We start from the raw sequence: 72,089 nt of genomic DNA, 5'->3' as shown, positions 1-72,089 counted from the left end.
CATGAATAGTATGAACATCCTGTCTCACTGTGCGCAGAGCCAAATCTTCAATTTCACCCTTAAGGTCTAGACGTCGAGCAGCTTCATTCAACAAGATCGTACGCTCGGATCCGTCGTCTAGCACAGCATAGGTTTCTAATGACTTATCACCATTCCGAATGATTACCCGACTTAACTTCAGAAGAACTTGCTTGCCACTCGTAGGGCGATCCAAGTACAGGGTCTGAGAAGCAGGGCTTACTGGACTTTTCTCCAATGTCTGGTTATTACCTTTACTCATCCCATCAGCGTTGGCATTGACTTCATGAAGAACATCAAGATGCCTCCGTTCACACTGCTTGCACTTCGCCTTTAAAGGAACACTCCGACTTTTTGGGACTTTAGCCTATTCACCTTACCCCCCAGAGTTAGATAAGTCCATACATATCTTTTTCATCTCCGCGCGTGCTATAAGTCTGTTTGACGCACCCACCGCTAGCCTAGCTTAGCACAAAGACTGGATGTGAATGGTTGCAGCTTTCATACTAATCCAAATGAGTGGCAAAATAACGCAAACGTTTTCCTATTTACATGTTGTGATTTGTATAGTCACAGAATGTACAAATAACAAAGTCCAATGAGACACAGACATCTTTTAACCGTATAAAACCTGGGAACTATTCTCTGAAGGCGAAGCACTGCTAATTTGACGGAGTAATAACCGCATCACCGGAGACACGCCGTGGTGAGGAGCGGAGAGTTCGCTCAGTGTTTGGGTAACAGAGTCAGCAATTTATAAATAGTAAAAGCGTAGTTTACAGTCATGGGTTTTCGCTCTATTGTAAATAGCTGCGACAGTAAACAGGGGAGGTAATACCATGTTTCACAGAATTCCAACTAAAAACGCTGACTGGATGAAGAAATGGCTAACTTACTCTGGATATTTATCCAAACACACCTAAATAGATTATCAAGGGACATTATGTTTGCTCGGTACATTTCAATGGACGACTATTTTGAAAAAAATGGAATTTGCCACACGGACCATAATGTGCTGAAGGATACGGCCATTCCATCTATAGCACAGACAGGACAAGTGGATCACCTGCGGCTGAGGTAAGTGTTCCGTTATGTTTTTAGATGACCTACTGAAACAGTGCCATTAGCCAGAGCTAATGTAACGTTAGTGACACTATTATATGATTAGGGTATGAATATGTTTTTATCTTGATGCGGTGCGGACGCGCTTGGAAAAAAACCGAGCGCGTTCACCTCGTTGAACTTGCACCCTGCGCGCGGCGCGCCTAGTAGCCTAAATTTGAAATAACCATGGAAATAACGAACTTGAGCGTGCAAAAGGGTACGATAGGCTGTGAGTTCATTGTGCAAAAACAATTTGTGCTATTACTTTCCCTATCCTATAGTATTCTATCCTATAGTAATGCAATTATACTGTATATTATATACTGTTGAATACATTTAGTTCAGCTAATAAATTGCATTTAAAATATATCGATTCCTGTAATAATAATTATTTATTCAAAATCTGGGTGCGTTTTTGGTTGGAAATTAATGAAACATGGTACCTGGTCTCCCCTGTTTTTTGTCACAGCTCATACAATAAAGCAAACACCCATGATAAACTATGCTTTTCTATCTAACGTTAGTAATTGCTGACTCTGTTACCCAAACACTGAGCGAACTCTCTGCTCCTCGTCACGGTGCGTCTCAGGTGATGGTTATCACTCTGCCCAAGTAGCAGTGCTCCAACCTGTGCTACCTAACTGGTTTAACATTCCAACCAGTACTCGGACACGAAGGGCAAATGCCTTGAAAGACTTCACATCTCCGCTCCTGATATTGGGCCCATCCATCAGATTAGTGATCCTTTGTAGAGCCAATTGATGTGGCTGCCCATACATATCAGTGAGCGCTCTCATAGTGTCACTGAATGGAGTATGACTGTGACTATATGAGTCGGCGACAAGCAAAGCATCTTCCAGCTTAAGGTGGTCCATAAGTATTTGGAACTTAAATGACTCAGAAGCGTCTTCAGGAAGAATGTTATGTAGCGCAAGCTTAAGACGAGCAAAATCCTGTGGATCATCCCGACTGAAATGGGGGATTGTAGGAGTCGGCCCTCGATATTGCATTGGTGGTGGATGCACGGGACTATGCATCTCAGAGTGGCCAAGCGGATAGTGAGAACTGTCAGATGTACGGAACTGTCTATTATCTCGACTGTACTCTTGCCTCCAATCAATTGGGGAATGATCGAAACGATCCGAGAAGGCATCTCTATACAGACGCTCTCGATCACTTGAGCGGCGATGATAAGGGCCTGTCGCTGATTGATGATAAACATCATGAGAGGGCATACTGGACCGCAACACTTGTGGGTCATCTGAACATTGCTGACGAATATCAGACGAACGAGGAGCACGCAGAGGAACATGAGCATCATAATGCTGATCATATCGTGGCAAGTCATTTTTACTACTTTGTGGTTCATTATATGAAGGGGTCGACATACCTGAATTGGACAGACTATCACTAAGGCGGCCTGCTCTCTTTAGACTGTCTGTAAGCTCCTCAATGAGATCTCGTTCACAACTGCGAACTGTAAGGAGGGATTTATCTCTAGGTGGCACCAAAGGAGTATGTACTGTATGGCCAGAGTTTCCATCACTCTGCACTGCCTCCTGCATACCAGTAGACTTTGGTGTGGATGACACCACAGCTCCTTCACTCATAATCTGTTGCTCATCTAATGAAACCTGGGAAGCTAACACAGGAGAGTTAACAATCAAATCAGATATGCGTTGCATGTCCTGCCTCATTCGCCTGTTTTCCTCCCTCATTTCACGCATAAAACTAAGCGTATCAGACTGCTCATCTGCAAATGCTAGCTGTTTCTGAGGATAGCTAACCTCATAATCACGCAAATGTGCTGGCGGTCTTGTTATCCTACGCGGGCGTACAACCTCTGGCTCTACGGCTCCCTCACTAGTTCTGGACATCATCGCTAAGGTGGTTATAGGGTCCGGCTCGAAGGACCATAAAATGTATTGAAGGCTGTAGAATGCACTGATTGCTATAACGGTTCTAAATCACCTTAGAGTATTTATACACAATTGATGTCCAGTAACTAGGAGAGGAATAAAACCCAGAGCCAGAGATTAAATTCACTCTGTATTGATTGATACATTTTTCACAATGTCAACAAATAAAAATATAACAATAATCAGCGTAGGCCTACGCAAAATAAACAAAAATAAAAACAATTATTGTATTCAAAAGATACAACTCTATGTAGAAAGAGCAACAAAGTGGTGGTAATAAGTAAGTGTACTCAGTCTTAAGAAGTCCCAAGTAGGAAGTCCACTTAATGAAAAAGGGTGCAGAAACGTCGTCCTCAGATGCGATGCCGTCTGATCCTGATAGGGTTAATGATGATGTTCAAAAGGGCCTGTAGCTTCGTGTACTGAGATATTCACTGTGTGTTCGAATGATGGGTTTATGGGATATGGTCAGCTGAACAAATGTAGATAAACGTGTGTGTGGTTAGTCTGCAATGACGCACGCAGGAGTATTCACCACAGAAATCCAACGACCTCAGAAGCGATCACATAACATCAGCCGCCCATCACCTATGAAATACCAAACTGCTCACCAGCTCTATTGTCAATCTATAACTTTATGGCTCATATTTATGCATCTTGCTGCATTTACTCACAACAACTCGTCGCGCACCGCATCTCTTCTTTCTTTCCTCTATTGCCGCGTATATGAGATCTCGCATATTTCTCACAGAACTCGCGAGCCTTCCGATTCAAACTCCGCCTACTCAGCAGACGCAACATTTGAAAGGAACACTGTACAACTATACTATACTATAGTAAGAACCTAAATATAATAGAACCATGGCCTTTTGCACAAACTCGTCGCGCAATTCCCCCAACCTCAGACCAAATGTTAGGCCCTGTAGTCAGGCCAGCCTATATAAATATCATATATTAAGCAGAAAATTTGTGAAATGTAACGTACCTTATATTAGAGGAAGACGCTGATATCTGGATTGAATTGATGCGATGAATGCACTTCCACTGCAGTCACGAGTAACAGCAGGAATTTAGGCGGTTAAAGTTTTATATGCTTAATTTTAATTGATGACAGTCACGAGACCGATTACTCGATCCAATCACGTTGGTGGATAAAATTAAAATTAAAACAAGCATGTAACGAGTAATGGCCGCAAACAGAAGGAAAATAGCGGAGAAAAAGTACCGATGCATTAAAATGTACTCTTACACAATTTTAAAAGTAAAATTACACAATTTTAAACTTACTCAAAAAAGTACGATTTCTGAAAAAAAACTACTTAATTACAGTAACGTGAGTATTTGTAATTCGTTACTTTACACCCCTGAGGAGTTGACATAGACAGATGTAAAGTTATTCGCTGTCAAAGTAACGCCAAAATGAATAGGAGTCAATGAAAATGCTAACTTAAGTGAAGTTCTGCTACAAGATGGCGGCACCCGGCAGGCTTCAACTTTCGGTCGATGGATTACCCCCTTGGGAGTTGAGAACATAGACAGTAAAAGAAATGGACACAGCGACCCCATAGATTTTAAAGGGATACTTCAATTTAAAAAAAAAATGCTCATTTTACAACTCCCCCAGAGTTAAAGATGAACTGAACTGAAAAAATCGACGATGAAAACGTGTTGTTTATGACAATTAAAAGTAAATTACACTAAACATTTTAATAAAAAATATTAAAATAGCTTTCTATAAGCAACGCAAAATTGCGCTTGTTAGCGCTGGCAATTTCGATGACGTCACTGGCATGGTAGGACCCGCGGAGGTCCATAAACAACAGCTGCAGGTCCCATATACACAGACGAAAATGAGCAATTTTAACGGCATGGATTACGCATTTGAGTCCGCGAGGGACAGGCCGGTAGTGTCTGACTACCACCACATGGAGGACGATCAGTTTTAGGCTTCACTTACAGTACAGGATCGTTTGGGGGGGAAGTGACTGTGGGCGCGAGCGCTGTGGAGTATGCATACTGCACAGGAGTCGATCTTTTGCAGAGAGGTCAACCTGGAACATTTATTGATCGGCAAAAAATGCAACACCATGCACCGTTCATTTCGGATGCTGTTCGGTGAGAGAAACGTGTTGGGGGCGGAGGCTATGCTGTCTATAATAGATGTCCGAGCTGAGACGCGAGCGCCCCATCAGTAGCAGGGTATTTTACGAATAGGCGACTAGGCTGGGCTAACTTGTTATACTTTTCTCAGATTGTTTAGATTAACAGCGTACTGGCAGTTCACTCAATGGGCGAGGGTGCATTTAGAAAGGAGAATCCCATCCTTTACCGTGAACTATACATCAGGAATCTTTTCCCCTCAGCCGAATATCAAGGATTCGTGTAAAGTTAACGTGATGTGTTGAACTTGTAACTTGTGTAAATAAAACATTTAATGCAGACATTGTCAGACATTTCATGTACTCATTGACGAAAGTACACATCTCTAGATAGTGTGTCGCTAAAAATTCTGTTTCTTCAGCCATGTCAGCGCGCCTCAGACTGTTTACAAGCTACAGCTGTTCTGCTGGTGCGGCATAGACATATACACTAGACGTCACCTTGGCTACGGCAGTTCATTGGAACGAATGCGTCAATAGAGCTGCCATCTTGAAACAGGGGAGCCCCTCCACTTGTGCGATGCAATGCGATTTTTTTTGTTTTTTTGGTTTGTTCCAACGGTCAGACATGTATTTATCATTGATTCCAGAAAGAAATTATTATTATTATTTAAAAACATTCTTCCTAGTTCAGATTTCATCCCTGAACATCATACGCTGCACAAAAGTCCGCCACCATCAATGAATTCGACGTAAAGGCAGAGATAGCAACGTTACCTAAGCTACTTCCTATGACAAGACCCCTGTTCCAAGATGGCGGCAGTTTTGACGCATGCTTAGAACCCCAAGGCGAGGTCTAGTGTATATGTCTATGCTGGTGCGGGTAGGTAGCGGAGTGGCTTACCATGCCAGTGACGTAGTCGAATGTTGAAATCCAACATGGCGGCGCCCGTGTAACAAAAACAACACTTTCAATGTACCATTTTATCCCTTTTAACAAATTCTGCCATTTTTAAAATTGTACCAATGATAATTAATAAAATACATCTGTTATGTCACCTTTTTTCAAATTTCAGTTCAGTTCATCTTTAAACTGTTGAGTTTTACCTTTTTTAAATCCATTCAGCCGATCTCCGGTTCTGGCGGTACCACTTTTAGCATAGCTTAGCATACATCATTGAAGTGCACAAGACCATTAGCATTTCTCCCAAAAAAATGACCAAAGTGTTTCGATATTTTTCCTATTTAAAACTTGACTCTTCTATAGTTACATCGTGCACTAAGACAGACGGCAAATGTAAAGTTGCGATTTTCTAGGCTGATATGCAGGGAACTATACTCTCATTCCTGCGTAATAATCAAGAAACTTTACTGTCGCACCATGAGTGCAGCAGGCGCAATGACTACACAAACTTAGTTCCGTTCACGTTGGAAGCTGGGCACTATTTTCAGGTGCTGCGTCACTTTTTTTTTTTTTTTTTTTTTTTTATTGAACACAAAGCACAGGGGATACATCAAGTAGAAAAATAGATAAAATTAAAAAACAAACAAAAAAAAAAACATTATGCACAAAGACGACGTAAGCAAGGCAGTACAAAAGGGACCGTTCAATAAACAAAAAAAACAAACAAAAAAAGACCACGAAACAAGCACATCAATACAGGAGGTGATTTACAAAGAAACCATAATTTTTTTAAGCAACAAAGTAGTTTTAGCAGCTTTCTTATTAGCTGATAAACAAAGAGAGTCGTAAAATAATTTTAAATCAACACAAAAAAGTTGAAAGTTGGGCTTAGATTCAGTTACTTTACATTTATGAAGATGAAATTCACCGCATAAAGTAAGCAGCTTTAATCTGTCATCCATCTCCTTTGACCCCGAGTCCCAAGTCAAAAACAACACATTAATAACCTCAAAAGTAAAGAGTTTGTAATAAGCAGAAACGCCTGCTGCACTCATGGTACGGCAGTGAAGTTTCCTGATTGTTACGCAGGAATGAGAGTACCATATGTGAAATTATTGTTCAAAAAATGAAGAGTTCAGATGCAAAAGCCTCTAAGTGCCATTTGAAATTTTTATCAAGCTTGTATATTTAAATTCAGTAATTTCACTTAAATTGCAATGAAGATTACCTATTAATTGTCATTCAAGTGAAATTACTGAACTTGAATATATACGCTTGATAAAAATGATCATTTTAGAAGAAAATTTCAAATGGCATTTAGAGGCTTTTGCATCTGAACTCTTCAAATGTATTCTGAACCCTAATTAGATTTACACAAAGTGAGAAAGTGTTAGGTTTTGCCTCACTCCCAAACCATCATTTAGATCAAAATTACTTACGTGGTTTTATATAGCCTACCCAATTTGATTTTTCATTTTCCTCTGATTTTAAATGTAGTAAACTTTTCACAAGAAAGCATATGCCTAGAAATAACTTTTTAAACACATTTCCCCTGCACTAAGTGCATTTAATCAAATAATCGCAAAAGATGGACCCATGTATAGTTTTTCCATAGTTAATGACATTTAAAAATCGTTAATTTTGCTTGGGAATATTTTCACTGATTCATCCATTGATCTTATTTTTATTTTTTCCCTATTGCTAAATCCTCAGTAATGACATCAACTGTGATTGGTGAATAAACAATTACAAGCTGCTCTGCAACCGAATAACTTTAAACAGGAACTTTAATAAGACATTGAACAAAAAGAAAGAAAAACAAAAAAGTTACACACTGCAAGGAAAGTGCTTTTGGCCTATTTTTAATAAATAATAAAGACCTTGAAGGGATAAAAGTTTGTGACATCGAATTGAAAATGAGCCAATTTGCTGACGAGACAGTGATATTTCTTGTCACAGAGCTACCCTCAGTTCTTTGTGATCCCTGGTTAGCTCTTCCACAAAACACAGGAACACATACACTGTAAAAAATTTGGAGTAGGATTTACTTGAAAAAACCTTGCTAAACGATCTCACTCAGAAAATGCTAGTAAATTTACAAAGATTTGCCAAGTAAACCCTAAACATATTTATCAGTAGCTTTAATTAGAAATCTTTAAGTTAAATTTACTTGGAATGTGGAATTAAGTAAACTTTACAAAAAATAAGTAATTTTAACTCGGCTTGTAAAAGGTTGATTAATACCGATTTCCTTTGCCTTTGTATTACATTTCACTAAAACAATAACCTTGAATTTTATTAGTCATTTATAGTATGTTCTTTACTTAGATCATCTAAGTCATTTATATATACATCATGTCAGACTTTAAGCCTTATGTGAATGCAAACACCTCAATACTTGGTAGACAATACACAATGATGGTAACATTTGATGGATCGTTTTTGTGTTTGAATGTGTCGTTTTAAGCAAAAAATGTACTCGAAATGTCACAAAATGGCAATTTACTAAAACTGAAAACAAAAATCAATGATAAAACAGTGTAAATACAGCTGGAAACCAGTGAAAAATGAACCTCATTAATTATTCAAGGTCCAGTGCATGATGGGAACCCCAGTATCAGAAAAGTTGAGTAATTTTTACTTAATTTTATTGAGTTGATATTACATTTTCATTTATACTCGCTTGAAATAAGTACTGATATGGAATTTACTTAGTTTTTTAAATTCTTGCCTGAACTAACTTTTTCAAGTAAATTACATTGGGTTTTTTCACTAGTATTTACTTAACCAAAAAATCATTTTTTACAGTGTACTTGGTTTTTAAAGACTCTTTATTTACCTTAGTGTACCAGCAACATGAGAGATGGATTGTCCACACAAATGTATTCACAACTGTACTGTTGTGTCTCAGACTGGCCACCTGAGCACTAATCCTGAGGACATTTAACGTTTGTTGCAGACTGTTGATTGTCACCTGGAGCAGCATACAGGGTGGTGGCCATCTTGAATTGGGAAAAAGACTGGAATGGACTTTTCTTATGTTTTTTATACCTGTGCTGTGTTGCATCATGGGAAGTGGGAGATACCAAGTATGGTGTTAAGGGAAGGGGAATTGGGAGGTTAATGTGAACTTCTTTTAATTATTGTTGAAATTTAGTGAAGTTGTGCTGTTATTTAACTTTGTGTGGTGAAGAAAATGAAGTTACTTGATCACATATTTTTAATTGATATTTATTAGCTGTTCATGATCTTTATTACTTCCCCATGTGATTATTGGTGAGAAATGGTTGCCCCTAGGGGTATAAATTCTCACAGAAAGAAGTGATCAGGAGGGTAAAGACTGTTGGTAGTGAATGCTGTATCAACTGACTGCTGTGATTGAAGTAGTAGGCCTGATGCAAGGCTGTTTTTTGGTATATTGACTTTATTTGTTTTATTTGTTTTTTTTTTTTTTGTAATTTTTTCCTGCTACCTCACCTGTGAGCACCTTGCACTTTACGAAGTTGGGAGAACATAAATAAATATGAAAATGGCATTTAACGTCCTCCATGTGTTATTTTGAAGAACTTTGGATGTCCTTGTGACATTTGGACAAATCAAGTCTTCAGAAGGCTTTAAATGTGATTTCTGTTTTTTCCAGAGCATCAGGCGTTTGCCTTAATCTAAAGAAATGTGAAATATTACCTTTATATAACTGCACTGAGAAAACCTTGGAGATGATTCCAGTTAAGAATGATGTGAAATACTTGGGCATTCATCTATCTAAAAACTTGGCAATAAGAGAATCCAAAAATATCACAGAGAAATTTGAAGAAATAAAAAGAAACTTAAATCATTGGTTAACAAGAGACTTAACCATTTTAGGACGTAACCTATTGTCAAAATCAGAAGGGGTTTCTAAATTAATTTATCCAAGCTATTCTCTTTATATTAGTTCACAAAACATAAGAAAAGCAAACACTATAATTTACCAATTATATAAAACGCACTACATCAAAAAAATCACAACTTGTAAAGGACTATAATAAAGGAGGGTTAAAAACAATTGATTTTGAATCTATGGTTGGAGTTTTTAGAGTTAACTGGGTTAAAGCCTTTAGATAAACCTGATTCTCTATGGTATCATATTTCCAAAAATATTTTTGATAAAGTGGAAGGCTTAGAGTTCCTTTTAAAGTGCGATTTCGAGATATCCAAATTGCCAGTAAAACTGTCCGATTATCATAAACAAGTTCTTCATTACTGGAAGATGGTATTTACTCATAATTTTACACCACATGGTTCCACTTTGTGGAACAACAGAGTGATAACAAATAGTAGAAAAACACTTTTTTTCAGAAATTGGTTTGAAAAGGGAATCATTTTCATCACTGATATATTGGATGAACAAGGAAACTTTCTTAGTTTTACGGATTTTAAAACAAAATTTGATATACAAAGTTTAGTAAGGGATTATAATAAGGTATGTAAAGCAATACCAATAGCCTTATTAAATATGATACGAAATTATTTACATTATTCCAAAGGTCAAGTAAATTTGCCTAAATTGCAACTAAACCAAATTCCCATAAACAGCAAAAAATTTAACAATAATTGTACTATGCACTATGATGACAAAATAACAAATAAATACATCAATTTCATGAAATGGCCTATACCTCCTAATATCAAAGAAATGCAATTCAAAATTTTGAATGGATATTATCCAGCAGCAGCAATGCTGAAAAAGAGATTTGGTTTTGAAGTGGAGCCGTGTGTGTTCTGCTCCCAGGAAGATGAAACTATTGAACATTTGTTTTTCTCTTGTCCAGTGATAAGAAGATTCTGGCAAAATGTCATGAATTGGCTAGAAATAAAAATGGAGAGAATTTTACAATTGAAGTTAGAGCAAATTCTTTTTGGTAACGAAAACCTTCCGAAGGAACTCTTTAGAATTTGCAATATTATAACAATTATGGGTAAATACCATATTCATAAATGCAAATGGCAAAATAAAAATCCATCCATAATAGTGTTTAAAATTGAACTAAGGGAATATTTTTTTTCTTTGAAACTTCTGAAAGACTCCAGTGATAAAATTTATTCTCTATGTGAAGATGTCTCAAAATATTTGTCATTATAATTTGTAAAGCTTCCATGTAACTTTATTTTTATGATTACATGAAGACTGAGGATAATGTTTATATGTGAATAACTTTGACATGCCTTATGGACTGAAATGCCTTTGCTTAATTGATTTCATTTTAGGTTTATTTGTTTTTATTTTGCTTATTGAATTTTGTTCAATGTAACTATGTTATGCACACGAGTCTCCCAACGAGAGATTTTGTAAATTTTTTTTTTTTTGTAAATAAGTGTGTTCAAATAAAAAAAGAGAATGTTTAATTGAAAAAAAAAAACGTTTTTTTTAGATGAATTTCGTGCTAACTGTCATTCAAGGCAAAACACATTTATATTGCAATAAAACAAATTAAATATTAATAATGCGTTTTTAAAAAGAGAAAAAAATGAGAAAAAGAATAAACTTGGAAGAATTCACTAGCTATTATTAAGTATTTAATTGCTTATTTGTATTTATCCTATTAAGAATAATTTTTTTTTTGTTCGTAACTTTTACGAACAAAAGACGGCTCGTTCTCATAATACCTTTACCATGCGATTTTTTTTCCCCCCCGTGTGACATTTGTCCTCTCCCGGCTGCCGTGGTACACGTCACAATGGAGGCCATGGGACGTCATAACTCTGGCCTCTGGTCGTCATCATTAAATGCGTATGGGAACAACACTGAACTGTGTTATATTTCTAAACTTAATTCACTATTGATAACGCGTTAATGAATGAACGAGATTCCCTATGTTTTGCATATCTTCAGCGTTGTGTAGATTTATTCAGATGTTTATGAAGATCACAGCGCGGACTGCAGCACAGCAGCAGTTAACGTTACTGAGGCGAGTCTGAGATGGTCTTCCTGAAATAAGAGGATGGATGGAAGTGAGAAGATTGAATCCGATGATGTGGTGATCGTTGTGGAGAACGAGGCGGAGAGTAAGCGTGATGATGAAGACCAGGGCAGTGTGAGGATGATGATGATGATTGCTCTGATGGACGTGTGTCCCGTGTGTAAGCTCAGCTTCAGCAGCAGAGAACCGAAGCTTCTGCCCTGCCTGCACTCCTTCTGTAAGAGATGTTTACCTGCTCACAACACCACTGCCAGCACAGCCGGCAACGCCAACCAGTGTAAGAGTTTGCTTTCACTTTTACTCGTTCACAAAATTCATCTTAAGATGGCTGTAACAGAAGAGCTGATACAAACAACCGAAGCTGCTGTAAAAGTTCAGGCTAGAACAAAGAAAATTCGATGTTTACAAAATGGACCTAGACTGTCGAAACAGTTTTGTGGTTAAGTGATCTCATTTTGTGTTTCTGGAAAATGGTTATCTGTGTCATTGCATTATGTTGTTGTTGTTGTTTTTTGTGAGGAGGGGTTTGTGAACACATTAATATCAGAAAAGGTGAAACGAGGCCCTGAGTGGCATGCGGTTAATCATTTTAAATTGAATAGGTCTACTTGTGATTCATGGGTAGGTTTGATTGGGTAACTTTAACAATTACAATTCTGCTAACTAATTCCTATTTTTAATTCCAATTTGGTCAAATAAAACTTAGATATCATTCATATTTGTTGATATAAGTCTTATTGCAAAACATTTCAGTGTAGCCGAATACCATGAACAAAAATCAACAGGCTAAAGGACACTTACACAAGGAACTTTTGCCTATGGTTTAGAAAATATCATAGCAAAAACAACTAGCCTAACTATATACATTTCAAGCATTATTAAAGATAAGTAAGCACACTGTAATTAATAAAAAGAACAAATACAAATTAGCAATTATCGCACAAATAAATACAAATGAACAAACATGCAGTCGAAGATTTTTACGATTTCTAGGTACAGATTGTAATCTCTTTTACTAGGATTCTGTCCTGTCATCAGTTATTAACTAAATTGTCAAATAAAACAAATGAAATATAATATATGATTTACAATTTTATATTTACACTTTAAAAAATAATAATAATATAGGCCACACTGTTAGTTTTGCACATTTGTGATGGAACACAAAATTATTGTTTGCTGTGAGTTCTGTTGCCAAAGAGAACACACTACAGTGAAAGGATACGAGTGAATCAAACGTAAACATTCAACACAATCAAATGTATTTTTAGTTTGAATGTTTTAACCACACAAAAAACAACCCTGCGTTACTTACCCCACAATTTAATCCGGCAAAAAGGGATATTTGTGAGTAGTAATTTAGCATTTAAAGTGTCCCTATTATACTCTTTTGCATATTACCCTTTAAGTAGTGTGTTATATACCTGTGTTTGTAAATGTGAAAGGTCTGCAAAGTTTTAAAGATCAAAGTGCACAACAAATACAGTTATTCTGAACTGCCGAAACAAGTGACCAGTAATTCCAGACTCCGTTCCTGTTACCTGTTTGCATAAGGCCAGTCTATGGTTTCCATTGGCTTCCCCCAAACGACGTCTACTGACCTGCCTTCAATCAGAGTAGAGTAGACCAATCACAACAGATAAGGCTATCTGTCCAATCAGAGCTGAGTAGACTAATCACAACAGACTTGGCCATCTGTCCAATCAGAGCAGAGTAGACCAATCACAACAGACTGGGCCATCTGACCAATCAGAGCCGAGTAGACTAATCACAACAGACTGAGCCATCTGACCAGTCAGAGCAGAGTAGACCAATCACAACAGACTGGGCCATCTGTCCAATCAGAGCAGAGTAGATCAATCACAACTGACTGGGCCATCTGTCCAATCAGAGCAGAGTAGATCAATCACAACTGACTGGGCCATCTGTTCAATCAGAGCAGAGTAGATCAATCACAACAGACTGGGCCATCTGTCCAATCAGAGCAGAGTAAATCAATCACAACAGACTGGGCCATCTGACCAATCAGAGCAGAGTTGACCAATCACAACAGACTGGGCCATCTGTCCAAGAGCAGAGTTGACCAATCGTAACAGACTGGGCCATCTGACCAATCAGAGCAGAGTTGACCAATCACAACAGACTGGGCCATCTGTCCAATCAGAGCAGAGTTGACCAATCACAACAGACTGGGCCATCTGTCCAATCAGAGCAGAGTAGACCAATCACAACAGACTATTGGGCTTTAGAAAGATTAAATCATCGAGAAAAAAAAAAACATGAAAAAGGTGATATGCAATGTATATTATGAGAAAATAAAGTTTAAAATATATATATATATTTTTAACAAAGATTACGATTTTAAGAACTTGCCATGGTTTTTAAATAGTTATTTCTTGAATTGATCCAAATAATCACACAGGTTTCTATAATTAATTGGGATTAATCCCACCTACTGTAACAATCATAGACATATGGTCATTAAATCTCCGAATTAATGAGGAAACAGCACAAGACAAGTTTTAATTAGTTGATATTTTAAATATTTGTTTACTGGCATATTTTAGTAGCCTACTTTGAATTAAGGCCATTGATACCAATATTGATAATGATGGCTCTAATAAATGGATTTTATTTTAATATTTAATAATATCTCCTTATTTTTATCTTGTGACATGTTGAATATGTTTGACATGGTGAATATGTTTTCCTGCTCTTCTCTCTTGTCCCATCAGTGAACATGATCCGCTGTCCAGTCTGTCAGCAGGAGTGTATGGATGTTGAGGTCTTGGATAACTTCTTTGTCAAGGATTCTGTGGAAGTGCCGAGCAGCACGATGGAAAAGAGCTGTCAGGTGTGTGTTTGCGCCTGTCAACGTTAATAACACCACAATGCCATAATGCTCCTTAAAATCCCGATACTAATGCGGCATAATGGTTTTTAAAGCATTCGAGGCTGGTTGTGTTGTGAAGAAATGAATGTGTGTGTTTATTCATTTTAGCCTTGATGATGAAATGAAATGCATTAGTTGACACTGGCTTTTTTTGCTCTCAGCTCTGCGTGAGTTGCGACGATAACACAGAGGCCAGTGGTTTCTGCGTGGAGTGTGTGGAGTTTCTGTGCGTCACCTGCATCGATGCTCATCAGCGTGTGAAGTTCACCAGAGATCACACGGTCCGGCAAATAACGGAAATGTCCTCAGGTTTGACCCTGCTTCCTCTAGGTTTTTTTAGTGTTTCTTAGTGTTGTGTGATAACATGATGGTGTGTTATTTGAGTGCATGACATATTTATGTTCTTATACATATAAACAACTTTTGTTAGATGCGATTAATTGATTTGACAGCAATTTATATATATATATATATATATATATATATATATAATGTATATATATGAAGAGTTTGGTTCCAAAACGCTATAAATCCATTTTGATGAATTTGAGTAAAATGAATTTTAGCAAGAAAATGGGAAGATGAAAACCACTATTTTCGGTTTCAAATTTTCACATAGCATTTGTAGGTTATAATAACAATAAAAAATGAAATCCAGGTTTTGATTTCCAAAGATTTATTATAAAAACAGATCGTTTTTTTTCCCAAAATGCAATAAATCCAATAATTTATTTTTTTTCAAAATGCAATTAATCAAAATAAAATTGTATACACATTGAATTTCTTGTGCATACTATAAATCCATTGCTTTAATATAACAATATTCGGTAACACTTTAAGGGTTCATGTCATGAATTATCATGAATTCATGGATAAATAAATTATGCATTAATTCATATTAATATCATCAGGAACTTACATCATTTTTTTTAACAGTTCAACGTTTTTCATTCATGACTTCATGGATGAACAAAACCTTAATTAAAACATTAACTAAGACGAGCACATCATCATGAATTATGATTTATTAAGCATGATCTAACGTTATGCATATCGCTGTTGTCAACCTTGGGACGTCGCCGCTGAACTTTTTTGACGGCGATCAGCTGTAAACTGGCTTGGTCCTGCTTTGGTTTTCGTTGACTTTGAATAAAACAACTGAAAGTTTTCCAAAAGATCCTCTGGGGGTCAGTGTGTCAGCGTGACTGAAGTTTGATGCTGTCGTGTGAGTACAAGCAACAGCCGGCATTTCCTCCTCCCGAGTCCATCTTCTTCGTCACGTAAATGATTCGATTTCGATGTCACATTTACCCATGCAGGATGCCTTACCCTCCGCAGGTTTATCCGCAAAATTATTCATTTTTTTGTTTGTTTGTTGATCGAAAGGACAAAATAGAGAAAACCTAGGAAGCCGGGTTAGTTAAAGCGTGTGTCTTATCCACTGCGCCATCCCCATTTTTAAATTTAAGATTACTAGTTTGAGATATCAAGGTCAAGGTAAACTTTATTATCCCACAAGGGGAAATTTGGTCATTCATTACGTGCTGTTGTCACAAGAAATTTTTTAAAAAACATTAAAAGTAAGCCACAAAAAGAAATAACAATACTGTGGATTTGACAATCACAATCCAACATTTAACGCTAAAAAAATATAATATTATCAAAAGACTAAAACTATAACAACTTGCGATGTACTTGATCATTATACAATCTGATTGCTGTAGGTACAAATGATTTATTGTACCTCTCTGTTCTTATTCTCTGTTGTATAATTCTACCAGTTGAGCTATTACTTCTCATAAATTTATAATGAAGAGGGTGAGCAAGATCCTTGAGGATCTGATCAGTTTTTTTTAAAGATAAGTTCATTATACAGTTGAGCTACCGACACCTGGTCAATGCCAATGATCCTGCTGGCCATCTTAATCATGCGCTGCAGTTTCCCTTGGTCTTTAACATGCATGTTACCAAACACACAGATAAGGCCAAAGGACAGAACACTCTGGAGGAAACTTTTATAAAACATAACAAGAATGTGTCTTTCTAGTCTAAAATTATATAATTTTCTTAGGAAGTACATCCTTTGGTGCATTTTCTTAGTTTTATTCAGTGCACATTCATTAAAAGTTAATTTCGAATCAGATATTTGTTTTTTTGACATGGAAGCTAGATTTTAATCTTTGAATTAAATTGAAAAAAGTAGCACAAATAAATACAATAGAATAAAGACACAAATAAAGAGACATAAAAAGAAAAGTTTTTGTTATAGGTCAGAAATACTACAGAAACTCCAATGTAAAATAAAACTCGATAGTCTTTTAGTCCTGACTGAAATAAATACATATGCTGCTTATTTAAGACATAATCGACTGTCTTTACAAGGTTACTCACCAAGGCCAGAGTTTGACATAATTTTGTGTGTTTTTAACTGCTAAATTGATGTAATCCACGAAAAATAACTTTTGTTACTGGCGAGCTGTTTGTGAGGTGGATTTAGGCTGTTCTGTATGTATGAAAAACATCTCTGAGAATGCGCAAGCAAGGGATAGTTTAAAATGGTTTGAATGTTTAAACTGGTAAGACTTAAAAAGACATGAAAATGATAAACATTAGTTACGATGCAATGCTGGCCCGATTGTGCAAATGAATATTTCGTCATGTCCCACAAGTGTGTATCGACAGCTGCAGCGCTTGACGCTTGCCTTGTGCAGAGAAGACTCAGCACCGCAAGCCCTGAATATGGGGGGAAAAAAAACGATTTGTGGCCGTTGAGAATCGATTTTGAATCGAAGCACATTTTAAAAAACAATTTATTGAGAAATCTTTTTTTTTTTTTTTTTTTTGCCCAGCCCTACTAAATATCGTTATCGGTAAAATCCACGGTCGACCTCTAAGTAAAACACACTATTGGTAAATTCTCATCTGCTGACTCGGAGCAACCCTCTCTTCAACCGTGACTGGGTATAATGTTTTGGCTCATCAGTATATGTATATATTGACCGACGCGTGACCGGAACCGGACGATTTTCACGTGATTGGCCATGACTGGTCGGTCAGTCTGACACATGGCGATTTTATGCCGGTCAAATGCACTTGGGCACCGCATGATTAACATCGCGCAACATCAGTATCACATGTGCACACGGAACGCACATGTAGGAAACCTCATGAATTACGCCCGTTTCACCCTTTATTTACACCGCAAGCTTGAGCGGCGCATATTCTTTTCGGCTTGCATGTTAATCAATGAGTGCATTCACACCGGGAGCAGGAGCAGCACGTGAGCGTCGAGCAGGAGCGGTTTTGCTGCGCTGCTCACGCTCAATTAAAGTTAAAGCACACTTTTGATGAAAAAAAAAAAGATTTAAAAGTGCCCAAAATGCACAGAATTTGTATGTCGTGTGTTTGAACAAGAACTGGAGTAGGTTATGTTAGAAAAGAAAATGTACCCATTTAAACTTGTTTTTATTATTGAGTTTGAGTAAAATTATATGGTATTTTATGAAAAAAAATATATATAGAAAATAAATAGTTGTGTTATTGAAAATAAAAAAGTGGTTAGAAAAATAAAATCATAATCAGTTCAATGCAAAACTCAATGGAAATCGGAATCAGCCTATAAAATTGTAATAGCAGCATCTCTAGTGTATATATACAGTACATACATACAGTGTGTGACTTTAGTGTCCAAATACTTTTTGGTGACACTTTTACTGTTCATGGTCGTTTACAGAAACAAAACTTTACAAACTTGCAGGAGTGCATTTCTGAAGGTACACAAAATTAATTTCTCTTCTCGTTCGTTCACAGAGGCGATGGGCGCTTCCACACAGAAGCCCGTCTTCTGCGACATCCACAGACAAGAGCCGTTGAAGCTGTTCTGTGAAACCTGCGACCGCCTCACCTGCAGAGACTGTCAGCTTCTCAAACACAAGGACCATAAGTACGGCCCACATTCATGTCATGTGTATAGTGACTTTATAGCGGTAGTAAAAAATCATTCATGGAATACTTATCACACAGTCTCATATTAACATGTATAATGTCTTCCACCCTGCTCCTGAGGACCCACTGTCCTGAAAAGTTGTTTCCAACCTGATTCGGCACACGTGCCTGTTATTTTCAAGCAATCATGAAGACCTTGAGTAGCTACTTAAGGTGCGTTTAGGGGCTTTCGCACCGGAGGAACCTTTTCATAGTTCCTAGTAGGGCTGGGTAATAAATATCGATTTCTCGATACTAATCGATTCTCATTTTTACGAACCGATATCGATTCTTAAATCTCAAGAATCGATTAGTCATCCTGTTTCATTTGAATGAATGGAACATTGTATCGCGGCTGCGCGCATCAAAAAAAATCGCAATAATCTTTATCCTTTGTTACTATTGATATGAAACAAAGTCTCAATTTTCAAATTACGTCCATTTTCTTTAGAAATTCAAAAACATAAATAACGTTTTGGCGCTGTGGCGTGAGATCGCTCTGGCGTAGCTCAAGAGAAGCAGCAGCGCTGATCTCTCTTCTGGCTTAATAATACCAGTCACAGCGCCAAATAAACATGAATGAGCATCTGAAAGTGTGTTGAAGAGAGTACAACTTATCGAAATCCGTATCATGTCACATTGATTCGCTCAAACAGCATTTCAACCTTGGAAAGACGTCAGCTTGTAATCAATGTCATGTATCGTCATATTTACGTCAGAAAACCCACATAAACTCGTTAGTCAGCTAGAAAAAAGCATTTTGCTAAATATATACACCATATTACATATGCATTATAATCTTAATGTTCTTCAATATTTAATGCATATTTGAATAAATCTGGAAAGTTTTTATGACAGCCACCATTTAAATGTTTATATTTCATATAATCTTCTTACTATAAAAAAAAGTGTAATTTAAGTGTTTGTATAGCTACAAAACAGTTCATTATTACCTTCATATTAGGCTAATGAAGCCTACAGTAGTAGGCTACAACTAGACTCCCATAGTTTACAACATTAGTTAAGAGATTTGATTTCCTTGAGAAAATTTGCCATTTATTGTAACTGATATCCAAAATAATCAAGATTGAATCGAATTCGAATCGAATTGCAAGCTTGTGAATCGAAATCGCATCGAATTGTGAAATTTGTGTCTATACCCAGCCCTAGTTCCTAGAACTACTGGCAGAATTACCAGTATTTTGGCGTGTTCAAACAGGAACTAGGAACTACTTCAGAGTCCAGCACTATAGGAACATGATGTTAGTGGACGCTGATTGGCCGAACGCACGTGAAACACCAGCACCTGCCACCTTTTTGAAAAAGCCTGTGTAAACAGATTATAGTCTATATATTTATTCCACAAACTAACTCCATGAACATGGAAAACAGTGATAGATGAGCCTCTTAACCCTTACGCTATGGAGAAAATCCAACGCAACTTTGAGGGAACAAAGAGAAACATGATTATGTATTTCGGCTCAGCTAGTGACACTGCACATCAACCACACGGCATACGCTAATACCTTTTCATATACTGTGTAATTATGTTTAACAGTTCTATCTAATATTGTATGCAGTGGTCAGTTTTGTTAAGTCCCTGTCTAGAAACAGCGTGGAGTAACATAAATGAAAAACGTCATGTAAGAAAAGCGTGGTTTTTCTTTCATTTATTTCAATTTCAAATTTCAATTTCAAAACACTTTATTTGTCCCCAAGGGGCAATTATTGAGGCCACATATAGTAACGAAAACATTATACATTATAACATCCTACATTAGATAAATAACACAGTGTACATGAAATACATATTAATGAATACCTAATATATATATAAAAAATAATTAAATCAAGACATAATAAACAAAGGGGCTAAAGATGGTTGAGAATTTAAAAGCTGCACCGATTTGGGAACAGATTTGGGATAAAAGGATTTTGATTTCCTTTTATTGTAGGAGCGTTCAGTCTTTTTCTTTTACTGGCCATTACACGAGCTTCAGAAATGGGGTATGTGCCAAAATAACAAACAAAACAGAAACTAGCAGTTTACTTAATTTACTTAAGCACTACTACAACTCAGTCATGTGGTACAAGTAGGAGCTTTTGGAAAACTCCCATCTTACAAGCTGTATTTATGAGCTCTACTATGACGTGAATGCTTTTTACAAGTTGAAATCTTGTAATTACAGCAATTTCAATATGGTGTGAGGGTCGAAGACCGCTGTTTAAATGGATAGTCATCAAAAATACATTTACTTGTTCCAAAACTGTGTGACTTCCTTTCTTCTGTCGAACATAATTTTCATTTTTGGGTCATCTGAAAGTCTTTAGGTTGTACTCTGAGTCTGAAGCAGTGTGCATTTTAATTTCTGTCCCTGTTCAGTGTTTTGCCCTATAGATGTTTATTGCTTTAACATAAATGCAACTATCTTGACATCATCAGTCTCTGTAATGACCGAACACAGCGGCTAATACAGATTCTTCCAATACAGTTACCAATTTCTAGAAGATGCATATAAGAACCACAAGGAACATCTGGAAAATATGACCTGCCAACTTCAAGAAAAGAAGAAAGCTATAGAGGATGTCTCTAATACCATAAACAATGGGTATGTTTTATGTTATATCTGTGATTTATTTATTTATTTGTATTTTTTGTGTGTGTATTTAAAAAAAAATGCAAAGCCAGGGTTCCCTACTTTCATGGGAACTGCAGTGGGTTTGTGTTTTTTATGTGCGTACAGCTTAAAAAAAACATGTTTTCAGAGCGATTAATGAATGCTGTGTCTCACGACCTCCATCTTACAAGCACTGAGGTTAACACAGAGTGTGCTAGGTTTGCTTTTTCTAAAGTCTTATACTTTCCAATGTTTTTGTTGACAGAAGATTACAGCACTTCACAAAAAAAAAACCTTTTAAAAAAACTTTTAACCCCCCCCCCACTTTTGCTGATAATTTACTCACCCCCATGTCATCCAAGATGCCCATGTCTTTCTTTCCTCAGTCGAAAAGAAATTTAGGTTTTTGATAAACATTCCAGGATTTTTCTCCATATAATGGACTTCAATGGGAACCGGATGGTTCAAGTATCAAAAGACAGTTAATAACAGTTTCAGATGCAGCTTCAAATGTCTTTAAACGATATCAGACGATGAATAAGGGTCTTATCATGCGAAACGATCGGTTATTTCAAAACTTATTCCAAAAATGTAACTTTTCTAAGGACAAATGCTAGCCTTGCTCTATTCTCTGAGGCGCGTTTGTAACGTCACGTAATACGTAATTACGTTCAAAAGGTCACGGGCGACGTAGCCGAAAGTACAGAGTCAGTGTTTACAAGTTGAACGCATAGGTTGAACGTGCAAACTAGCTCAAACACCGTTTACAAAAAAAGGAATTAAAAGGAAAAACAACGATGTCGGACGATTTTGATTCTGTACTTCCAGGCTGCGTCGCCCATGACCTTTCGAACGTAATTACGTAATACGTGACGTTACAAACGCGCCTCAGAGAATATAGCAAGGCTAGCATTTGTCCTTAGAAAAGTTACATTTTTGGAATAAGTTTTGAAATAACCGATCGTTTCGCATGATAAGACCCTTATTCATCGTCTGGTGTCGTTTAAAGACATTTGAAGCTGCATCTGAAACTGTTATAAACACTATCTTTTGGACTTTGAACCATCCGGTTCCCATTGAAGTCCATTATATGGAGAAAAATCCTGGAATGTTTTCATCAAAAACCTAAATTTCTTTTCGACTGAGGAAAGATATGGACATCTTGGATGACATGGGGGTGAGTAAATTATCAGCAAAAGTTTTTTCAAAAGTGAACTAAACCTTTAAGATGTATATGTACCTGTTCATTTTTATTTATTTTAATGGTGTATTTTTTTCTTCTTGTTTCTTGTTTTTGTCAGTCTTCAGCAAGTGGATGAAAATCGCAAGACCGTGGCAAATGAGATTAAAAAGTCCATCTGCAATCTCATCATGGAGATCAACAGGAAGGGGAAGTTATTAGTCAATCAGCTTGAGGTATTAGTGTCCAATATTTCACATCCTCATCAAGAGCAGTGCTTCCAACTGGTTGGTCAATTTCGATTGGCTGATCAACCTTAAAGAGATAGTTCATCTGAAATTGGAAATTCTGTCATCTATTACTCACCCTCATGTTGTTCCAAACCCGTAAGACTTTCATTCATCTTCGGAACACAAATGAAGATCTTTTTGATTAAATCTGAGAGCTTTCTGTCCCTCTTGACAGCTATCCAACTACCACTTTGAGGCTTCTAAAAGTTTATAAAGAGATCGGAAAACGATCCAGACAGTCCATTTGAATTGAGCGGTTTAGGCCCAAATTTCTGAAGAGACTCAATCGCTTTATATGATGAAAAGATTGAATTCAGGCTTTTAGTCACATTTAAACATCGATCAGCAAACATGAACAGAAGCTCGACCGGACATTCTTGATGTGCAAATATGCTTGAGCTTCTGTTTATCTTAACTGATGTGTGTTGATGAATGTTTATATGTGAATAAAAGCCTCAATTAAATCTCTTCAGAAGATTTTGACTAAACCGCTAGATTCACATGGATTAGTTTTACGATCTTTTAATGAACTTTTTGAAGCGTCAAAGTGGTAGTTGTGTAGCTGTCAATAGAGGGACAGAAAGCTCTCAGATTTCATCAAAAAAATTTGTTTTGAAGGTGAACATGACATAAGGGTAAATGAACTGAACTATCCCTTCAAATCACTTGGTAGAAGCTGGTCAAATAAAAATAGACTACATTCGCTTCCATTGCAGCAAAACACATGCTATCAATATGATATACAATTTTGGGAATTGGCATTTGAAGTCCAATGTCAAGTTTACGTGCTAGAGCAAAACCAGTTAAGAGGCATCGCATCACTTTGATGCGCATTTTTGGATATCGGAAAAAAAAAACGCTAAATGGAAACACAGGATGTGGATAAGATATAAAAATGACAATTTATTTAATTGAGGCGCTAAACAACATGAAAACATTTATTGCGTAGTCATTTACATGAGCCACAGTTTCTTCCCCGATTGCAGCAACTTCCATTTTTATTACAGATGAAGAGTTTGGTTCCAAAACGCGATAAACGCCATTTTAAAAAAAAATGAGTTACTGCAAAAATCTGACTTTTCAATACCGACCAGATACAAAACAATGTTTAATTTTACGTAAAATGGGATATCCGCCGTGTTATTATGTAATGTTTTCTCCCTTTCTTTCCAAACCGCGACAAACGCCAGTCTCCCTTTTCTGCAAAATGCCACATATCCGCTAAACCAATCACAACGCACCATTCCACGCAATGTAAACAGTAACGGCAGCGCTTTAACTAACCCGGCTTCCTAGGTTTTTTTCTATTTTGTCATTTCGATCAACAAACAAACAAAAAAAGTAATAATTTTGACAGCATTGGTGAACCTGCGGAGGGTAAATGGGTAAACGTGACATCGAAATCGAATCATTTACGTCAAACTTCAGTCACGCTGACACACTGACCCCCAGAGGATCTTTTGGAAAACTTTCAGTTGTTTTATTCAAAGTCAACGAAAACCGAGCAGGACCAAGCCAGTTTACAGCTGATCGCCGTCAAAAAAGTTCAGCGGCGACGTCCCAAGGTTGACAACAGCGATATCGTTAGATCATGCTTAATAAATCATAATTCATGATGATGTGCTCGTCTTAGTTAATGTTTTAATTAAGGTTTTGTTCATCCATGAAGTCATGAACGAAAAACGTTGAACTGTTAAAAAAAAAACGTTGTTAGTTCCTGATGATATTAATATGAATTAATGCATAATTCATTTATCCATGAATTCATGATAATTCATGACATGAACCCTTAAAGTGTTACCGAATATTGATATATTAAAGCAATGGATTTATAGTATGCACAAGAAATTCAATGTGTATAAAATTTTATTTTGATTAATTGCATTTTGAAAAAAAATAAATTATTGCATTTATTGCATTTTGGGGGAAAAAACGATCTGTTTTTATAATAAATCTTTGGAAATCAAAACCTGGATTTCATTTTTTATTGTTATTATAACCTACAAATGCTATGTGAAAATTTGAAACCGAAAATAGTGGTTTTCATCTTCCCATTTTCTTGCTAAAGAAAACACAGTTTTACTCCAATTCATCAAAATGGATTTATAGCGTTTTGGAACCAAACTCTTCAGATATTGTGTGCCAATTTCCCAGGAATTGACAATTGTGTTCTCTTAAAAACATGGATGGAAACTGCTTTATTCACAAACATTTTTTTATACGATGTTCCAATTTTTCCCACAAGTTAAATTCGCAACTTTGAATATAACGTACTAGTCTTGTGTTACATAAGCTAATTAAACGTAAAATACATGTTTATTTAGGCCATCACGAAGGACCATGAAACCCTCCTGAAAAAGCAGCAACAGGATGTGACATCACTCTCCACACATCTCGAACATGTGATTAACTTCACAAAGTGGGCCACAGCCAGTAACAGTGGAACGGCCCTGCTGTACTGCAAGCGGTTGGTAAGTGTCTTTCTCTTGTCATGACGAGTATTAATCTAAATTTTGTGTTTGAATGTCAAGTGCTAATCTCAGTAATCTGAAATAATCACGAATTACGTAGTGTAATTATTATGACTGGTCTGGTCCTCCTGCTGTTTGGCTGATGGTCTCTCACAATTCTTTTCCCCTTTTAGATAACATGTCAAATCCAGTACCTCATGCGAGCAAAGTGCAACATCTCGTATGTTCCCCAGAGCTTGGTTCGGTTCCAGTGTCGATCTGCTTTTTGGGCCTCAAATGTGGATCTTGGTAAGACACTTACAGAATCAGTTCACAGACATTCAGGGCAGTGGTTTTCAACCAGTGCTGTTTTTTTTTTGTTTTTTTTGTTGTTGTTTCTTTTCACCTACATTTGGCCTTTTTTTAAATGAATATTCGTTAGGCTAAAAGAAAAGCCATGTCAGTACAATAGGTATTCAATTACCATTCACAGCAAAACAAAACTCAATGAGAGAAAGAAAAGTAATAAAGTGCTGAAATTACCATCTGCTATATAAGTCTTCTGAAATGTTGTGATATTGTAGCCTTGTGATGAACAACATATTTCGTATGTGTTTTGTGGCCATATTTCAGAAACTTAAGTTTTTTCAATAACCACACATAAACAATATTCTCTCAAAAATACAAACATGTACATACATGTTTCTCACATATTATGGTTGCCCTGTTTGTGCTAAACATAAGCCCCTTTCACACAGCGAGTTGATCCCAGGAAATTGCCGGCAAATTGCCAGAACGCCTTCTGTGTGAACGCAAACACGACCTGGGATTGATCCCGTGTTGGGGACCTAGTAACATTGCCGTAATCAGTCCCGGAATGCGCGCTGTGTGAACAAAAGCCAGGACCAATGCCGTAAAGGGTGTGTCTTTAGTGATGACGCTCGTGCCATCGCGCGACTCTGTTGCTCTTTAGAAGAAAGTTTGTGTTCGTCATCAACAAAGAAAGGACGAACAAATACCTGCAAACTAGGGCTGCACGTTTTCAAGTTTTTCATTAACCGTTAACCGAGGCCCTTTCGGTTAATACTCGGTTAATAGTGTGTGCGCCGCAACCTTGAGATACAGAGTTAATTTTTAACACCTTTAATAACTGGTTGGACCCCATCTGAAATGAAATTAATTTATAAAAATAAAACGCAGTGGTAAGTTCAGAGCAGTTAAAGTAGGTGCGTTTCCATACCCTTCAAACTGAAATTGCCCATTGAAAATACGCACATTGGCAACACGTCCATTTCGCAAAAACTCCGTGTCCGCAAATAATAATAATAATTATCATTATTGTAACATTTTATAGGCTGCATATGTAGAAGACGCTTTTATCCAAAAAAGGAGCAAAGCACAAATAAACACAATATTTTGACGCCTATTCAGTGTGTGTGCTTAGTGTGGAGGCTGCGAGACGCCCATGTGAACACTTGCAGTTTCATTGCAGTTCTTTCAGTGGAAACAACTTAAAATACTCTTTCATTTCTGGTCATACAGAAAATAATAATACATTATTCGCAAATACATTTATTTGCGTAAACTCACAATAACAAGAAAACGTTGTGCTTTAACAAACAGGCGCGCTTCATGATTTCCGTGAAGTGAAGCGCGAGAACTGAAACAGCCGCATTCGAATTTGTTCGTTTTAAATTGGACATTTATGTCCAATTTAAAACAAACTAATTCGAATCAAAAGCAATATCTTCTGACTATGTAATTATGTAGCTTAGCTAATTATGTATTTCTAAAGGTGCATACGGGGATGGAGATTTGTTTTTAGGAGAAACTGATTTAGAAAACAATAGTTTATTAATAAACAATTAATGCCTCGTTATTTTATATTATTTTTTCAGACACATTTATTATATCTTATAAATCATCTATAAATCCCCTTTCTGTAGGCTGTGGTTACGGCTCTTCTCATTCAGCACTGCGGAGGAAATATAATTTCCAGGTTCTAATTTGGCCTCAGAAAAACCAGTAAAATCTTTTTTTTTTTTCCATATTCATTTGTCAAATATTTTAAATGTTTAAAGGGTCAAAAAAAAATCAAACAAATATCTGAAAATTCGTCGATATATGGTCTATATATTTTTGCGCAGCATTTGTCCTACAGTTCAAATGAACATTTTGGTGTTAAACTCTGCGTTTTACAAAATACAACAACCGTTCATTTTTCGTTTTGCAATTAGGCCTACGGATTAAATAAGGGGAAACGAATAAACACAACAGTACACTGACCGTTTGGACATATACGAGGCAGAGTTCTTTTTGAAAATTCATAAAAGATAGGAGGAATAGCCGACAAAACCTCAAAGAAATGCCACAATCAAGACCGCGGAGCAGAAATGAGGGAGAAACACACAGAAACTCTGCGATTTTCCCTGCCATTAATGCTTGGATGACACACCACGTCTCCTTCCATAAATAATAATAATGTCTAGTGCGGTGGCTGTGATATACCAACGTCCATTGCCATTATTTTTGGAATGGCTTATCGCGAAAAGAAAAAAAAAACATGTTTTAGTCGCATAACACCGTTAATAGAAACGCTGTCATTTCACAATATTTTTTTATCGACAATCAGAAAAAAAAACGCAAAAGTTTTGTGCAAATATGTATTGACGCCACTTAACCGAGCAAAAAGGTTTTACTCGGTTATGCAATTTTAAACGGTTACTGCTAATCGGTTAACCATGGACACCCCTACTGCAAACTGGAGCGAAGCAGAGACCAGGAGCTCCTCACTATCCGTACTGAAGCTGAGATCGTTCACCAGTGCGTGTACGGTATGCGCGTTTACATGTTTTCGACGCGTCCGTTATACGTCTCATCCTGACGTCATGCGTCTTCCCGGGATTTTTACGGGTTGTGTGTGAACACACAAACAGATCCCGGCAAATCACTGGCAGTGTGAATGAACCGAAATCAGACAATTCCGGGACAAATGCTGGGTCACATTATCCGTGTATTTTCTGGAATCTCTGTGTGAAAGGGGCTCTAGTGTAATTTCACCTGTGCCATGAATATGTTTATAAGCAACTTAAAAAAGCACAGATGTCAGGGCATGTCAGAACATTTCAAGGGCCCCAAATACACCTTGGTCCCTAGGGGGTTAACACAGAAAGAGTAAAGGAATTTTTGTCTCTTTTTCTTTGAATTTTCAGTCTACATGATTGTCTTCAGTGCATCAGAATAATTTGTGTCATCCCGTTCACGGTCAGATGTACGGCTCTATCAGTGTCCTTATTACGACATATACATTTCATTTGAAAAGACATAGAAATATGTGTGCATTTATGGTGCTTGTTCATCAAGAAAACCTTGAAACACGGTCCGGATATGAACTGTGATCTGCGTTGCTAAACTCGTCATGCCATTCCACACAGATACCGCATGCGTGCTCTGAGTGTTGTTACATTTAATATTGTTCCAACCTCATTTCACATGTGTTGGTAGTCAAACTCCAGGTGTGACTGCATCGTGGGGAAAATGTAAACAACACTTTTGTGCTACTGCACTGAGGAAACATAGTCTTAAGACGTACTACTTCCACTTATTTATATAGCACATTTTAGGGCTGACTTCTAATAGTCGAGGATTCGATTCGGAGAGGTCTGATTCGACTATGAACATTATGGTCGAATAGTACACGGCCAGTTCAACCTCGTATAAATCAGGTTAGGTGTGTCTCCCGCTCACGAGCGCTCACTCTTAACAGACACAGGAACAGACACACTGTCCCCCCGGCGCTGCTCGCACGCGCAGCGCCGCGCACAGAATGTTCATAAAGCGCTCCCTGTTCACAGTAACAGGGTCGTCTCATTCAAAACAGCCAGCTGTTGCTGTCAGCGAGCTGCTGCACATTGAATACTCATATGAGTCAGGCTGCGAATGTAAGTTACGTGCCCGCCCCAGCGCGCTCACACTAATAAAAGCCTCACTTCCGGCGCCGCGCACTCGCTACATTCCCAGCACATCTAGTGGATGCATAACGCAAACCCAGTCAAACGTTTGACTGCAGTATCTTATGCGCCTCATAATCCGGTGCGCCTTAAAGTGCGGAAAATACGGTATGAGTTTTAGGCTATATTTAGCCTGAAATAGACAAGCATTCAAAAAATCTTTAAGTTTTAGGAGGCAAAATATATTTTTTGTAATTTTGTGAATTACACTGCTCAAATCAGATGAGGAAGGGTTGGCTCTCCACAAAACAAAATATTATTTTTCGTGTTCACAGAGGAAAAAACAATGTTACAGACGTGACAGTTCTCCAACGGACACGAGCGCTCTGAAGCAGCACTTAAAGACTGCTTTAAAACTTTCACAGACCTCAAACAGAAAAGCACAAAGCCTTTCTTTAAAGTGAATTTCATTTTTTTTTTATAATTTTTTCTTGATTTTAAAGGACTAGTTCACTTTTGAAAAAACTTTTGCTGATAATTTACTCACCCCCATGTCATCCAAGATGTCCATGTCTTTCTTTCCTCAGTCGAAAAGAAATTAAGGTTTTTGATGAAAACATTCCAGGATTTTTCTCCTTATAATGGACTTCAATGGGAACCAGGTCCAACCGAGGTCCAAAAGACAGTTATAACAGTTTCAGATGCAGCTTCAAATGTCTTTAAACGACACCAAACGATGAATAAGGGTCTTATCATGCGAAACGATCGGTTATTTCAAAGCTTATTCCAAAAATGTAACTTTTATAAGGACAAATGCTAGCCTTGTAATATATTGTGAGGCGCGTTTGCAACGTCACGCAATACGTAATTACGTTCAAAAGGTCACGGGCGACGTAGCCGGAAGTACAGAATCAAAATCGTCCGACATCGTTGTTTTTGCTTTTAATTCCTTTTTTTGTAAACGGCGTTTGAGTTAGTTTGCACGTTCAACCTATGCGTTCAACTTGTAAACACTGACTCTGTACTTCTGGCTACGTCGCCCGTGACCTTTTGAACGTAATTGCGTATTACGTGACGTTGCAAACGCGCCTCACAGAATGAAGAAAGGCTAGCATTTGTCCTTAGAAAAGTTACATTTTTGGAATAAGCTTTGAAATAACCGATCGTTTCGCATGATAAGACCCTTATTCATCGTCTGGTGTCGTTTAAAGACATTTGAAGCTGCATCTGTAACTGTTATAACTGTCGTTTGGACCTCGGTTGGACCTGGTTCCCATGGAAGTCCATTATAAGGAGAAAAATCCTGGAATGTTTTCATCAAAAACCTTAATTTCTTTTCGACTGAGGAAAGAAAGACATGGACATCTTGGATGACATGGGGGTGAGTAAATTATCAGCAAAAGTTTTTTCAAAAGTGAACTAATCCTTTAAATAATGTTTCATCAACCAATTGTCCGGATTTAATAAATAAGAAGGAAAAGCAGACAATTACTGATAATCAAGGCACGGAGGCACCGATGTGTGAAATGGAGCTTGTCTCATAAATATAGCCTAGCTAACAAAGCCTATAAGTATAGTCTACTCCACAGCCTGAAACACATGTCTATATTGAAATGTCTACTTGTAAATAGAAGAACGATTCAAAACGAAAGAAAACGTAATGCTCTCTGCTTATGAAATGAACTGTGCATTTCTCTCTGGTGCATGCACTATGCGAAGATTGCGGTCAACTTCATCTTTATTAATAAACAATTAAAATGTCTCCTTGCTATATTTGTTCTCTGTGACAGCTTTTTATTTTCGGCAGCGCCGCTGCTACCCTTAGGCTAAAGCGTTAAGTTACAAGTTACAAGCTCACCACCGCATCAAAAACATGATTGCGTGATAAAAACATGAAAAATACTACCTAAACATAGCCTAACTGTTTAGAAAAAAACACAGAAAGAATAGCCTAATGCGCATACGTCCATCTCTTTTGTTTGGAATGGAAGAAATATAGCTGCTAGACCTATTTTTTTTAAAAAAAGGTTCGACTATCAGTCGACTATGGCAAAATCTAACCGGATCTAATCAGATTCGACTATGAAAATCCTTAGTATAACATAGAAATATATAAATATATATATATAAATAACAGCCCTAGCACATTTAAAAACTTTGTTGCTCAAAGTGCTTCACAATTGTTTTAGAAGTGTATATAAAGAGTAAATATTAAAAAGATAATAAGCAAATAAAGAAAATACCAAATAACAATTAACATGCTTACTCACAAATAGCCACAAACACCCTTCCTTCAAAAGCTCAGTTAAAAGATACGTTTTCAAATGAGACCTAAAAACCTTTATAGATGGAGCCTACCGAATATAGAGTGGAAGACTGCTCCACAATTTAGGATCAACTACTGTGACTACGACTTTGCTGACCCTTTGATGACTTCTTAGAACAAGGGAATGCCAGCAACATTTGATCCGTTGTGCTCTAGCCGATGTGTAAAATCCGTAATATAAATTGGAGACATGTTGTGAAGAGCTTTATATACCGAACTGGCAGCCAATGGATAGAGGATGGCACTGGTAATGCAATCTCATGCGTAAAACAGGACACTGATGGGAATAAAAGAGTTCATTCTCATGAATAATGCAGAGAAGAGCTCAGAAAATGATGTTGTCTCAACTTTGCTTTTTAAATGAAAAGAAATGAAAAGCTGCAAAAAGCCACTTTACCCTTAATACATAGTGAGTGTAATTATTGGTTGCATTGATGTGCAAACCTGTATGTTAACAACTCAAAAAATTTGTTATAGTGTTCCATGACCCTTAAAGGGTTAGTTCACCCAAAAATGAAAATTAAGTCATTAATTACTCACCCCTATGCTGTACCAACCCCGTAAGACCTTCGTTCATCTTCGGAACACAAATAAAGATATTTTTGATTGAATCTGAGAGCTAGATCAGTCCTAGATAGACTGCCTAAGGGACTGGCTCTTGACGGCCCATAAAGTCATTAAAGAAAAGGTTTAAATATTCCATGTGCCTACAGCGGCTCAATTATAAGTTTATCAAGCGACGAGACTACTTTTTGTGCGAAAAAAACATAAATAATGACTTTATTCCACTATTCCATTACTTCCTTATGGGCGCATGCGCGAGAACTGAGATGAGGACGTTCACATTCGACTACTTCTTGTTACCGGCTGCTCACCGCTTAGGAGTTTTACCGCCACCTACCGTATAAAATGATGATCCATATATAAGGCGCTCCGGATTATAAGGAACACTGTCGTTTTTTGAGAAGATTAAAGGCTTTTAAGTGCACCTTATAGTGCGGAAAATACGCTAATTGAAAAGCGTATGTACAGCGCGCATCTTCCTCTGCTTGTAAACAGAAAGTTTTGCGCTTCCAGCTATATCAGCACATCATCTTATACGGTAGGGGGCGGTAATACTCCTAAGCGGTGAGCAGCCGGTAACAAGTCGAAGGAGAACGCCCTCGTCTCAGTTCTCGCGCATGCGCCCATAAGGAAGTAATGGAATAGTGAAATAAAGTCGTTATTTATGTTTTTTTCGCACAAAAAGTAGTCTCGCCGCTTGATAAACTTATAATTGAGCCGCTGTAGGCACATGGAATATTTAAACCTTTTCTTTAATGACTTTATGGGCCGTCAAGAGCCAGTCCCTTAGGCAGTCTATCTAGGACTGATCTAGCTCTCAGATTCAATCAAAAATATCTTTATTTGTGTTCTGAAGATGAACGAAGGTCTTACGGGGTTGGAACAGCATGGGGGTGAGTAATTAATGACTTAATTTTCACTTTTGGGTGAACTAACCCTTTAAAGGTGCAGTATGTTATTTCTCAAAGTCGTTGCTGAACATTGTTGATACTTGAAATCAACCCAAGCAAAGACAACCCTCTCTTAATTGCTCCGCCTCCGAAGCTCACCCTCCAATCCTAACCGCTCCGAGTCGGTCTTGAACCCTGATTGCTGGCATGCAGGTTTGGGTCCACCAACAAGGACGTTAAAGAGTAAACAATGCATTCTCTAGCAGTCATCAGCCTGCATAACTCCAATCCAAGAGTGGATGTCTGTTTATCATAGCAAAAGTGCAACAAAATAATGCTAATTGAAAACTTAAGCCCGTTTACACCTGAATTTGGCATCGTCCACTTGTGATCCGATCGACCAAAACACATCTTAATACCAGGTGTAAACAGGACCATAGTGTAATCTGTCAAAATAATGAGTAACCAGTCTGACCATTCTCTCCTTGCGATCTCCTCTCCTCTGACTCTGTCTAAAACGTCATGTCCTCCCTATGGACTATGTGCACGTTAGCATATGCTAGTTCCGGCTGCGAAACCGATATGGGGTGTCTAGTTTCCGGTAGCCTGATGGACGACGTAGAGGATGTATGTTTCTCCAGATGTCTTGAACATTTGCCGAATATTACAGTCGATTATGTTAATCGACTGGCTAATGATTTTCCTCCAGCTCCCCAGAGCAAGAGAGAAGGGGTTTAAATATTACATTTCTCAGTATTTGCATCATTTTGAAGGGAACGTTAAGTCACAACAACATCCATGCTCAGACTGATCTCATGAAATTGCGTATGACACGTATCACGTATTTTTGGCATGCTATCAACACGCATAATCTCTTTTCAGCGTTTTTATGAATACCGTTTACTTAACGTTATTATTTTATGTGTATATATATATATATATATATATATATATATTATACACAGTGTATATATATAGCCTATATATATAGCATATGACCTACCCAACCTACCCGTCACTCCTACCATCCTAGGAAAAAATAAATATCGCTCCCCAGATGTAGATCTACATTTTGTTTTGTTTCGCTCGGACATTTGACGCCGTGTACATACGCGGTACACGTGGAATCACTCGGACATTAATGTTGCCATGCTACCTACGTGCTCAAGCTATGCGATTTGGTAACTGTTATATCTCTATACATTATAAAATGCGAAATCATGCGTTAGAAAGTGCATTTTCCAGAACAGTTTGTGTTGGCCATTGTTTTGTTTATGATGTTCAGAGGCTATGTTGTTGACAACCACTATCTATAGAATGTCATATAGATCAGTGTTGACAACCACTATACATGTCATACAGGGAGTAAAGGTATCCGACGTTGGTTCGTTCATTATCAAGTTAGGCTGTTTAACACATATTAGGCTGTTCACACATATTTCTAAACAGGTCTCCCTTTCAAAATAGGTTCTAAACCCAGGGGCTTCTCCTGGTTAAAGGGTATAATATAATAAATAATTAGTAGCCTAAAAACTTCCTTCTACAGTAGTTGTCATGGATACGCAACGCTCCACTCTGTAAAGCGACTGCTTGGGTGCGGTGACAAAATGTGAAATATCGTTTACTTTTCACAATGCAGCAGCGCCTGGCTCCACCCAAATATGAGTGAAAACTGTGTTGGTTGACTTGACAATGAACAAACGAACATAGTTTTAGACAAATATATTTAGATAGCTAAGCTTTAGATAGCCGGTCCACTGATGTAGGATATAAACAACGGCAACCGGAACCGAAGTACCCAATATCCGCCCTCAAGGCGGAAGTTAGCATTTTTCTCGTGCACAGAGTCAATTAGCTCGACCAGCTTATCCTGTCTGTCTCTTTTTCTCTTGGCTGGTGCTGCTCCTCCTCATCTTGGTTATCCACTGCTGAATCCGGCATTTTGCACACAAACTCGATCTGCTTTGCAAAGGAATATTCGACTCGTAAACGAACTAGGTCTGCTATGCAAAGGGAAACTCGACTCGCAAACAAACTAGATCTGTTTTGCAAAGGAAAACTCGACTCGCAAACAAACAGAAAACAATTTGCAAGTACAAAGGTCAATTTGATGGAAAATGCAGTGGAGTAACACATATTCATTGTTTGTTGCAAATGTAAATAAATGAGCCTAGATAATATTTCATCATTACACTAACAAATGGAAGTTTTATCAGAAAAATAAACTGTAAAGAAATCACTGGAAACTAGTGCGATCACAAAACGAACTTGATAAAAGCGTCCGTTTGTTGGCATTTTTGTTGTTTACTTAAAGGGATAGTTCACTTTGAAAATAATTTTTGATATGTTTTAGCTTACCTCAAGGGCATCCAAGATGTAGGTGTCTTTGTTTCCACAGTATTTTCAATTTTGACATTTTTCAGTCAAACCGTTGTTGTCTTATCAGTCATACACTGGAGCCTAAGGGGGTCCACCAAAAAGCATGCACAGAGAAGTCCAAATTAAACATGATTTAATGACTCGTAAATGTAAGTACACATTGATGGCCTAAGACACGAAACGAGCGGTTTGTGTGAGAAAACGAACAGTATTTATATCGTTTTACCTCTTGTAATCATAGCCATGACAAAATTATCTGACGGCACGGGCGCTTCGGGCTGCACATGCGCTTGAAGTGATCGCTTGCGCGCCTACGTCACTCTTTGTTTATACAGAGATTTCGGAAGTTTTACCTTTCACTAAAAATATTTAGATATACGGGAAACCGCAATGGAAGACGATTTCGGTATATCTAAATATGTTTAGTAAAAGGTAAAACTTCCGAAATCTCCGTGTAAATATTGAGTGACGTCACACGCAAGCGATCACTTTCGGCGTAACATTGAACTGATTCAGTTCGGTTCAGTTGGACATTGAACAATTGATTCAGATCACTTTGACGTCACTGTGATTAAACGAGGTAAAAACGCTATTTTCTCACAAAAAACGCTCGTTTCGTGTCTTAGGCCATCAATGTGTACTTACATTTACGAGTCATTAACCCTTTAAAGGTTTCAAACCCAAGCATCGACGTTTTACCACAGGTTTACAATAATAAGTGATACATTTATCATTATGAATTAATTGTGTTAAAGGGTTAGTTCACCCAAAAATGAAAATTAAGTCATTACTTACTCACCCCCATGCTGTACCAACCCCGTAAGACCTTCGTTCATCTTCGGAACACAAATATAGATATTTTTGATTGAATCTGAGAGCTAGATCAGTCCTATATAGACTGCCTAAGGGACTGGCTCTTGACGGCCCATAAAGTCATTAAAGAAAAGGTTTAAATATTCCATGTGCCTACAGCGGCTCAATTATAAGTTTATCAAGCGACGAGACTACTTTTTGTGCGAAAAAAACATAAATAACGACTTTATTCCACTATTCCATTACTTCCTTATGGGCGCATGCGCGAGAACTGAGACGAGGACGTTCTCATTCGTCTACTTCTTGTTACCGGCTGCTCACCGCTTAGGAGTTTTACCGCCCCCTAGGGTTGGGTATCGAGTAAAGATTGGAACCGAGACTAACTTTTCGTTTTTCCCGGAATCGTTCAAAAGTAAAAATTTCGATTCCTAGTTTCAATATTCACAGTCCGCCGAGCGGAAGAAGAAACCGCTGAACAACACCAACGAAGAAGCGTCTACCAGAAGTGTTGGCATAACCACGCGAGTCAAACATGAGTAGCTTACGTCGACGATCCAAAGTGTGGCTTCACTTTTCTAAAAATAACGAAATCTCGGCAAAATGCAAAATTTGTGACAAAAGGAGTATTTTTACAGAAGGAGTATTTCCTTCAGAAAGGCCGTTGGTTAGCAAGGTTAGCTAAACTTTTTTGACCCTGCCTCTTAAAAGAATCGGAATCGAGAATCGTTAGGAACCGGAATCGAAACAAGGAATCGGAATCGGTATCAGAATCGTTCAAATTCAAACGATACCCAACCCTACCGCCCCCTACCGTATAAAATGATGATCCATATATAAGGCGCTCCGGATTATAAGGAACACTGTCGTTTTTTGAGAAGATTAAAGGCATTTAAGTGCACCTTATAGTGCGGAAAATACGCAAATTGAAAAGCGTATGTACAGCGCGCATCTTCCTCTGCTTGTAAACAGAAAGTTTTGCGCTTCCAGCTGAGAACGTCCTCGTCTCAGTTCTTGCGCATGCGCCCATAAGGAAGTAATAGAATAGTCGAATAAAGTCGTTATTTATGTTTTTTTTTCGCACAAAAAGTAGTCTCGTCGCTTGATAAACTTATAATTGAGCCGCTGTAGGCACATGGAATATTTAAACCTTTTCTTTAATGACTTTATGGGCCGTCAAGAGCCAGTGCCTTAGGCAGTCTATGTAGGACTGATCCAGCTCTCAGATTCAATCAAAAATATCTTTATTTGTGTTCCGAAGATGAACGAAGGTCTTACGGGGTTGGAACAGCATGGGGGTTAGTAATTAATGACTTAATTTTCATTTTTGGGTGAACTAACCCTTTAAGATTGCACATTTGTGACAACAGTGCATGTGCAAGTGATTTAAGGAACTCAAAATGAAAGGTCCACTAAGTAGTGCTCATGCTGAATGTGTCCCTCTGCACTCATTGTCATTGGTGGCTTGCCGTGTGTGAGAGTGAAATTGTTACAAATCTACAGCTTCTCAAATGGAAATGTCCCTGTATCTTTTCCCAGGTTCTTTAGTCGTAGAGAAAACTCCAGTCCGCCATCCCAGCGGTCCACAGCAATTCCTTTTCCAACAAATGAACCCAGGCCCCAGACCCGATGGTCTTCAGCCAGGGTTCCGGAGCTCACCATCCCAGCAACACCAGCAACAACAGCAGCAACAACAGCAGCAGCAGCGGCAGAGCACACTGGCCCAACTGCAGATGCAGGTGGAGAAACTCTCCCAGCAAACCAACCGCCACCAACCACCCAATCAATGGTCATGGTACCACGGTATGCGCTTACCAGGGCCGCCTCCACATAGACCCCTACAGGGTGGCTCGCCATCTCAGACGTTACCCAGCATGCCTCAGCACGGGCGCAGATATGGCGCACGAAGCCCTCCACCTATGCTTCAGCCCTCTAGCTTACCTACACAGGTGAAGTGTGACCTAATATTACAAGAACGTTACTGTAAATCATAGGAGACCTATATGCTTCTGGTCGACAGTTTGCAATGATTAAATACTTTTGTCTCTAATGCTCACCAAAGCTGCTTTCATTTGATCAAAAACACAGTAAAAACTGTAGTGTTGTGTAATATTATTGCAGTTTAAAAGAACTGCTTTCTATTTGAATATATTTTATAATGTAATATATTTTATGTAATATAATTATTCCTGTAATCAAAGCTGAATTTTCAGCATCATTACTGCAGTCTTCAGTGTTACACGACACTTTAGAAATCAGTCTAATTATATCTAACAATTTCTTATTTTCTTCATTACCATTCAAAGTCAGTAAGTACCCAGTTAGCAAACTGACATTGAATCAACGTGGAAATATGACATCGAAACAACGTTGATCTGACATTGTTTTGCTCATCGAATTAACGTTGAACCAACGTCAGACGCGTCATTCTTTCAAAACTAACGGAAAATCAACTTGAAATCAACGCGTTGTTTCAACGTTATGAAAGCAAACCAATTTTCGATTTTCATTTAGCTTTGAAGAATGCCGCGTCTGACGTTGGTTCAACGTTAATTCGATGAGCAAAATCAACGTTGTTTCAATGTCATGAGAGACGTCGTTTCCACGTTGATTCAATGTCAGTTTGCTGTCTGGGTAAGATTTTAAAAAAATTATTCAGCAAGGATGCATCAAGTTGATCGAACGTGACTGAAGTTTTAGTAGTCTTATATGTGTATGTAAAACATCTTGTATAATATTAACTGCTGATTAGTTTTCAACATTTAATAATAGTAAGAACCATTAATAATAATGGAGCATAAATCAGCAATTGGAATCATTTCAGAAGAATCATGTGACACTGAAGACTGGAGTAATGATGCTGAAATTAAATTCAGCTTTGCATCACAAGAATAAATTACATTTTAAAATAAAGTCAAGTATAATTATATAGTACTTTTCACAATATAGATTGCATCAAAGCAGCTTCACAGTATCAATCAATCAAAATAATAACAAAGTTCGTTTCTTAAGCCCCTTTCACACAGCGAGTTGATCCCAGGAAATTGCCGGCAAATTGCCAGAACGCCTTCTGTGTGAACGCAAACACGACCTGGGATTGATTCTGGGATTGATCCCGTGTTGGGGACCTAGTAACATTGCCGTAATCAGTCCCGGAACGCGCGCTGTGTGAACAAAAGCCAGGACCAATGCCGTAAAAGGGTGTGTCTTTAGTGATGACTTTAGCTCGTGCCATCGCGCGACTCTGTTGCTCTTAGAAGAAAGTTTGTGTTCGTCATCAACAAAGAAAGGACGAACAAATACCTGCAAACTAGGGCTGCACGTTTTCAAGTTTTTCATTAACCGTTAACCGAGGCCCTTTCGGTTAATACTCGGTTAACCTATTGTGTGCGCGCCGCAACCTCGAGATACAGAGTTAATTTTTAACACCTTTAATAACTGGTCGGACCCCATTTGAAACGAAATTAATTTATAGAAATAAAACGCAGTGGTAAGTTCAGAGCAGTTAAAGTAGGTGCGTTTCCATACCCTTCAAACTGAAATTGCCCATTGAAAATACGCACATTGGCAACACGTCCATTTCGCAAAAACTCCGTGTCCGCAAATAACAATAATAATTATCATTATTGTAACATTTTATAGGCTGCATATGTAGAAGACGCTTTTATCCAAAAAAGGAGCAAAGCACAAATAAACACAATATTTTGACGCCTATTCAGTGTGTGTGCTTAGTGTGGAGGCTGCGAGACGCCCATGTGAACACTTGCAATTTCATTGCAGTTCTTTCAGTGGAAACAACTTAAAATACTCTTTCATTTCTGGTCATACAGAAAATAATAATACATTATTCGCAAATACATTTATTTGCCTAAACTCACAATAACAAGAAAACGTTGTGCTTTAACAAACAGGCGCGCTTCATGATTTCCGTGAACTGAAGCGCGAGAACTGAAACAGCCGCATTCGAATTTGTTCGTTTTAAATTGGAGATTTAAAGCATAGGCTTTAAATGTCTAATTTAAAACGAACAAATTCGAATCAAAAGCCAATATCTCCTGACTATGTAATTATAGCTAATTATGTATTTCTCTCTAAAGGTGCATCCGGGGATGGAGATTTGTTTTTAGGAGAAACTGATTTAGAAAACAATAGTTTATTAATAAACAATTAATGCCTCGTTATTTTATATTATTTTATTATCAGACACATTTATTATATCTTATAAATCATCTAAATCCCCTTTCTGTAGGCTGTGGTTACGGCTCTTCTCATTCAGCACTGCGGAGGAAATATAATTTCCAGGTTCTAATTTGGCCTCAGAAAACCAGTAAAATCTTTTTTTTTCCATATTCATTTGTCAAATATTTTAAATGTTTAAAGGGGCAAAAAAATCAAACAAATATCTGAAAGTTCGTCGATATATAGCCTATATATTTTTGCGCAGCATTTGACCTAGTCCTACAATTCAAATGAACATTTTGGTGTTAAACTCTGCGTTTTACAAAATACAACAACTGTTCATTTTTCATTTTGCAATTAGGCCTACGGATTAAATAAGGGGAAACGAATGAACACAACAGTGCACTGACCGTTTGGACGAGGCAGAGTTCATTTTTAAAATTTATAAAAGATACAAGTAATAGCCTACTAGACAAAACCTCAAAGAAATGCCACAATCAAGACCGCGGAGCAGAAATGAGGGAGAAACACACAGAAACACTGTGACTTTCCCTGCCATGCCATTAATGCTTGGATGACACACCACGTCTCCTTCCAAATAATAATAATGTCTAGTGCGGTGGCTGTGATATACCAACGTCCATTGCCATTATTTTTGGAATGGCTTATTGCGAAAGGAAAAAAAAAAATGTTTTAGTCGCATAACACCGTTAATAGAAACGCTGTCATTTCACAATATTTTTTTATCGACAATCACAAAAAAAAAAAAAAAACGCAAAAGTTTTGTGCAAATATGTATTGACGCCACTTAACCGAGCAAAAAGGTTTCACTCGGTTCTGCAATTTTAAAGGTTACTGCTAATCGGTTAACCATGGACAACCCTACTGCAAACTGGAGCGAAGCAGAGACCAGGAGCTCCTCACTATCCGTACTGAAGCTGAGATCGTTCACCAGTGCGTGTACGGTATGCGCGTTTACATGTTTTCGACGCGTCCGTTATACGTCTCATCCTGACGTCATGTGTCTTCCCGGGATTTTTACGGGTTGTGTGTGAACACACACACAGATCCCGGCAAATCACTGGCAGTGTGAATGAACAGAAATCAGACAATTCCGGGACAAATGCTGGGTCACATTATCCGTGTATTTTCTGGAATCTCTGTGTGAAAGGGGCTTTAGTGGAATAACATCCACGTTTGGTAGAGCAGATCAATGGTATTAATGATTGGTTAATTTGAATATTCATATATTCAAGTAGAAAATAGTTCTTATAAATGAAGCCTTGGTGAGCAGAAGAGACGTCTTTCTAAACATGAAACAAATCCTAGTTATTCCAAGCATTCAAATGGTAGCGTATGTTAATACAATGTTCATTTATGAATGGAAAAACTGTTGTGTAACTCTGAACTTGCTGTTTTTTTCTTTTAAGACTCTGAGGGGTCTCATCAACAATCCCACCTTCCCTCCTAAACCAATGGAAGTGCTGCCTAGAAGTCGCTATCCGCACAGTGCTGCTCTTTCCAGTGGAGCTTCACATCCCTCTCCACACACGCTCCATCAGGTGAGTGTGGCCATCTTTTTCCACCATTCCACCATATACAGTAATATAAGCACTGACCAATTATGTGTATATATATCAGGGAACTACACTGCGACCAAAATGGTCGCATATGCGACCTTTTGAAATCCCATTGCGACCCTAATTTTTATGGGTCGCAAATGTATCACTGACTATTTTGACGGGTCTGTTTTTTTTTTGTTTCTTTCGGGTTGTATTTAATCTTCTAAAACCTGTCGGATCGTCCGCTTTTTGTCCCGCCAAAGCCTTTTTTGATCGCGGTGAGTGTTGTAGAGTAGAATGACTGATGCGTTTGACAGGGCGCAAACGAGCTGAGAGAGAGAGAGCGCGCCCTGGCCGCGCGTGCACTATCACGTCTTCACACAACAACACAAGCGCTGTCTTGCTCTCTCTCTCTATCGCGCGCATATTATTCAAATGACATGATAGTAAAAGGTTTGTGTCTTTATAATAGGCATGCTAATCATAATCAAATAAGCTACCATCTGAGCCTGCATGGCGGCAGGAAAAAGACGCAGAGATGTAAGACACCGTGTCTCTTCCTTACACCAAAGGTAGATTTGCGGTCTGGTGTTCGCCTGATAAACTCTGCCATGAGCTAACTAATTATATTGCTAGCGCTGATATTGACATCGACTAACGTTATATGATCACTAGCAGTTTTTTAGACTAACGTTAGTTTTTTCATAATCATAATCGCGTGATTCGCGTCAAGACACCTGATTGGCTAATACTACACACTGAAGATAAATTAAATGTTTTTTTAAATAATTACTGAAAATATCCCTCTCTTCATCCCACACCCCAAACATGACATACAAAATGTTGTGGATGGAACAGAAACAACCAGAGAAATATTTATAAGCTATCATTTTATTGTCATCACAGCTTTCCAACAGTCCTGCGTATGATTCTACATTGATTAAAAAAGAAAATCAAATGTGTTTTAATTGTAATTATTTTATACGGAAATCATGTATTTATAATTCAGATGAGAATAAAGTTAGGGTTAGTTAAAATTAAGGAAAATAAATATATTGATCTGAAATATTGCAAATTAATTTTACATTCATTCAAGTACAATTACCAAACATATATCAAGGTCATTTTGTCTTTTTATTAATTTAATTAATAAACTAATTATATAAAACTATTGTCAGTGCACTACAAATAAACTGGTTCTATGCCTTTATTAATAAAACTTAAACAACTTAAAAAATACGAGGCTTAAGACATTTATAAAAATGCCTTCTGCATTTTTGTTTAGCTTTTCACTCCATTGTACCGAATCGTACCGAACCGTCTGAATGTCCGAACCAAGGTATGAACCCGACCCAACCGTGACTTCTGTACAGTTCCACCCCTAATGCAGTTTCATTATTATTCATTACTATCCAGAGTGCGGCTTACTATAAATAATTTGTGCGACCAAATCATGTTTTGCACCAGTAACTGAAAAAGTTAGTAGCGCAAGTGCCACCAGTGGAAAAGGTTAGTGTAGTTCCCTGTGTATATATATATGTATGTGTGTGTGTGTGTATGTATAAAACATGCAAAATTCTGTTTGGGCTTTTTAAGCAAAACATGCAAGCAACATCATACCTGAACAGGAGATATGAACCCAACGCGCTGCTGACGGCTCAAAGGCCCAGTTATCCACCCAGTCACCCCACCACACCAACAGAGCGAACTGGTAAGCTTAATTGGCAAAAAAACAAACAAATGTCTGGCATTGGTAACCGTTGTGTCTTGTTAATTGGAGAAATAATGTTTTGCTGTCTAGTTCACTATACTGTTTGTACTGTGTTGTCAATTGACCCTTCGCTAAGCCCCGCCCTCCCTAGTTACTGTTGCTACGCCTGTCAAGCTTTCGCGGCTGGCCCATCTATTATAGTGTGGATGCACCCGGTATCAGACATTCCCAATGAGATAATTAGTAATTTTCGGCGAACAAGTGAAATATCTCAGAGAGCAAGACAAAAGGGACTACAGTATGCATTCGAGGGATATATTTACGACATTATATGCAACCGATTCGAAAATAATTTCTTAAAAATTGAAGTTAAAGCCTAACGTTATAGTCCCATCGCAAGCAGCAGCGCCTCGTACGCTGACCGTTCACATGGGAAACACAAATTGAGGAACAGCTATGTTCATACACAGCAGGGTATGTGAAAATAATCATAATAATTATAAATCAAACAGCTTATCAATAAATCTTGTGGAATAACACTAATACCGGGAGAGCCGCGATCGGATTGGGTTAAATTACTAGGGGTAACGTTAGTAGGACGTCGATTAAAAAAATGCTGAATTATATTTTAAAGTATGTCAGTGAGCCTTTGTCTTGTCTCTTTAATCGTCTTATTTTACGTTATCATTATGACCAAAGAACCGTCAATATTTCCAAGCAATAGGTGTTTTTGTTAAGCATGTCGACATTTACCAGTAGTTGTGAATGGGTCTCGCACATAGACGCTAGATCACGCCAATCATTTCTCCCCTTGGCTTTTAGATTTTCTGGAAGGAAAACAACTCCTCTCCCCCGTCCAAAGTTTTAGTATACCGGTATCAGATTTGCACAATCCATACGCACAATGCTTCAGCATGTTTACCTCGTTTGAAAGCTTGCCAGACCTCCTGCGCATAGTTACGGTTGCTAAGACATGATTGCCCAGTGGCGGTTTTCGGGCGTGGCTTAGCGAAGGGTCAATTGCTTTGTGTAACAGCACTAACCGAGGATTGCCTTGATTTTATTGGACTTTTAGCACAAGGAAGGCAGTTTTCTCAAATGTCTATCACCTCATCAGAACCAAAGACCAGGTAAATATTTTACCAATATTTTTCTGTTAATTGAAGGTGGACCATTTCACGATGAAATTGTATCATAGTGTACATGGTTATTTATTATCAGCGGACCAATCTGCAACATTTAATCACTCCTGTTACAATTAAATTTGTTAGCACTGTAATCATGTTTAGCTTCATTCATTATAATGGAGGTATGCAGCAAAGCATTTGTGAAGTCACAACACGTATAACCTTGAGGCGGACGGGCTACAACAGCAGAAGACCCCACCGGGTACCACTCATCTCCACTACAAATAGGAAAAGAGGCTACAATTTGCAAGAGCTCCCCAAAATTGGACAGTTGAAGACTGGAAAAATGTTGCCTGGTCTGATGAGTCTGGATTTCTGTTGAGACATTCAGATGGTAGAGTCAGAATTTGGCGTAAACAGAATGAGAACATGGATCCATCATGCCTTGTCACCACTGTGCAGGCTGGTGATGGTGTAATAATGGTCAGTCCCTCCAGGATTTCGCGGGCCTTTTTTGTGATTGTTGGGGCCTAAAATGCCTGATGTTGCGGCCGCTTTTTAAAAAAGTTGCGATAAAAGTTGCGATGTTCTTCTGCATGTTTTTATAGGTTAAAACGGCAAAGATAGATAGATTTTTAACTTAAAATGCCCATATTATGCTTTTTGGCTTTTCCCCTTTCCTTTATTGTGTTGTTATATTTTTTTGTGCATGTTATAGGTTTACTAAGAGAAAAAAGTCCAAAGTCCACCCCAAAGGGACTTATTATGTCCCACAGAAAACACTGTTCATCATCTGCATCTGCTCTATTGTAGTCCAGAATTGACTTAAGAGACAAAGTCACACACTTTGTAACACACGAACAAACTAACTAACCATTAGTAACCATAAAAGGCAAAACAAACGATTTGAAGACACAGCAAAACCTAACAAACTAAGCTTCTTTTTTTTTTTTTAAAACAAGATCTGCACCTGCAAAAAAGTCAATGTGCAGAACCTCACAAACATTAAGCAGCATTTATGTTGAATGATGCCAATACTAATAAAGTGCAAAATACAGTTTTAGGAATAGCCACTAAAGTTAAATGGTGGAAAAAACAAATGTTTGATAATGTATTTTAATATAGCTAATATAATATAATATAGCCGCATATCCAAGCTTAATTTTTTTTTTTGTCAGACAATAGAACGAGTCGGCTAGCTATTTTTTATGTGTTAAATTTTCTGAATTGAGAGAGTTCGGGAACTGGGTGAACTAATGCACTGTGATAGTGAGTAGCCTACTACAAGTGATAAACACAAGAAAAGAACGGAAAATAAAATGGTCAAACTCAATTCTTTAAATATAAAACAAAAGAGAAGCAGATAAGTGATAAGTCCGTGGAAACAACACTGCTCATTCGCGTCTGTCAGCTGCCGTGCAGCCGTTCACTGAACAGGGTTGCAGAGAGAGGTGTGACGGCAGGGAGAAAGCAAACCTCACGCTCGCAGGATTGTGCTGGCAACATTTGGTTACTGAGGTTTGTCCAAAAAGCCGCTAGATTTGTCTCTAGTCGCTTTTTTATATCACTAAATATAGCGACAAAGTCTAAGTTGGCAACATTGGCCTTTTCTGTTATTTTTGTAGGTAGCCTAAATGTGAGACGTTGGCAGTCCACATCTGCTGCGTCTTCTGAACAAAACAAAACAAGTGAGTTTGCTGACGTATGACGACGCTTTGCAGGAGACCGCGGCGCGATGATTCGTCAAAGTTGCAGAAAAGTTGCGGTGATTTTTCAAAATTGCAAGGCGCACTGAATTCACGTGGATTTGTTGAAGTTGCGTTAATAGTTGCGATCGCGACATCGCGAAATCCTGGAGGGACTGAATGGTGTAGGGGATGTTTTCTTGGCAGACTTTAGGCCCGTTAGTGCCGATTGGGCATCATTTAAATGCTACGTCCTACTTGAGCATCGTCCTACTCTCTGTCGTAGACTTGATTCTGTTTGCAATGGCCTTAATGTGCTTTAACATTGTGTGTATAGCATGCTAGGTCATATAGGTCACGTTTACTAGTTAACCCCCCCATATTACAGACAAGGTTTAAGTCTAGTCCCAGCCTAAAATTCATGTTTGAGCGGTTTAAACTGAAACCGACTTGCACTGACGCATCTTCAAAAAACCTCTAAGGGACGTTTATAAAAGCTAATTAAATGTCCTAATTGAATTAAGACCTAATCCTGGCTGTGAAACCAGGCCTTTCCTTCACGAAATGTAATGCTAGTCATTTTGTTGTTTTCCTGTTAAAGTTCTGTCTCCTGGAAACGTGCAGAAGCCCCCCAGAGTGGCCCATCAAACCCCTCCACCAAAAGAAGACGCAGGTTGTCTCCAGGACCGGTCATCGTCATCAAAGATGAACCTGAGGATGATGATGAAGTTCATTTTGTAAGCTTTCACTCATTCTGAACTAGTTCTGAACATCAGACTTGTGTGTATATATATTTAACACATTCCATTTTTTCTTTTTTGTGCTACTGTAGGTAAACACCAGTGCTAAAGCCAGTCTTCCAGACAGCACAGGGGTTCAGTCTCAAACACCACTGCAGGGTGAGCAGCAAACAGAGAAGACCCCAGAAGCCGACGAAGACCCCAATGAGGACTGGTGTGCTGTGTGCCAGAACGGAGGAGAACTGCTCTGCTGTGACAAATGTCCCAAAGTCTTCCATCTTACCTGCCATGTCCCCACTCTGACTGCATCCCCGAGGTAACGGAAATATCGAAAGCAACTAACAACCCCAACTGAAAATAAGAAGTTATTCAATTTGATCTGTAGAGATTTCATATCTAATGGCCTGGTTTCACAGACAGGGCTTAGATTAAGCCAGATTAAGATTATATTTGAAGATATGCCAGTGCAGGTTTCTTTCGGTTAAAAATCTCAAAACATGCATTTTATTTGGGGACTACAGGCCTTGTCTGTGACACCGGGCAGATGTATATTATACTGTATAATTAATCAGATGTATACAAACTGGCTAGTTGTTTATCTAATCAGATTTTTAAAGACAAAACTATATTTTTATAATTGAGTCTCTTATGGCATATGCATGTGAATGTGTTTTTGGTTTGTGTCCATCAAAAATAATCAAATGAGACCTAGGATTGTCATATGAAAAGAAATTTAATTGTTGTACTCTCTCAAAAAAGGCATTACCATATACACTGCCCTGCCAAATAAAAATGTCGCTGTTTGGATTAAAATAGGCAAATGCTTAAGTGTCTGATTGGATCGTTATTGCAGTGATTATTGTGTTTTTATCTTGTTTTATGCTACGTTCACACCGGACGCGAATAGCGCGTCAGGCGCGAATGATTTCAATGTTAAGTCAATGCAAAGACGCTTTACACGCGTGAAAAATTCCTGCGGCACGAATGAGGCGTGGAGCGAGGCGCGGAAGACGCGAATACGCCTCATTCGCGCGTCAAGTTCGCGCAAATGGCGCGAATTGAGCGTCTGGTGCGTTAAAGGGTTAGTTCACCCAAAAATGAAAATTCTGTCAGTATTTACTCACCCTCATGTTGTTCCAACCCCGTAAGACCTTCGTTCATCTTCGGAACACAAATTAAGATATTTAAGATATTAAGATCGCTCCTGCATACAGTCCATAGGCTTCTTGAGGGACTGGCTCTTGCTGTCCCCGAAAAGTCATTAAAGACATCGTTAAAATAGTCCAAGTGACTACAGGGGCTCAATCTTAAGTTTATCAAACGACGAGAACACTTTTGTGCGCAAAAAAACAACAAAAATAACGACTTTATTTCAACTATTCGTTTATTTCTCCCTCTGCGCGAGTCAGGTTACTAGTTTAATAGCGTAAGCTTCTGTTATTGTACGTCACACGCATCACACACACATGACCAGCGTCGGCCAATTGTGAGCCTATGTGTGACGTAGCTCTACGCAATCACACTACGTTAACTGACTTACAGGCTCATGGAGAAGGAAGTGAATAGTTGAAATAAAGTCGTTATTTTTGTTGTTTTTTTGCGCACAAATGTGTTCTCGTCGTTTGATAAACTTAAGATTGAGCCCCTGTAGTCACTTGGACTATTTTAACAATGTCTTTAATGACTTTTCGGGGACAGCAAGAGCCAGTCCCTCAAGACTGTATGCAGGAGCGATCTTAATATCTTAAATATCTTAATTTGTGTTCCGAAGATGAACGAAGGTCTTACGGGGTTGGAACAACATGAAGGTGAGTAAATACTGACAGAATTTTCATTTTTGGGTGAACTAACCCTTTAAGCGCGAAAGATTCAGTTAGTGCCATTTGTGCATTCACGCGTTTGACGCGAATTCGCGTCTGCCGCCCGAGTTGAAAAATCTGAACTTTGGCGTGAATTCGCGCCGCGTTAACCAATCAGGAGCCTAGCTGCTTGCTCACGTGGTGAAGTGTCTGGATGCTTCAATCAATTATTTTGTTAATATGACTAAATGCATGGTGGGATTATGCACAACAAAGCAAATGTTTTATCACTTAAAACATTATTTCTATATACGAGACATGTTCATTTTGTATTGAATGTTATTCATTCCATAGCTAGATTATATGAAATAGTATTATGTTGTAAAGACAGTCAACATATGTGCATAAATTCGTGTCTGGACGTGAGAGAGAGAAAAAAATCACAGGACAGGTTAATAACTTTTGAAGGCTGGCTCTATTTATCATCAAAACAAAAAATAAATGACAGCTAGATTAGATGGATGAGGGCGAGGGTGATCCTCGCTCCGATGCGGGACAACATGTCATCAAACTGGGCGCGTGACAGGCGGAAGTACCGCTGACAGCGGCCGTCATCCAGCGCAGCTCCTGGAGCGAGCAAATGGTGAAACTCGCCAAACGGTTCGGCTCTGAAGGGTCCGGTGGACACAAATATACGGCGACGATGATCCCCACGCCGCTGTTCTGCTCTCCAGAGTAAATATAGAGCGGTAACTCTCTTGATGAATGCTCGGTCGACATAAAAACAATGGCCGCCAATGGATTTCGATTCTGACGCGCGTAAATTTCGCTTCAAACTTTTGTTTTTACGCGCGCCAGTTTCACTCTTTACACGCGAATTAACACAAAGTGGTCAAGCGTCAAACTAGGCGCGAATTTGACGCGCGATTCGTGTTCGGTGTGAACGTAGCATTATGTTTTGCAACAGTTCTTGATGGAGAGTGTAGCTTTTAATTTCTTTAAAAATGTGTAGGAAGACACATCATGGCCATATAACAGGATGACAATGTCAATATTTATCAGGCTCAAATTGTGAAAAAATGGTTGGGAGGATGAAGAATCGTCTTCACACATGAATCGGCACCTCTGAGTCCCGAACTTAAATTCATTGAAAGTCTGGAGGAGACTTTACAGAGTGCATGACTCTTTCCTTTTTTCAATACAAGAGTTAGACCAAAAATTGATGCACCTCTTGATGGAAATAACATCACAACATTAATTTCCATTAAGAGGTATATCAATTTTTGGTCAAGATCTTGTAGTGTAATTAAAATTCCTCCGAAACCCTCCACCACTCCCAGCTCCACCTGTCTATATCTTACATTGTCACAGAATTGTGTCTGTGTATCTGTCGGCAAGTCCATACTTGCTTTGAAGCAGCAGCAGATCTTTTTACATGCCAAAACAATTCAGAGAGTTGTCATGATTGAAATATGTATATGTGTATTTTTAGTGGTGAGTGGTATTGTACATTCTGCCGTGACCTTACCTCACCTGAAATGGAGTATAACGTCAATGCTAGCGGAGAATCGAACAGTGTGAAGCAGGATCCGGATTCTAAAGCTTTCACTCCCGTGGATAGAAGAGTATGGACTACTTTCAATTGAGTTCTGCTTTATTTTTTACATTTTTAAAAAAATATATATATATTTTATAATGGCTTTCCATTTATATGTGTCCTTGCAGAAATGTGAGCGACTGCTGCTTCGTCTTTATTGCAATGAGCTCAGCACAGATTTTCAGGAGCCTGTAACTCCATCGGTAAGATCATCCATCTCACATAGCATTCGACATGCATCAACTAGATTGGATTGATTTTCATTAAGGAAACTGCAAAAAATACAGGTTATATACATGCCTGGGTCAACACAAATTAGAGCCTGACCAATAAAGGATTTTGAAGGCCGATACAAGTTTTTTGGGGGTTTTAAAATCCGATATTCCGATATATCGGCCGATATTTTTTTTTATTATTAAATATTGTTGGATTTCACACACGTGTAAAAGAAAAGCTAACTTTTCTGCACAAGATACGTTTGATACTTTTTCTCTATGTCTAAATGTTCACTCCTCGCAAGTATAACTTGACTGTAACTAGAGATATGCTAGTTATAAATACAGTAATCATTACTTTATTTAGGCAGAAAAAGTTTTTTGTTGTTTCCAAGCTCATTAATGTTAACGTTAGCGGTCTTCCACTGATGATAGTGGCATTAGCTAGCTTTGTGGTTAGCTAGTCTATGATGAGCCATAATTTAGTAATAGATAACATCATACTGCAAATTGTAAAACATACGTTTTCAATATAACAGGCAAAGGAGAGACGATTGAAGCGTGTTTTGTCCGTTTTTATTTTATTTTTTAAATATTCATTTATCGTCCATTATAACTGCCGATACCGATATTTTGGAAAATGCCTAATATCGGCCGATATATCGGTCTGGCTCTAACACAAATTCAAAGAATATTTTGCACAATAAAAATTAAGCCTATTTTATGAAAACTAGTTTGTTTGTTTTTTTGCATTGTGAGAGTTTTCATGATGATAAAGAACATTTTACTGTCGGCAATCTCAGTAGCCTATTGTAATAAAAACATTTTTATTAATTCTTATTAATGTACAATTTAATGATTTTCATTGTGTTAAAATTGTAATGGTAGTGTTTTTCCGCTGCCTTCCATTTATGCTGATTTCATTAAATAATTCAATAATTAAATCATGTTAGGAATCAGATTTTTTTAATTTAATGGCAATTAATCACAATACCAAAAATATCAAATTCATTTCCATCAAACGGAATATAGTTTCTTAGGTTTTTCTTCAGATTTTAGGGTGAAATGGCAAAGACTAGGGTTTGAAATTAAAGCTTCCATTTTAATAAGAACTGTTTTCTGTTCTGACCCTGGTTCACTCTTCACATTTGCAGTCGATGCCGGAATACAGTGAGATAATAAAGATGCCAATGGACCTGTCCGTGATCAGAACCAAACTGGGGGACGGTAGTTATAAGAGCACTGAGGACTTTGTTGCAGACGTCCGGTTGATTTTCAAAAACTGTGCAACTTTCCACAAGGTATGATGACTTGCAAGTTAACATATTATATTCAAGAAATGTCCTCTCGAAACTAGGGTTGGGTATCGTTTGAATTTGAATGATTCTGATTCCGATTCCTTGTTTCGATTCCGGTTCCTAACGATTCTCGATTCTGATTCTTTTAAGAGGCAGGGTCAAAAAAGTTTAGCTAACCTTGCTAACCAACGGCCTTTCTGAAGGAAATACTCCTTTTGTCACAAATTTTGCATTTTGCCGATATTTCGTTATTTTTACAAAAGTGAAGCCACACTTTGGACCGCCAACGTAAGCTAGTCATGTTCGACTCGCGCGGTTATGCCAACACTTCCGGTAGACGGTTGTTCGTTGGTTTTGTTCAGCGGTTTCTTATTCCGCTCGGCGGACTGTGAATATCGAAACTAGGAATCGAAATTTTAACTTTTGAACGATTCCGGGAAAAACGAAAAGTTAGTCCCGGTTCCAATCGATACTCGATTCTCGATACCCAACCCTACTCGAAACTGGATTGTGCTTGGTGAAAACTAGCAGTGTGACGATATTCTTTGCTCATGGTTAGGGTTGGGAATCGTTTGAATTTGAATGATTCTGATTCCGATTCCTTGTTTCGATTCCGGTTCCTAACGATTCTCAATTCCGATTCTTTTGAGAGGCAGGGTCAAAAAAGTTTAGCTAACCTTGCTAACCAATGGTCTTTCTGAAGGAAATAATCCTTTCTGAAGGAAATACTCCTTTTGTCACAAATTTTGCATTTTGCCGAGATTTCGTTATTTTTAGAAAAGTGAAGCCACACTTTGGACCGCCGACGTAAGCTACTCATGTTCGACTCGCGTGGTTATGCCAACACTTCCGGTAGACGCTTCTTCATTGGTGGTGTTCAGTGGTTTCTTCTTCCGCTCGGCAGACTGTGAATATCGAAACTAGGAATCGAAATTTTTACTTTTTAACGATTCCGGGAAAAACGTTAAGTTAGTCCCGGTTCCAATTGATACTCGATTCTCGATACCCAACCCTAGTTATGGTTCACGAGAGCAAGACAAGATGATATTTTTAAGAAACACCATATTTAAGAATTCTTCAATGGCATGATATGACTGGAAAATAATAATACTACGCTGGGTATGCGATTTATAGATTATCATGACAGAATATGCTAATCAATGACTAGATGATAACTACACATCAGCTACCTAAATTCATCAACTAACCATTCAGAAATGTCCTGTTGCATTGTCACTTCTTGAGTCTCGCCATCATTGTCTGACTCCGGTCTGTCTGAGGTAAAATGACACAAGCTCTTGTTGCTCCGCCCTCTGTACCGGAGCTGCAGCTCATTTGCATTTAAAGGGACAGACACAAAAACGCTGCGTTTTTGCTCTCCCTCAAAAAGTGACAATTTTAACTTGCTATATAAAATATCTGTGGGGTATTTTGAGCTGAAATTTCACATACACACTCTGGGGACATCAGACATATTTTACATATTGCGAAAAGGGCATTATACCACCCCTTTAAGTCTACCTTTAAAAATGTCATTGTTCTGAGCTTCCCTAAGATCACGAAGCAGAGAATTCCAAAGGACAGGAGCATATATGAAGTAAAAGCCCTGTTACCCATAGATCATAAGTGTGTATGAGGAACAACCAACAAGTTGGATTGTGAAGATCACATTGTACAATTTAGGATATAGGAATTTCACAATTAATATATAAATAATGTGGAGCCAAGCCATGCATATGTCAGCATCATAATTTTAAAATCAACTCAGAATCTGACTGGGAGCCAGTGTAAGGACTCCAGAACGGGAGGAATATGATTGCATACCCTGGACCCAGTAAATATCCTGGCGGCTGAGTTCTAGTATAGATTTAGACTCCAGCTAAAAGGGCGTAACAGTAATCTATCCTAGAGACGACAGGAATTTATTTCAGCTACTAAGAAATTTAGCATAGGACGCGATCTTGCTGTGTTTCTGCAGTGAAAAAGGATGATTTAACTGAAATCTGAACAAATTATAGACAAATGAAAAACAAATGAAAGACGATATCAAAAATAACAAGACAGCCATCCATAGTCAAAGATAAAGAACCAGCTTTGGAAATTTGATGATGGGAACCAGCAAGCGTGACTTTAGTTTTACCACTGTTCAGACACAAGAAATTATTACTCATCATTTTTTTTTTTTAATCTCAGAAACAAATGAGGTGAGAATTGTTGCATTATTCCAAATACATAGATTATGATCGACTAATAAATGTAAAGAGATTCACAAAAAAATACTACAATTATTTGCAAATAAAAAAATATATATATTTTTTTTAATGCCACAAACACAACTCTGCCTGGCCTTTATTTGTGAACTGCTTTCTGTGTTTTTGTAAATCCCCTCACGCATTAAGGAGTTTGAAACACTTCTAGCGTCGACGTGCCGACAAATCCACAAATAAGTGGACTCCACCCACCGTTTCCTCAAGCCAATCAGATAACGGCCACATTGAGCTGTCCAATCGTAGCACGTTCTAGCTACAACACGTTAGGCTTTACACTCGGGGTGGTCTTGCCCTGAATTAACTTTGCTCGTTCATCTCTGTCTGCATTGGCTCAAATAAGAAGTTGTGTAAAGCTAAGGCTCATAATATTGCTACTGTAAAATGTTTAAAATTTGGATTTCGTTAGAGTTAGACCATTAGACTGTGTATCAAGCCAAGACAAATTTTTTATGAGCCTTTGAAAATGCAAAAGAACAACACGGGAACAACATGTCATGTTATTCATGATAAAACAGAAAAGCATTAATACTGTAAGTTGCTGACTAATGAATAACTGGATTTAACCTCATGATAAATACACAGGTTTGAGTAATGTTGGTGAAAATACTGTCCCAACAGCTTTTCGCACTTCTTCAGTCAAGTTTTAAATACGCAGCAGGTCCGTGGATCTGATGATCCATAGAGCATTAAACGCATCATGCATTCACAAGCGAAATGACCAGCAGACAAGCTATTTGCACTTATCACACAATTAATATTTCATATGAATCAGACTTAATATTTTATTGTAAGTCACGTACAGCATTTAAAATGAATGCAAAATGTATTTTTTCATGATCCGCTCTAAACCCCAGTAGCCCAACATGTTGTTACATCTTCAGTGATGGTCATTTGGGCTGATATTTGGTATTCTACGGAATATTTATGTACTATAGTTAGCTGTTTGTCACCACGAATGTACTTAAAAAGACAACATCGTCCGTTTTGTGATTTCTCACATCGTGTCTACCCAGAGCGAAGCTGTCTATACTGGACAAAGCAAAGTGTCCTCAGAGCTACTTCAGAAGAAGAACGGGCATCTGTTTACTATCAATGAATCATCGTGTCACGCTGCGTCAAGTGTATAGCTTACATTATCACGAATTATGAATTAAGCATGTAGCACTAGTCAAGAAGGAAGATTAGACGCGTCCTGTACAGTGAGGAAAATAAGTATTTGATTTTGAACACCCTGCTATTTTGCAAGTTCTCCCACTTAGAAATCATGGAGGGGTCTGAAATTGTCATTGTAGGTGCATGTCCACTGTGAAAGACAAGATTTTTGACTATTTCTTTGTATGATACAGCTGCAAATAAGTATTTGAACACCTGAGAAAATGAATGTTAATATTTGGTACAGTAGCCTTTGTTTGCAATTACAGAGGTCAAACGTTTCCTGTAGTTTTTCAGCAGGTTTGCACACATTTTGGCCCACTCCTCCACATAGATCTTCTCTAGATCAGTCAGGTTTCTGGGCTGTTGCCCAGATGATTCTCTATTGGGTTTAGGTCTGGAGACTGGCTAGTAGGCCATGCCAGAACCTTGATATGCTTCTTACAGAGACACTCCTTGGTTATCCTGGCTGTGTGCTTTGGGTCATTATCATGTTGGAAGACCCAGCCACGACCCATCTTCAATGCTCTAACTGAGGGAAGGAGGTTGTTCCCCAAAATCTCGCAATACATGGCCCTGGTCATCCTCTCCTTAATACAGTGCAGTCGCCCTGTCCCATGCGCAGAAAAACACCCCCAAAGCATGATGCTACCACCCCCATGCTTCACAGTAGGGATGGTGTTCTTGGGATGGTACTCATCATTCTTCTTCCTCCAAACACGGTTAGTGGAATTACGACCAACAAGTTCTATTTTGGTCTCATCTGACCACATGACTTTCTCCCATGACTCCTCTGGGTCATCCAAATGGTCATTGGAAAACTTAAGACGGGCCTTGACATGTGCTGGTTTAAGCAGGGGAACCTTCTGTGCCATGCATGATTTCAAACCATGACGTCTTACATTTACATTTAGTCATTTAGCAGTCGCTTTTATCCGAATCGTCTTACAACAGAGGATTAAACCAAGCGAGTCATCGTGAAGAGGCAAAAACAAAGCAAGAAGTGCTCAAAATACAAAGTTCAGACATTGTTCGGAGTAGCATAAGCCAGATAAGCAAGGATTTAAAGGAAAGGGATTTTTTTTTTTTTTTCAGTTGTCTTTTGAATGCTGTCAGGGATTCTGCATTCCGGATGATGATGGGCAGATCATTCCACCAGCATGGAACCGCGAATGAGAATGTTCTAGAGAGTGATTTTGAGGCTCTTTTTGATGGTACCACGAGCCGTCACTCATTGATTGATCGTAGGCTTCTGGTAGGGATGTAGACTCGTAGGAGTGAGTGAAAGTAAGAGCTGAGCCAGTGGTCAATCTGTAAGCAAACTGTGTCAATGCCTTGAACTTGATGTGAGTGGCAGCCAGTGCAGAGAGATGAACAGAGGAGTGACGTGGGCCCTTTTAGGCTCGTTGAAGACCAGACGAGCTGCAGGATTCTGGATCATTTGTAGAGGTTTAGTTGCACATGATGGAAGTCCAGCCAGAAGAGCATTGCAGTAATCAAGCCTAGAAATAACCAGGGCCTGGACGAAAAGTTGTGTCGCCTGCTCAGTTAGGAAAGGCCTGATCTTCCTGATGTTGTGCATAGAAAACCTGCGTGATCTAGCTGTTTTTGTAATGTGGTCTGTAGTGTATTACCAACAGTAACCTTGGAAATGGTGGTCCCAGCTCTTTTCAGGTCATTGACCAGCTCCTCCCGTGTTGTTCTGGGCTGATTTCTCCCCTTTCTTAGGATCATTGAGACCCCACGAGGTGAGATCTTGCATGGAGCCCCAGTCCGAGGGAGATTGACAGTCATGTTCAGTAGGGCTGTAGTCAAGACCACCTTTGTCGAGTCCAAGACCAGAACTAGTCGAGTCCAAGTCAAGACCGAGTCCAAAGAGGTTTGAGTCTTCTAAGTTTGGCATTTTCTAAGTTAACGTTACCCTAATAGGCTAGTAATAAATTAACACATATACAAAAATGTTGGACAGGTTCGAGACCAAAAGCCATATTTGGCAAGACCAGTGGCCGAGAGCGAATACCAGCGAGTCCGAGACAAGTCTGAGACCATAGAAAAACGGTCTCGAGTCCGGACTCGAGTACTACAGCCCTGATGTTTAGTTTCTTCCATTTTCTAATGATTGCTCCAACAGTGGACCTTTTTTCACCAAGCTGCTTCCCCGTAGCCCTTTCCAGCCTTGTGGAGGTATGCAATTTTGTCTCTGTCTTTGGACAGCTCTTTGGTCTTGGCCATGTTAGTAGTTGGGTTCTTACTGATTGTATGGGGTGCACAGGTGTCTTTATGCAGCTAACAACCTCAAACAGGTATATCTAATTTTGGATAATAAGTGGAGTGGAGGTGGACATTTTAAAGGCAGACGGGCAAAGACGGGTCTTTGAGGGTCATAATTCTTGCTGATAGACAGGTGTTCAATACTTATTTGCAGCTGTATCATACAAATAAATAGTTTTAAAAAATCATATTTTGTGGTGATTTCTGGATTATTTTTTTTTAGATTGTCTAAATACTTATTTTCCACCATAATTTACAAATAAATTATTTAAAAATCCTAGGTAACACTTTATAATAACTGCACACTATCAATCATTAGTTAAGCATGAGTAAACAGTTAATTCATCATTTATAAAACATTAATAGACATTAATATGCAGTTTATAAATATAGCTATACATGCTTTTTTTCTTGATTTATAAGCATATCTATAATGCGTTTATTGATTGTATTTTCATACTTTGTTAATGATCAATTAATAATTTCTAAATGAAGTATAGCATTATTTACAAACCAGTTGTTTAAGAGTTGTCAGATCACTTAGAAAGTCTAAGTAAATGTAGTAAATACAGGTAGTTATAAAGCATTTAGTAGTGGTTAGTTAAAGGTGCATTGCGCAACTTTTCATGTTAAAAATAGCCGTTTTCTAACCCATACATGCTTAAACAATCGCCTGATGGGCTGAATGAGCCCTTTTTTGATCACTGCGATCGCCTCTATAACCCTGTACAGTGAAATATATAAGAGGGATTCGGGCTCGAATCTGAGACTGGGCGTGACGTCATGCGCGTTCACGCTCGCCTGGCTATGTCTGGCAGGTTCGTGTAGCTATTCGCCGCCGTTCTCCGTATCAGAGAAGACAACTCGAGCGACACAACTCTAGTCAGCTTTCCACAAAAGTAGACGATGGATTCAAAGGGGCTGTTTACACCTGGTCACTTCATGTGTCTTCTGTGATCGGATAGCTATTCGATCGTGAAAAGACCAGGGTGTAAATGCCCTCCGAAACGCATTCGAGACGGATTTGAATTCGATCGCTCAAACCACTTGAGGACGTGGTCTGTGCCGTATTCCAGACGGAACTGGACAAGTGTAAATGCATCTGGTTGTTGAAACCAAGCTATATGTCATGATATTTTAGTCATATATGACGACGCGCATCACCTGAGCAGCTGAGCTGAGCCCCTTCATCAATCGCCGCAATCTATCGCAAATCAAAGTGAAAGTAAGTCGCAGACGCTTAACACTACCATCTTCATTAAAAGTAAAGAAATGAAATGATCTTACCAGTTCTGTTGACGATCTCTCTTATTGCTGTCTTTGCTGATTTTGAAATTAGCCGATGATTAATAAAATCCAGCTCATATCTGTTGCTTTCGGTGACGTGCACTTCATTAAATCTGTATATGGCGCGGAAAGAGACCGGCTTGTAGCTCATTACAAACCCCAACGCAAACTCCACGTGAGACAGAAAATAAAACTTCTGTCTGTCCAGTGCCATGCGTCGGAATAAGACGAGAGTCAACATCGGGAAGCTTTCAACAAACGGAGAGATCTCCAGTCGTCTCTAGGGCTCAAACGGGTCATAGCCTATACAAAGTGATAACTGAACGTGTTTCCATAATAATTCAATCATAAGTGGATACAGTAAGCACAGGGAGATAGATGGAAACAAAAACCGAAGTTTTCTACTACCCCCGTTTCCCCCTCTCACACAAGTGTGTAATTTACTCGAATGCCTTTCCTTTCATATATTTTAAATGACTTGCAGATTTATTACTGTATTACCTCATTATGACTGTAACAAAAGATGTGTGCCGCACAGTGTGCGGCTGATGCTCCTTAGTTATGAACAGCTCGTGCAAACGTGCGTATGTGTGTGTGTGTTCCTCCATGAACGCGCACAGCTCTGGTTGCAGTTTCGCTTGTCGCCAGAGGGGGCGTAGTTCTGCAAAAACTCAGAGACTTGCGTTTAGCTCCTTTAACTATTTTTGTGAGCTAATCTAAAGTGAGGACTATTCATGCTTTGTAAAGCATTTATAAAGGTGATTTAAAGACTCGTCAATCTTCTAAACAGTAAAATGTAACAAACACAACGCAGTGATACAGAACATAGAAATATTTAACAGCCTTTAGAAATGCTTTACAAGGCATGACTAGTCATCACTTTAGATGAGCTCACGAACATAGTTAACTGACCACTACTAAATGCTTTATAACTACCTAAATTAACCCTTAATTACAGCATTAATACATGTTAATAAAGCATTTATTAACACATTAAGTAACCATCACTATATGTCTGAATAATAAGATGTATGAATGTACATTTAAATAGTTTATTAATCATTTACTCACTCGCTCTAAGTAATCGTATGAAGCACTGAAAACTCTTAAATAACTGGCTCATAAAAAATGCAATTCTTCATTTAGAAATGATAAATTGATCATTAATAAAAGATGAAAATACAATTATTAAACAAATTATAGATATGCTTTTAAATCAAGAAGAAAGCATTTATAGCTGTATTTATGAACTGCTTATTAATGTCTATTAATGCTTTATGAATGATGAATTAATGGTTTACTCATGCTTAACTAATGATTATTAGCGTGTAGTTATTATAAAGTGTTACCAAATCCTACAATGTGATTTCCTGGATTTTTTTTCTCTCATTTTGTCTTTCATAGTTGAAGTGTACCTATGATGAAAATCACAGACCTCTCATCATTCTAAGTAGGAGAACTTGCACAATCAGTTGCTGATTAAACACTTTTTGGCCCCACTGTGTGTGTGTGTGTGTGTGTGTGTGTGTGTGTGTATATATATATATATACAGTATATACACACACAGTGTGTGTAATATATATATATATATATAATATTTTTTATTAAATTTATATATTTTTGATATTTTTGTGAATCTCTTTACATTTATTTGTGGATCATAATCTATTTATTTGGAATAATGCAACAATTCTAACCCCATAGAAACACAGCCGGAGAGAAAATCAACATCAGGGTGTTCACCAGATTTTGAGTATATAAATCTGCGTATCATCAGCATAAAAGTGGTAATGGAGGCCAAGTGATCACAACAATTTTTTTTTCTTTTGTAGGGCTGCATAAAATAATAAAAAAAATTACTAATTTCTAATCTTTGGCCGTCACTAACTACTATGAATAGATGAATATGAATATACGGAAGCCCTGAACCGCAACCTAAAAAAAAAAAAAAGTCAGTAAAAAAAAAAAAAATCTGTAAAAAAAAAAAAAAATCTAGCATTTCGAGATTAAAGTCGAAATGTTTCGAGATTAAAGTCGAAATGTTTCGAGATTAAAGTCGAAATGTTTCGAGATTAAAGTCGGAATGTTTCGAGATTAAAGTCGAAATGTTTCGAGATTAAAGTCGAAATGTTTCGAGATTAAAGTCGAAATGTTTCGAGATTAAAGTCGGAATGTTTCGAGATTAAAGTCGGAATGTTTCGAGATTAAAGTCGGAATGTTTCGAGATTAAAGTCGAAATGTTTCGAGATTAAAGTCGAAATGTTTCGAGATTAAATTCGAAATGTTTCGAGATTAAAGTCGAAATGTTTCGAGATTCAAGTCGGAATGTTTCGAGATTAAAGTCGGAATGTTTCGAGATTAAAGTCGGAATGTTTCGAGATTAAAGTCGGAATGTTTCGAGATTAAAGTCGGAATGTTTCGAGATTAAAGTCGAAATGTTTCGAGATTAAAGTCGAAATGTTTCGAGATTAAAGTCGAAACATTGTGCATTCATAACAGTGCGCGTCCACTGGCTCAGAGCGCGTGTGTGTGTGTGAAGTCGAACTGCCATGGATAAACACAAAATAGTAGCTTTTTACTTTTATCTGAATTACTTATCTTACTTTATCGTTATAAAATATAATGCGCCGGAATAGACTTTAGCCTATAGGAAAACCAACACGGAAAACACTTTTCAGACTGGATGGAGAAATCCGGATGGATGGATGGATGGATGGATGGGTGGGTGGGTGGCTGGATGGGTGGGTGGGTGGATGGATGGATGGGTGGATGGGTGGGTGGGTGGGTGTATGGATGGATGGATGGATGGGGCATTTATATAGCGTTTTAATATATGCCTACACTCAAAGTGCTTTACAATCCATATCAGAGAATCTCTCCTCAACCATAAGTGGTTATTAAATCTTAGGAAATCACAGGATCCGGCCAAATGATTGGATACAGAATGATGCACTTAAAATGTATCCAGGGCGTATTTACGTTGAAGAGGGAGACCGAACAGTTACTGTTGTGTTCTCGACCCAGATAGTGTTGACTAGACGAGCACGAAAACACCTCAGAAACACTGCCACTAGCACGTGTGACGTGTGTAGAATTTTGTTGAAAGCCCAGATAAAAGTAAAACGCTACTATTTTGGGTTTATCCATGGCAGTTCGACTTCACACACACACACGCACGCGCTCTGTGCCAGTGGATGCGCACTGTTATGAATGCACGTTTCGACTTTAATCTCGAAACATTTCGACTTTAATCTCGAAACATTTCGACTTTAATCTCGAAACATTCCGACTTTAATCTCGGAACATTTCGACTTTAATCTCGGAACATTTCGACTTTAATCTCGGAACATTTCGACTTTAATCTCGAAACATTTCGACTTTAATCTCGGAACATTACGACTTTAATCTCGGAACATTTCGACTTTAATCTCGAAACATTCCGACTTTAATCTCGGAACATTTCGACTTTAATCTCGAAATGCTAGATTTTTTTTTTTTTTTTTTTACAGATTTTTTTTTTTTTTTAGGTTGCGGTTCAGGGCTTCCATATGAATATCATCTGATTTCATAATTATAATTTTGTGTATGTATGTGTGTAATGAAAGTCATTGTTGAAGTGAATAATTGGTTGGGTGTATTGGCATAAAAGCGCAGAGTTTGTGAATTTAAATTCAGTAACAATTATTTTCAGTTCAGTAGGTTTTAAACTAGGGATGGGGCCGATCCGATCCAGTATCGGTATCGGGACCAATACCAGCGTAATTCACGTATCGGATTTTTCCGATCCAACCTGCGGAGAAATCCGATATTTATGATCCATGTCTGTGCTTTAACGTTGTCTGCTGAAATGACTCCAAAAGGGATTCCCCGGGCCCGCTAGTCTGCTAGCTGGCTGCAAACTGTGGAATACATATTCTGAACGGAGGTGCAGCTCAATCTGAACTGTAAAAAATAGGGCTCAATGAGACACACAGACCCCCACTCAGGAAATCCATTCCGCAGTTTGCAGCCAGCTAGCAGGATAGGATTGAGCTACCGTACCAACATGTTCGCTGTGTGGAAATACTTCACACTGGAAACACCGCTGCAGAGCAAGACCGCAAAATGCAATGTTTGCAAAGCCGTATTAATTAAACTATTTGTCTGTGATGCATGTTTGCAATTCGCAGTCCAGAAGAGAAAGAGAGAGATCTCTCACGCAGTCCCACAGCACGCACAACACGACAGCCCTGCTTAATGAGTGACGACAGAGGAAACGTAGCCTGGTTATATCTATGATATTAGTCTGATTTCCAAAGATTAAAGAATATATTGAGGTAAAAAACCATTAAAAACAATAGCCGCATTCTGTTTAGCCAACTTTCTTCCCATCGCGGCGGTGCACTGTCATTTTTCCTTAATACTAAAACTTTAAGACAGAATCAGCACGATCTGTGATTGTTGTAAAATGCAGGCTCTGCTGTTGCTAAATTGCGGGACAGTTTTAATAATAAAGAGAGCTATTAAAAGCACTAAATTTGCGCAAGAAATGCTGTTCCCAGTGCGGCGCGCTCCGAAACAGACCGCAACAAGACAAGCAAATTATAATCTGGGCTTCATATGCGCGTCTAAACGATCAAATGTAGCCTGCACAAGAAAAATGTCAAACCGACCGGCTTGGAGATTAACACTTAAACCGTTTATGTCTAAAATGAACGTAGTTATGGAAGTAGTTGGGAGAAAATATGGTGCATCAGTAGATATGAAATCTGAACTCGTTCTTAAAGGGGCAGCAGTATAAATGTGACGATTGCGACATTACTGAGAGTCAAACAACAAAAGGCAAAGAGAAAATCACTCACAGCTCTTGAATGAATTACTTCAGCTCTAATAAGCATAAATCTATCTATGGTAAGCTTTGCAGTGCTATTTTACTTTTGATTACTTTATTATAATTCTTTTTAGACCAGACCTGAATAATGTTAGTAGACCTTCCTGAAATTAAAGCACTGTGTAGGCCTGTATAATGTGTATCTTTGTTTAATTGTCTATCTATTGTTTAATATATATACTGACATACATATGCACATATCATCCTTGCCTGTAGAGAGGAGTTTATTTCAACATCATATAAAATCAACAATAATGATAAATAATATTAAAGCAAACACAGCTCTGGTATCGGAAAAGTATCGGTATCGGCCGATATCCAAAGTCGGGTATCGGGATCGGATCGGAAGTGAAAAAATGTGGATCGGTGCATCCCTATTTTAAACGTTAATAGACTTGTGAGTGATGAGCTGTTGTTATCCAAAACCCACTTGAAGGTTAATCTCGGCTATGATCAAATAAGTGCTAAATGCTTTAATGTAGTTAATGTTTTTAAGATTTAAGAAAAATCACAAGTGCCTCTAATTGAATAACACGCATGTGACATCTAATGTTGTGTATTCACGCTGTTTGTAGGAAGACACTGAAATGGCCAGTGTGGGTGCTAATCTGGAGAGTTACTTTGAGGAACTGTTAAAGCAATTGTATCCAGACCGGACGTTTCCTGGCGTAAAGGAGGAGAGCATTGCGTCTTTGTGTCCCGACGAATCAAGTCCCTTATCTAAGACGCCTCCACAAGACACTTCCCCAGTAGAGGAGGCTGCAAGACCCTCCGGTGAAGATCTCCCTCAGGAGGAACCGCACACTAAAGACATTGAGGAGAAGCCCGATAACTTGAGCGCCGCTTCAGGATCCAGTCCTGTAAATGCTGAAACGGACAATAATGAGATTAAAGAATCAACTTCCTGAAAGAATCTTCCTTGTTTTTTCTCTTAAGACTGGATGGTGACATGCACTTTTCTAGAGCGTGAAATCTCTGGTTCAATTGCAATAATTATACTGTATATTTTAATTGTTTTAAGCATTTGGAAAACAAGCGAAAAAACATACTAAAACTGTATTATAACAATGCAGTGTGTAATATAGGCACAATAAATATCTGAAATATGGCCCATCAAATTTTCATTTTGTTGATGTGCAGTAAGACAGTGGTTCATGTAGGTTGTCTACAAACTGGAAGGTTGGTGGTTTATTCCCCGGTTCCACCTGACCAAAGTGTTGAGGTGTCCATGAGCATGACACCTAACCCCAACTGTGAGTGTGTGTGAGACACCTAACCCCAGCTGCTCCCGACGAGCTGGATGGCGCCTTGCATGGCTGACATCGCTGTCGGTGTATAAATGAGTGAGTGAATGGGTGAATATGAGCGCTTTGGTGGCCATTGGGTCTGTTAAAGCAGTCCGTTTACCATTTACTTTTAAATTATAGTTCTCTCAAAAATAAAAAAATAATAATTTTTATTTAGTTATTGTCTATTTGATTACACTATTTTAATGTGATGTTACTGTGTAATTGCACAAATTAAATATTGAGTAATATAGGGATGGGCAACAATTAATCGCGATTAATCGCATCCAAAATAAAAGTTTGTGTTTACATAATATATGTGTGTGTGGTGTGTATAATTAATTTGAATATATAAATACCCACACATGTATGTGTATATTTAAGAAAAATGTGTTATTAATATATCAAATATTTATATATTATATTAATTATGTGTAAATATATATAAAGTAGATACATGCAAATATTTCTTAAATATATACATGCATGTGTGTGTATTTATATATACAAATTAATTATACACACTACACACACATATATTAACACAAACTTTTATTTTGGATGCGATTAGTCGCGATTAATCGTTGCCCATCCCTAGAGTAATATTAACTACATGTACTTACGGATAGGGTTAGTTACTTGTATAATTTAATGTTGTTATTATTATAGTAAGTACATGTAATCCCTAACTACACCTTAAGATAATGTGTTACATTTGGTTTCCTAATTTAGTTATTTTTCAAGAGCTTTACTTGTACACACAAAAAAAATACAATTTAATTTCATCAAGAAAGCAAATCGTTATTTTAATCACCAAACCAATGAAGGTCACTGGCATATGTCAATAATCACAAAATGCCTATTATTAATTGTCTTATGGCTGATTAACTCAAAAGTTGCGTAATAAGCTGTAAAAACAAAGAAACATTTGTTTAGAGTTTAGTTATTTTTTATTTTATTTTTTTATTTGGTTACACCAATATCCAGAAGCATACAAATACAGCCTCAAACATACAAGGAGGGAAAAAAGGGAGAAAAAGAAATGCATAAAAAAAGATCATGTCAGGTAGAAGAGGTTATTGACATAGGGCCAAAAATAGGTGTTCAGTCCATAAGTGAGTTTTGCGAGTGGTAGTAATGCAGATATTTGAGACTGAGGGGATGACCACAGTAACAATATACCCTTACCTAAAGGATTATTAGGGACACCTGTTCAATTTTTCATTGATGCAATTATCTAATCAACCAATCCCATGGCAGTTCTTTCAATGCATTTAGGGGTGTGGTCCTGGTCAAGACAATCTCCTGAACTCCAAAATGAATGTCAGAATGGGAAAGAAAGAGGTTTTCACGCACAAGCCTATCTAGGGTTTACAAAGAATGATGTGAAAAGGGAAAAACATCCAGTATGTGGCAGTCCTGTGGGCGAAAATGCCTTGTTGATGCGAGAGGTCAGAGGAGAATGGGCCGACTGATTCAAGCTGATAGAAGAGCAACTTTGACTGAAATAACCACTCGTTACAACCGAGGTATGCAGCAAAGCATTTGTGAAGCCACAACACGCACAACCTTGAGGCGGATGGGCTACAACAGCAGAAGACCCCACCGGGTACCACTCATCTCCACTACAAATAGGAAAAAGAGGCTAAAATTTGCAAGAGCTCACCAAAATTGGACAGTTGAAGACTGGAAAAATGTTGCCTGGTCTGATGAGTCTCGATTTCTGTTGAGACATTCAGATGGTAGAGTCAGAATTTGGCGTAAACAGAATGAGAACATGGATCCATCATGCCTTGTTACCACTGTGCAGGCTGGTGATGGTGGTGTAATGATGTGAGGGATGTTTTCTTGGCACACTTTAGGCCCCTTCTTTGTGCCGATTGGGCATCGTTTAAATGCCACAGCCTACCTGAGCATTGTTTCTTACTTACTTTATTCTTTATTGTCAGACAAGTCATTTTTCTTGCATAACAGTGTATGTTTACATCTAACATGCATTCTACATCACGTTATACCTTCAAAACAATACAACACTTATACATCTAACACCTTCACAGTACTCTTGATCTCTGATTGAATGTTTTTGTTCAACGCTAGGATAGCCTGGTGGAAAAGAGTGTTTCAACCTCACTTTGTTAAATTTGGGCACTCTATACCTCCTCTTTGATGGTAAAAGTTCAAATTCTCTATCCAGAATATGCATAGGGTTAGAAGCAATAATATTAGCTAGCCTTAGCAAATTGTTATGATAGGCTGAGTCGTAAAGCTTCTCAAGAGGCTGACCTACAATCTTTGAGCAAATTTTTAATTGATTATACAACTTTGTTTTTAGCATAACAGACAAGCTTTTATACCAAATAGAGTTGCAATATTGCAGTATGCTAATTATCACAGACCTATAGAACAACAAAAGAATTTGGTGTTTTCTTACACCAAATGATCTAAGATGACAAAGAAAATAAATGCTCTGCTTTTGTGTCAATGTGATCTTTCCATGATAGCATATCGTCTATAATCACTCCTAAACATTTATGTCTTAACCGATCTAATTTCCTCCTTATGAATAAAAACAGGCATTATATAGGATGCACACCCAATTCGCTAGTTGGACCACAACGGAAATGGAATTTCCGGTTTGTCTGTGGTAGGCTGGAACACTTCCGGTCACTGCTTCCGTCAATGGCACTCGCTTACTTAACCGACCGTTCAGCGTAGTGTAAAAGAAAAACACGAGTCTTTTCGGTATTAAAACAGCAGGTGTTGATTTCGAATTCCAACTCGCGGACAAATCGCACGCCCCTTCGCGTGCGCGCGCCTCTCATTAATACACGCTGAAGCGAGTTGAATGCATTTGCCATATGCGTTTATCGATTGATTTTTTTCTCACAGCAAACACCCAGATCCTGCATGAAAGCTTTGCACTTACAAAAATTAACAGACAGTGAACTAGTGTGGATAAAAAAAATGCAAACAAACAAAAACGCATGGGAGATCGATTCAAAACGTCCACGGGTAATAATAAAGCAGCCATAATAACCACCTGTCAAAACACAACATTACTGTTAATTTAACAGAACGTTACTTTTGTGTGTAAAACACGCTGTGGTTCATAGGAAAATAGTGTAGGCTATAATTTCCTCCTTATAAAAACAGGCATCAGATGTAGACCACGATCGCCTTGGTTTTACTGGTATTAATGACAAGAGGACTACTCTCACACCACTCAATCAATTTAGTCACACCATGTTGATGAAACATGTCTAAATCATTTATCACAGATATTAAAACATTGTCATCAGACTATTTCAAAATATACTGATTTAACATGTCAGTTCGACAGTCATCTCTATATAAGGTGAAAAGTATGGCAGAACTAACGCAACCTTGCGGTACTCCGACATTTGTAAGGAGTGCAGACGACACTGTTTTAATCACTTTGACTGTCTGAACTCTATCAGTGAGAAGTGAAGTATACCACTGGACCAGATAGGGATTAACGGTCTACCATACAAGTTTTGACACCAATCTGTCAACCTGTAATGTGTTGAATGCTGAAGAGAAATCTTCTTACAATTGTTTTAGGTTTATCTAAATAGAGATGATGTGTACTAAAGCAGCAACTGCATCTTCAGTACTACAGCTTTTCTTATGCAAACTGCCAAGGATTTAATTTATCTTTAACTGTCCTAACTAAATGCTGGAGTAACAATCTCTCTAAACATTTCACAATCACAGAGGTTATTGGTCTAAAATCTTTAGATTCTCTTGGACATGGCATTTTCGGTAATGGTTTAATGAATGCGGTCTTCCAAATCACAGGAACAGTGTGTGTGTGTGTGTGTCAACGGAAGCTTGAAATACTGGTTGCTACATCAGTGCTAATTCATGTGCAAAATTCTTTAGAAGACCTACACTACATCCGTCAGGACCAACAGCCTTTTTTTTTGTATCAATAGACTGGAACGATTTCCTAACATCCTCAACCTCAATTACGATTCTATCCAATGATGATGGGACAGTATCTTGTAACAGTTTTGACCTGTCACAATAGTTGTCCCTTGGTATGTAAGGCTTAGACCTGACACTAGGGGGAGGTAGTGGGCTTATTGATTTTGGATATCAGTAAGGCAATGATAGAAGAAGTGAGATTGGTTTGGGAACAAACAGCATTGTGCTTGTGTGCCACTCTTAAGAGTCCAGACTGGGAATCTATGGGATTTTCTGCTCAGTCAATGTAAGATTTGCTGTTTGTTTATGTTTTATTCAAGGTTATTTTTGGCCTCTGTGGATGCACTTATAGTATGATGATCTTTGTTTGTTTGTTTGTAGAAGGACTCTTTAGTCCTTACTGATAATATCCAGGAGGATTGTTCATCAAAAGAACTGTTTAACCTGAGGACACCCTACTGCTACCTCCTTGATATCTGAAGGGTTGACGGACAAGGAGAAAAGTCTAGTTGTTCGCATGGTTTATGATGAATTGTATCGGACTGATTCCAACCATGCCGTTTGTAGACTTTCGTGCACATAAGTACAGCAGAATGGACTTTTCTATCCATCCAGATAAGAACTTTAGTTCTGCTAGTTTTGTTGATATGTGACTTGTTCCTTCCATGTTGAAATGTTTTGACTCTGTTCATGATATTGTGATTCCCTCTCATGTATTTACTATTCAATGTATTCTTTACTTTTTTCTTATATGAATAATACTCACCCTTGCATCTATTTTGTGTCTTACTCAGTATTTAGACTAACACAGAGATTAGCTGGCGGTTCCCTCCCTAACTAAAACTTTGTGGCAATTGGTCTGAGTGTGCATACTAGACGAATTGTTACAATCTGTTGTTTCTTTGATCTTATTGTTTTTGTCAATTTGTTCAAATCTGGTAAAAAAAAGATGTTTAATTCATTCCCAAAACAAAATTCATCATCAACTACAATAGATTTTTTTTGAGGAAGACAATCCCGACATTGTTTTCATAATGTCCCAAACCTTTTTGTAGTTTTAATTTTAAAAAGGCTTTCTGCAAACATTTTTTTATGAACTTCTTTTGTTTCCTTTAATTTAATTTTTACTTTGCCACTTTCCTCACATTTATCATTTCCTTAAAGTTGTAAAACGCAAGTCTCTGAGTTTTTGCAGAACTACGCCCCCTCTGGCGATAATTGAAACTGCAACCAGAGGTGTGTGCGCTCATGGAACATCGTAGCTGCCCATCGTTTCCGATGATGGCGCTTGCTTCGAGGTTAGGGAGGGGATCAACGACGTTGCCGTTGGTGCCACTTCTCGTGGGCATGGAGGCCGATTCTTGAGCTGCACACTCGTCCACAGATGGAGCAAGGGAAACCAAAGGACAGAGGAGCCCCAGCCGCCCTCTGGTGTCTTTGTCTGCGTCTCTCGGCTTTCCGCTGTTGGTCTTTCTCTTGGATTTGTGAAACTACTTGGGCACAGGTGACCTGCCAAGCTGATCTATCCTGTGCCAGAGCTTCAAGCTGCGTGGGGTTGATGTTGGAATGCTTTAAAAGTCCCTTGATGTAGTCCTTATAGCGCTTTTTTTGTCCACCAGCTGCTCGTTTGGCGCCTTGTAGTTGGCCATAGAGAACTTGGCGAGGCAAGCGGTGGTCCGGCATACAGATATCCATCGTAGATGTTTCTTAGCCACAGGGGCTTCCATGCAGATAGAATTGGTGCTCTGTAAGATTTCCGCATGTCGGACTCGGTCCATCCAGGAGAGGCCGAGGATCTTCTGGAGACAACGGATGTGGAAGGATTGCAAAAGAATGATGTGTCGGCTGTATGGAGTCCATGTTTCTGCCCCATAAAGCAGGGTGGAGACACACACAGCATTATAGACGGCAACCTTGGTGCTGACCCTCAAATTTCTGTTTTCAAAAACCCTAATACGAAGGCGACCACATGCTGATGAGGCTTTTTTTGATACGGGTGTATATTTCCTTGTCAAGGGAGCAGCAAGAGGACAGAGTTGAACCGAGGTAGGTAAACTGATCTACATTCTTAAGTGGGATGCCGTTTAAATGGAAGCTGGGGGGGGAAGAGGTTTGAGAGAAGATTTGGGAAATAACTTCAGTTTTTTTTATGTTAACCTGAAGACCAAAGGATTGGTAGAGACTAGTTACCGTGTTGAGGGCGTGCTGCATGGACTCTGGACTATGTGCCAGAATTGCGCAGTCATCCGCATATTGTAGTTCAGCTATGCAACAGGATTTGGTCTTTGTATAGGCCTGCAACCTCTGAATGTTAAAGAGGCTTCCATCAAGGCGGTATTCAAGAAGAACACCATCCTTTTGTCCTAAAGCATAATGAAAAGGACTGGGGCCAAGACACAGCCCTGCTTCACCCCAACATTTACATTAAAGAATTCTGACTGAAATTCTCCTATGGTGACTCTGGCTTTCATCCCATTGTGCAGCTGCTGTAAAATGGTAAGGAACTTGGGTGGTACCCCAAGTTTGGAAAGTTGGAAAGTCATGGAACACACACACACACACACGCTTGCACGAGCTGTTCATAACCAAAGGAGCATCAGCCCCACACATCTTTTGTTACAGTCATAATGAGGTAATAAACTTATAAATCTGCAAGTCATTTAAAATATATGAAAGGAAAGGCATTTGAGTAAATTACACACTTATGTGTAAGGGGGAAACGAGGGTAGTAGAAAACTTAGGTTTTTGTTGCC

At 38.3% G+C, this 72,089-nt stretch overlaps 1 protein-coding gene across 1 annotated transcript; it reads left to right on the top strand.

Moving 5' to 3' along the window:
- Positions 1-11,568: 11,568 nt before the first annotated feature.
- Positions 11,569-65,210, top strand: trim24 (tripartite motif containing 24). The gene is made up of 18 exons (XM_039673155.2): positions 11,569-12,281; positions 14,740-14,858; positions 15,059-15,206; positions 18,708-18,840; positions 21,374-21,490; positions 22,801-22,915; positions 25,294-25,440; positions 25,614-25,728; positions 37,878-38,287; positions 41,948-42,079; positions 43,676-43,790; positions 44,866-44,920; positions 47,204-47,339; positions 47,435-47,658; positions 50,634-50,766; positions 50,867-50,941; positions 52,108-52,254; positions 64,678-65,210. Exons 1-18 carry the CDS (start codon positions 12,026-12,028, stop codon positions 65,008-65,010), a joined length of 2,910 nt encoding a protein of 969 aa, XP_039529089.2. The 5' UTR covers positions 11,569-12,025; the 3' UTR covers positions 65,011-65,210.
- Positions 65,211-72,089: the final 6,879 nt, after the last annotated feature.

The sequence above is a fragment of the Pimephales promelas genome, chromosome 24, assembly GCF_988280905.1.
Source record: "Pimephales promelas chromosome 24, fPimPro1.hap1.1, whole genome shotgun sequence".
In the NCBI taxonomy this organism is placed as follows: domain Eukaryota; kingdom Metazoa; phylum Chordata; class Actinopteri; order Cypriniformes; family Leuciscidae; genus Pimephales; species Pimephales promelas.
The sequence above is the reverse complement of the archived record's forward strand: the minus strand, read 5'-3'. Positions and strand labels throughout refer to the sequence as shown.

What these genes read in the sequence shown, in the direction of transcription:
- trim24 (XM_039673155.2), top strand. Translation starts at nt 12,026, where the DNA reads ATGGATGGAAGTGAGAAGATTGAATCCGATGATGTGGTGATCGTTGTG. An exon ending in CGATGGAAAAGAGCTGTCAG is followed by an intron (nt 14,859 to 15,058) that starts GTGTGTGTTTGC and finishes TTTTGCTCTCAG; the next exon opens with CTCTGCGTGAGTTGCGACGA. An exon ending in TCACTCCCGTGGATAGAAGA is followed by an intron (nt 50,767 to 50,866) that starts GTATGGACTACT and finishes GTGTCCTTGCAG; the next exon opens with AAATGTGAGCGACTGCTGCT.